General features: G+C 32.4%; 5 protein-coding genes, 1 long non-coding RNA gene and 1 pseudogene across 8 annotated transcripts in view; 5 read left to right on the top strand and 2 right to left on the bottom strand.

Moving 5' to 3' along the window:
• The window catches only part of LOC130500163 (uncharacterized), a 3,796-nt gene extending 533 nt beyond the window's left edge, over window positions 1-3,263 (bottom strand). The window contains exons 1-6 of the mRNA XM_056994910.1: window positions 3,161-3,263; window positions 2,964-3,071; window positions 1,803-2,668; window positions 1,052-1,717; window positions 330-767; window positions 1-230 (exon numbers count right to left, since the gene is read on the bottom strand). The exon at window positions 1-230 is cut by the window's left edge and continues 29 nt beyond it. Coding sequence (XP_056850890.1) covers window positions 1-230; window positions 330-767; window positions 1,052-1,717; window positions 1,803-2,666 — 2,198 coding nt within the window. The 5' untranslated portion in view covers window positions 2,667-2,668; window positions 2,964-3,071; window positions 3,161-3,263. The remainder of the gene's footprint in view (window positions 231-329; window positions 768-1,051; window positions 1,718-1,802; window positions 2,669-2,963; window positions 3,072-3,160) is intronic.
• A 3,275-nt stretch (window positions 3,264-6,538) lies between these two features.
• On the top strand, window positions 6,539-7,113 carry LOC108825053 (uncharacterized). The gene is made up of 2 exons (XM_056994909.1): window positions 6,539-6,624; window positions 6,699-7,113. The coding sequence occupies exons 1-2, from the start codon at window positions 6,539-6,541 to the stop codon at window positions 7,111-7,113; spliced, it is 501 nt and encodes a 166-aa protein (XP_056850889.1).
• Window positions 7,114-22,784: 15,671 nt separating this feature from the next.
• LOC108826648 (B3 domain-containing transcription factor NGA4) lies at window positions 22,785-24,473 on the top strand. Its single transcript, XM_018600031.2, has 2 exons — window positions 22,785-23,013; window positions 23,428-24,473. The coding sequence occupies exon 2, from the start codon at window positions 23,428-23,430 to the stop codon at window positions 24,334-24,336; it is 909 nt and encodes a 302-aa protein (XP_018455533.1). The 5' UTR covers window positions 22,785-23,013; the 3' UTR covers window positions 24,337-24,473.
• Window positions 24,474-39,433: 14,960 nt separating this feature from the next.
• LOC108825844 (protein ARV 2) lies at window positions 39,434-40,993 on the top strand. Of its 2 annotated transcripts, none has more exons than XM_018599199.2 (9): window positions 39,434-39,571; window positions 39,666-39,713; window positions 39,795-39,884; window positions 39,971-40,016; window positions 40,094-40,167; window positions 40,256-40,341; window positions 40,433-40,496; window positions 40,581-40,656; window positions 40,741-40,993. In XM_018599199.2, the coding sequence occupies exons 1-9, from the start codon at window positions 39,479-39,481 to the stop codon at window positions 40,842-40,844; spliced, it is 681 nt and encodes a 226-aa protein (XP_018454701.1). In that variant the 5' UTR covers window positions 39,434-39,478; the 3' UTR covers window positions 40,845-40,993. The 2 variants fall into 2 exon arrangements, with proteins under 2 accessions (XP_018454701.1, XP_018454700.1); XM_018599198.2 differs by having other exon boundaries at window positions 40,430-40,496.
• A 10,347-nt stretch (window positions 40,994-51,340) lies between these two features.
• Window positions 51,341-55,236, top strand: LOC108825054 (putative pentatricopeptide repeat-containing protein At5g65820; annotated as a pseudogene).
• Window positions 55,237-60,972: 5,736 nt separating this feature from the next.
• Window positions 60,973-62,271, top strand: LOC108835265 (uncharacterized). Of its 2 annotated transcripts, none has more exons than XR_001946941.2 (2): window positions 60,973-61,243; window positions 61,385-62,271. It is a non-coding gene; the product is annotated as an uncharacterized LOC108835265 (long non-coding RNA). The 2 variants fall into 2 exon arrangements; XR_008938573.1 differs by having other exon boundaries at window positions 61,372-62,271.
• Window positions 62,272-62,393: 122 nt separating this feature from the next.
• On the bottom strand, window positions 62,394-64,637 carry LOC108835264 (NAC domain-containing protein 69-like). The gene is made up of 4 exons (XM_056994014.1): window positions 64,392-64,637; window positions 64,032-64,309; window positions 63,731-63,865; window positions 62,394-63,639 (listed from the first exon to the last, which is right to left on the bottom strand). Exons 1-4 carry the CDS (start codon window positions 64,543-64,545, stop codon window positions 63,343-63,345), a joined length of 864 nt encoding a protein of 287 aa, XP_056849994.1. The 5' UTR covers window positions 64,546-64,637; the 3' UTR covers window positions 62,394-63,342.
• Window positions 64,638-72,089: the final 7,452 nt, after the last annotated feature.

The raw sequence follows: 72,089 nt of genomic DNA, 5'->3' as shown, positions 1-72,089 counted from the left end.
TCGACATCGACACCCCAGACTTTATTAGTCCGCCCATGAGATGGAAGCTCTCCTCTCCCATAAGCAAGAAGAAGATTGGGTACTACGTAGCCTCTTTTGTCGTCTCTACACTTCTGGTATTCATTCTCGACCTGGAGGCAGAACATGGCGTTCATGAAAGCAACTCGGTCTATATTCCAGCGCCTCAAAGATGTCTTCTCTCGCCATATATACATCATCGCATCCATTTCCTAGACAATTAACCAATGCATAAGGACAATTAACCAATGCACAATCAAATATATGTTACAAATATACAACCATTCCAACATGTATAACAAAATTAATACCTCGTTTCCAAGCCATTTGCCAGCACAAACTATTCTCTGAGCGACGGTCAAATTAAAGACAGAGGGACCAATCCTCAAAGCTGTTGGGTTCATAGACCATTGGGTGAATCGATCCCACGATTCTTCGGTGAAATAATACAATGACGCCTGTGGAGAACCATCATCTGCCATTGGTGAGTCACTAAGCTGAAGCTTCCTGCTTGGTTCTCTACACCATCTATCCCACTTTGCCGATGTTGGAGCTGCATTTTCTTGCTTTGATCCCCCTTTTGGTAGTTTTCGGACAGTAGTCATTGGAGTCCACCAATCACTTGCATCCTTGTCGTTATTGGTCTGTGATGGATCAATATCGGGTACGAACGAGGCTTGAGAAAGCCCATCAAGGCCTTGCGTACCTATTGGTTCGTCCATATCATCCGCTTGACTGAAATTCTCATCCTGTGAATTCAAGCAATGAACAACCAATTAATAAGGAAAACAGATTCTATATACACAAGCTATTCATAAAAAAATGATTCAAATACACATCATAATTATCTCACACACAGTTCACATAACAAAATACACATCATAATGCCGATACATAATTAACACTTACAAACCAAACACACTTTCAAAACGAGACAATGCAAAACACATCACAAGGCCGAAAAACAGAAAAAATAACAATACAACAAGTTAAGAGACATTTCAGAGAGTTATGGAGACTAGTGGTTCTTTACCAAGCGGTTGGACCTCCTCGGTGGGTTGCTAGACGCTGGCTTGCTAGGCTGTGGGTTGCTAGACGCTGGCTTGTTAGGCGATGGGTTGCTAGGCGATGGCTTGCTCGCAGATGGCTCAACTTCCACGCTTGAATCCCTACGTAGAACTTTAAGCTCAGACTTTATTTCCTCAAACCTTTCACCCATCTGTTTCTCTAGCCTCTGCTCCATCGCAGCAAAATTCTGCTGAAACAAGTTTGCCACAAACTCCTTCATATCTTCATCAAACGGAGCCTGTTGTGCTCTAGTATGTAGAACCTTCTGCTTCCTTTTTTCCATTCCACGATCCGGAAGCCTCTTCTTTCCCTTTGTAGCTCTGGAGCCTATGTTTGCTGATCCTTTTGGAGTTCGAAAATCATCATCGCTCCCACCTGATTCATAGCTCCCAGCTTCACCATCATCGCTCCCACCTGCTTGATCGCTCCCAACTTCTTTGTCATCAAGCCCAAATGAAAAGACTATTGTCTCTTCATACTCCCAAGTATGATCACTGAAGTCATGGTTAGCCATTATCATCCTCTTGAGAACCTTGATTCTATCATCCTCCACCTCATCTTCTCTCAGAAAAGTTATACTATCAACTTCATCACAATTGCCTGTCCACGAGATGTATGGATAGAGCTCATCCTACACAAGAAAGGTAAATAAGATTGAATAAGAGTTGATGGTGCGAGTCAAACCGGATGAAGTTAAAAAAAAAAAACATAATTACCGTGGGTGTGAAGATGTTCTCCAAATGAATGAGCTCCTGGTATGAAATCTTTGCAGCTCCCATCCAGTTTACGCATCTAGGACCGTTCTTAAAACTTTTGTTCAGTTTTCTTCCACAGAGCTTTCCAATTTTTGGAATTGCTTCCATTGCCCAAATCTGAAGAGCGTAGGAGAAGCCATCTAACACGTAACTCGTAGTCTTCTCCTTCAAGTTGTCTCGTGTTTTACCTATTGACTCGCATAGAAGGTCGAAAGAAGCAACTCCCCAAGGGTACTTTCGGACCTTCTCAAGATCCATGACCAACTTGATGTACTTGATGGGGATATTTGCCTTCTGATCTCTCGCGCAAACCATACACACAATGATGCAAAGATACACCAGCCTAATTCGATCAGCATTACTCCACTTCTTAACAGCTAACCTGTGTTTATTCCATAACTCCAACATAGAAATTCCTTTATTACTCTTAATGACTAAGCTCCAGAAACCACCATCATCTTCCCAGTCAACCGGCTCCTTAAGGGAGAGACTAGCATCACACTCAAGCCCGGTAACAGCATGGTACTCCATCAACGAAAACCGGAGTGCTCTCCTCGCAAAGACAAACCAAAGCTCATGTGTTTTGTAAGTCACGAGCTCCCTACACAAGAAACTGTGTATCACCCTCGCCGAGTAACCCAAACCATTCTCGTGCAACTTGAAAATCGGAGCAAAAACCCGATCTTTCTTCACTTCGTTCAACTCCTTTGGCAGCCATTCCTCCAACCTTTTGAGATACAGTACCATCCTGCAGTTGTTATTGATCTGACTGACTTGAGTCTCCTCACCCGGCTTAAAAAGGCGTTTTGGTAACTCTTGAGACATACCTACAATCAAAGAAAAAAATTGTAACCAGAGCACAAACAAACAAAGAACAATTTCATCACCATATACGACAAGTTAGAATCTCTATCAAAGAGTAAAATCGATGTTATTGATATTACAAAAACAAATCACATTTCAAAAGAAATTAAGTAAAATCAAAAAGACCCAAAGAATAATGATGTCGAAATTATTGTGGTCTCTTCATCAAACATCGACAACCACAACAACAACTACGAAATAGACAAACCCACAACCAAAAATCAAAGTTTAAGAGAATCAGAACAAGTAATCACAAACCTAATGTTTAGAAACGTGAGATGGTGATGAAATTGATGGTAGAAGAGGAAGGAGAGCCACCGAGGTTTTCGTTGAGTAAGAACAAATCCCCAATTCTTCAATCTGTAACTGATAACAAAGACAAAGAACACAATTACGAGATTAGAGACAAAAAATAAAAGTGAAAGAGTGAAGAAACGATTTGGCTTTGTTCTTACCAGAAATCGCCATTGAAATCGCCATGGGAGAGCTTATCCTTTCGGCGGAGAAGACGAGGAGAGTAATAGTCGATACCCTAATCGACTTTTGTTTCTTTTTTTTTTTTACTTTCTGTTTTAAATGTTTTGATTTTTTTATGTTTTATTGTTTTTATTTTCTTAACTCAGTAAAAAAGTAGAAAATCGAAAATTAAAGGGCAATATGGTATTAAAGAAAAGATAAATCCTACTTACCTAAAAAAATTTCAACAAATCCTATTGTGACAAACCTCCAAAAAATGTGTCTTTATTTTCCAATTTTCTCTTTATTATTTACTTTTGTCTTTATTGGATCGCAAAGAGTAAACAAGTTTAATATGTCTTATTTTCTACTATGTCACAGGTTCTGCTACGTTTAGAGTTTCAAAGAAATTGAAACTGTTAAAAAAGAATATCAAAGAATTTAGCAGACACAACTATTCGGGGATTGAGAAAAGGACCAAAGAAGTACATGATGATCTGTGCAAGGCACAATTGAATATGCTCTCTCATCCGACTCACACAAATGCGGCCGCGGAAATAGAAGCAACCAGAAAATGGGTCATTTTGTCCACTACTGAAGAAGGTTTTCTTTTACAGAGATCTCGGGTTCAATGGTCGGGTCTTGGGAACAGTAATACTACTTTCTATCACCGCATGGTTGCGTCTTGCAGAGCCCAAAACCACATACATTTCCTTGTTGATGAGTCTGGTAGCAGGATTGATACTCAAGTTGGCATCCAAAATCACTGCATTTATTATTTCTCCAACCTTCTCGGTAATGAAGTTGCTCCTCCGTCCTTTGAGAAGGCAGACCTCAACCTCATGTTCAATTTTGAATGCACTGCCGAGGAGAAAACTAGTTTTGGAAGGAAATTTATAGCAGCATAGATTAGAGAAGCGTTCTTCTCCCTGCCCAAAAGCAAAACTAGCGGTTTTGATGGCTATTCAGCATAATTCTTCACTAAGTGCTGGTAACAGAAGCAGTTCTGGAGTTTTTTGAATCTGGTCGTTTGCTTAAGCAATGGAACACCTCTTCACTGGTCTAGATTCCTAAAATCACCAATGCGGCATCTCTGGCTGATTTCAGACCAATATCATGCCTCAGTACGGTCTACAAAGTCATCTCTAAGCTGCTTGCTAATAGGGTTAAAGCTCTCCTCCCCAAGGTAATATCCCATTCTCAATCTGCTTTCCTGCCTGGTCGTCTGCTTGCAGAGATTGTCCTCCTGGCTACAGAGCTAGTAAAAGGGTATAATAATAGAAACTTGGAGGCTCGCGCTATGCTTAAAGTGGACCTGAGGAAAGCATTTGACTCCATACGCTGGGATTTCATTTCGGCGACGCTCAGAGCTTTGTCAATTCCAGATATCTTCCTCAAATGGATAAAGGAATGCATCTCCACCCCATCGTTCTCCATTTCTGTTAATGGGGTTTCTGGCGGGTTCTTTAAAAGTACTAAGGGAGTGAGGCAAGGGGACCCTCTGTCTCCGTACCTCTTTGTGCTCGGTATGGAAGCTTTTTCACGGCTTCTAAAGTCTAGATTTGATGCTGGTTGGATTTCCCACAACCCTAAAGCGCAGGAGCTTCATATTACTCACCTAATCTTCGTCGACGATGTGATGATCTTCTTTGACGGAAGCAACAACTCTCTTCATGGCATATCTGAGTGTCTCGAAGACTTTACAACCTGGTCCGGTCTGACTATAAACAAAAATAAGACAAAGCTCTTCACTTTAGGAGTGGACCAACGTGAATCTGCGGCTTTGGCAAGTTATGGTTTCACCGCTGGTACTCTCCCGATTCGTTATCTTGGCTTGCCTCTTTGATATACCATGGATTTTACTTTTCAGCCATGATATATAGGAGTTATAAGATAGATTAAGTATGTTTTGGAGTCTAGATAGTATATTTACAGGTTCATGACTGATTTGAGAGAAGATGATGATTTTGGAGCATTTTGGAAAACTTTAGAGATTTTACCCGAGATGACCTTATCAACCAGCATTTGAAGTTGACACAGAGAGATACATATCGATCGATGCACACTCTGCGACATCGATCGATGACAAGCACGCAGAGACCTAGTTTGATCACATCCAACTTGGAGGCCAATATTTCATCTAATTACCAAATTGCCTCTGACGAATTTTAACCTAAGTATTTATGTGTTATGCCACTGTATTAGGCAACACACATCCATTACACCACCACAGAGGCTTTCATATTTTCATACCAAACAACTTAAGGTTTTTAAAGTTTTTGGAGAGAAGAGCAAATTCTTTCAGAGATTGTCTTGGAACTCCTTATTTTCTACCATATTCTATTCTATTCTATGTAGTTTTAATGCTTATGATGTTTTGTTTAGTTATGTCTGAGTAAACCACTTGTTAGGTTTAGGGTTCAGATAGGTTATGAGAGATTAGCCCCAAATATAGATTCTTGAGTTGTGATATTCATCTTAGAAGATTGTTCTTAGTGCTTGTTTATGATTAGCTAACCTGAACTTGAATAAGTAGATTCACCCATGATATATCTTCTCTGAGCTAGGATTGATAGAAACAAGCGAGAGCTGATTTAGAAACTCTAGTGAACACATTATCAACACGCGCTAAAAGCTTACTAGAAGCGTGTCGATCGATTCTCCTATAGAGATATCGATCGAAGCGACAAAAGGCATATCGATCGATTCTCCTATAGAGACATCGATCGATGCTTTCATAGATTTCGCAACGACAGTTGGAGATGTTGGATCTAGTAATATATAACCTAGAATATGAAAGTTGATCGGTTATTCTTACTGTTGAGTTCTTTAATATTATGCAAGCAACTTATGTAGCATCTATATCACTATAATCTTGATTATCTGAATAGAAACCCTAAGTCTAGCGCCTTCATCAAAACTGTTAAACACCCCCAATCAATCAAACGAAACAATTGTCCTGTTCACTGCTTTAGTTTACTTGCGATTTACAATTTTAATTCTGTAACCTAGCTTAGTATAATAAGATCTAGTGTGTGCTGTAGCTCCTTGTGGATTTGATCCTAAGTAATACAACTTGACGTCTTTTGATGAGAGTAATTGTTTCTCTAGGGTAATTTGAGCACGCTATCACTCTTATGAGTAGGAAGCTACGGATTTCAGAGTATGATCCTCTTCTGCACAAGGTCACGAACTGCTTTAAAGTGTGGGCAGTGAAATCTCTCTCTTTTGAAGGGCGTCTTGTTCTCATCTCCACGGTTATCTTAGGCTTAGTCACTTTATGGATCTCAGCGTTTGTTCTCCGAAAAGGGTGTATCAGGAAGTTGGAATCCCTTTGTGCGCGCTTCCTATGGTCTGAAATTATTGACAATTCTAAAATGGCAAAGGAAGAAGGAGGCATGGGCCTTAGAAACCTCATGGCTTATCAGGACCTCGAAACCTTCGTGTCCCACTTCATGCGTCAGTAATTACAGCAATCTCAGGTGATAATTGGCTAATTGGAGGTCCTAGATCAGAACATGAACTTGACTTACACAGCCATCTTACAATCATTGACCTCTCCTTGCCCTCAAATACGCTTGACACTTATGAGTGGGAGTTGAATGGTGTTAAGCATGCTTCATTTGCTTTGTCCCTCACTTGGGACACAATGAGACCGCTAGAAGATAAGAAGCAATGGACGGAGTTGATTTGGTTGAAGGGTTCAGTGCCCAAACATTCCTTTAACATGTGGATTGCCAACGCAGACAGATTCCCTACAAGAGCTCGCCTTGCATCTTGGGGATTCCAAATTACAGCCACATGTTGTCTCTGCTCTAGACATGACGAGACTCGTGACCATCTTCTTATCCAATGTGAGTTCAGTCTTGATGTTTGGTTACAGGTCTCTTTAAGATTCAATCACCCGAATGTGCGTTTCCACAACTGGAGCGAGCTCCTTTCATGGCTTTGAGGTCCTGCTGCTTCACGGGTCATCATCCTGCGTCGGTTGGCCGTTCAAGCAACAGTCTACCACATATGGAAGCAACAAAACAATGCTCTCCATAATCAAGTCTCGCTCACAGCAACTGAAGTGTTCAGGTTCATAGACCAAGACTATCATCTCAGCTCGTAGGATGAGGAAGCACTTCTCTTCTCTTATGTCACTATGGTTGTGCTGAGCAAGCATAGACTAAATTTTTTCTTAGGCCCACTTTGCTTTTTATACTTTTTTGCCAAAGTGCTTCTGTTTCTTAGATTTTCAACTTTGTAAATCTGACTATTTCATTTTATGAATATTTACATTCTTAGCAAGGAAAAAATATGTCTTATTTTCAGAAAGTTACATGGACGAACGAGATGTCACATACATTATTTTAATGTATAATTATGGAGACACAAAGCAAAGATGAAGTAAACAGATTTAATCCGTCGCAGAAAAAAATATTGCCGAGAAGCTTAATGACCAATTTTATTATATAAAGTTTGGTTCTTCAAAGTTAGTAATTAATATTTTCCTTTTTAAATCCAAAATGAAAATTGTAAAAGCTATATGAAAATCATTTTTCTTTTCAAGAAATTATAATTTTCCTTTTTGTATTAAATAAACATTTTCATATAAATAATATTTAATAGTAAGTTTCCTTTTTGAGAAAACAATTATTGTAAATAAAAAAATTTCTATAATAACAGTAAATTAATAGTAATTTCTTTTTTAAATCCAAAATTAAAATTGTAAAATCTATATGAAAATAAATTTTCTTTCCAAGAAATTCTATTTTTAAAAAAAAAAAAATCATGAACAAAGAGAATTAGAAAATAAAAATAGTAGTTTAATAATATTTAAAACGAATGGTAAAATCCTAATAATACAACAAACTGTTTAATAATAAATCTAAATATTTTTTTTCTTAGAATTCTAAACAAAAGAGAATTGTAAAAATAATCTTCTTATTATCCTATAATTAATTAATTAATTAACCAATTAATTAACTAATTTTCTATGGAAACCTCATTGGTCCGTTTATGTGTGACTAGGATTAGTGTTTTTACGCAATGTGGTCTGAGTTTCGAGTTTTATAGAAAGTGGTGAAGAAAAAAATTATAGAAGATTTTCAGTATTGTGCAAATAATACCGTCTGATGTAGTTCTTATAAAAAACTCATGGTAATATAATCAGACGTATATCTTCATAAATTATGTAAATTGTTAGTTGTAGCTACATTCATGATTAACCAACATTAACAAAAATAGAATTTTATATTATTGATATATGTTTATCTATATTTATATTAATCTATAAGTTAAAAACTGATATACAGTTACAAGGAAATAAATATATCAATATATATTAAGATATTATTAAATTTTAAAACTAAATCAGTTTCTTTTGTTTCAAAATTGAAGTAATAATATATGACTGAAATGATTTTCCAATTTTTGTTATATTTGATTAAGATAATACTGAACTAATTGGAGCAACTACTGAAGTAAGTTAGCATTATATACTAAAAATATAATAATATGTACATATTTTTGTGTTATCATAAAATTTATCTAATAAATAATGTTGACAGTTTAAAATGAAAAACATGAACAAGGATTGGAAGATATTTCTAAAGATGTGCATTTAATTATGGATGAAACTTATTTATTTGAGATAAAAGTAAAAAAAGGAGAAATTCAATATTCTTCTTAATGTTTAAAGATTCATAAAGAAAATATAAAATAAATATACTTTATATTATGTTTGGCAGATTTATTATATGTGTAACTTAATACTTGGATTTTTTCTGTTTAATAAACTTCCGACAACAAACACAAAGACAAGAAGAATAAAAATAAAAAGAAACAAATAATAATTTTTAGAAAATTTTAAAATATATTTATTTATTTTTATTATTTTAATATTAATAGGTGTCTATTTTCATTCGATTAATATAAATTCAATTTTTGTTACTACTATTCTTTGTATTATAAACTGTTATTTACATGTTTTTTTTTGACATCAACAAAAAACATACTCAACTAAGATTCTGAAAACCACACAGTAGCTCGGCATCCATATGAACGACAAACGACTATTACTGCATGACACTCCGTGCAAGACTGTCCGCTCTTTTATTCAACGTCTGGGGTATATGAATGAGCTCTGAGTGATTGAAACTTCCTTTTAATTTCTTGATGTCTTCCAAATTACTTGCAAAAGCATATGTTCTTTATATTTTTCGGATAAAAAATCAAGTTTTATGCATCATCTTATTACATTTTACTATGTTTTTTATAATTTGTTTTTAGTTAAGTTGTTATAATGGAAATATAAAAAAACTGTTTATTGTTACTGAGAAGTGAGTAGCAAGTAATTTGAAAAAAACAAATAGGAATGAATTTTCTCTTATTTGATGTAAAGATAAATGTTTAGTTTTGATTTCTTTTATTAGAAATCTTATAAAAGTATAATTATGTAATTGATTTGTTGTATGCAGAAAATTATAATTTAGGGCTATATGCATATTTATTTTTCTGGAAACTTTTGTTACTATAACTGTAGATTAAAGTGAGATTCATTTATTCAAAAAAAAATTGATTATATCTGATATTGAATATCTTATAACATAAATGAAATTACAAAAACTTATTAATGATTGTGTATTTTTCATGTCTATTAAACATGTAATAAACGTTATTTTCATAAACAGTTATTCGCACAATTGAGAAACATAGTCTTTATCATACACATATATTTTTATGGCTACAAAAAACAAATTAGTATCAAACTGCATAAAGTATTAATAGTTTAGCTACCTCTAAACTACCTCTAATTGGATGATAAAAATGTTAATCCATAATGTTTTCTATTGGTTAAAAAATTAAGAATATTTTCAATTCACCTATATATTCATTTCTATATTTTCTTCTAAAATACATAAATTATATTATAGAAATGAATTTGCTCCAACATATTATTATGTAATACAATTATTTTATTATTAGAGTTAAATATAGAGATATGCTATTTTGTTTAAATATAGATAAAAATATCATTGATTACATTTTTTTTCTTAAATTATAAAAACTGTATAATAGAGTTGGAGAAACTCACCTCTATAATAGAATTTATCTATTTTATGATAAAGTGTAGAGAAATATATAGAATTAAATTATAGATATTTTAAAGATGAATAAACCATGCAAACCAAATTATATAAATGATAATAAGTGCACACAAAAAATCCTAAGACCCTACAATGACAACATAAACATTACAAAATTACCATAGAATATGTTTAAACAACAAAAATAACATATCAAATTAATACAAACATTAAACTAAGAGCTTATAATGTGTATGACGTTGTCATCGACTCAACTGGCTTGATTCAACTTTCAGATTCTTTAGATTTCACTCTTATTAGTATTTCTTTAGGTTGGATTCTATTTGAATTTTTGTATATGATTTTTTTCTCTAGCCCTATATATGAAATTGCAAATAACTCGTTTATGTGCCATCATTATTAAAATAGAAGTATGAACCTATGTGAAAAAACAAATTCTTTTTTTTATAAAATATTTTCAAACAATATATTGCAAAAAATCATACAATTTTACTAAAGAAAATTCTCATTATTATGTTTTTCATAAATTTCAAATGTTAATCAAAATTCGTGCAACGCACGGATCCATATCTAGATTGGAATACAGATGAGTTGGAAGAACGCTAAAAATCGTTGGAAAACTTGAAGAAATCTTACAATATGTATAAGAAGAATCCAGAAAATCAACGTTTGGGAACAAATTTTATCGAGTATGCTACACAACTTGATGAAATATTTGGTGATCATTAGAATACATGAAACAATAATCATGCCACAAATTTAATTTCTTTTAATTATTAATTATTATTTTGTAATTGTTTTTGTTTATTAGATAATTAACATTAAAATTATCATTTTAATTATAACCTTTTATAATTGTTTTTGTTTATTAGATAATTTTTATTAATTAATTTGTGTATCTGTGGGTGGATAAACTAGTCAAAATGACCTGGAAACGCAACAATTTTTAAATGTGGTGTCACTCATTCAAAATGCTTAATAATGCTAAGAATCACAACCATCCGCATCCGCAAACTCTTGAAGTCGCAACCACAATCGCAGCGTTTGAACTAATAAAACCTTTAAGCAATGTCTAATTGTCTAAACACTGAAAACTCCAAAATGATTATTTTGAAACAATCTAAAAATTAAAATACATAATAATAATAATAAATAATATATAATTTTATTCGTAAATTATAGCAATTAATATATTATAATATAGTTTGAAAAAAATTAATATGAATTTTATCATTTGTGAATAATGATATCAATACTAAACAACATATATATCCAAAATATTTTTATAAATGTTTAAATTATTTAAATAATAATCTAGACATCTGATTAATCGTTATAGGCTAAATATAAAATTACCACTCGTGTAGCACATATCAAGAACACTGATATATATTAACCGTGGGGGGGTTTTTATATTATTATTATTTATATTTTAATATATATGTATATATATTACTTTAAGTGTGAATATTAAAATATTTTTCATAACTGATATTCTTTTTTGGTATAAATTATGTTTTAGAATATATTCTTTTTTTTTGAATGAATGTTAAACTTATTCATCAAAAAACCCCTTATTACATCAAAGTGTAGCCTTCATATGGACAAAACCGAGACATATAATCAAAGAAACTAAGCTTTTATCAACTACTTCATATGCGGGTGCTAAACCAATATTGTAACCCTTCTTCCCAACCCTTCACTCCTCTTGCTTTCAAAATACTCAGCTTGTTTCTTATACCTTTATCCACCATTCTCATTACTGCAGTAATAGGAAGTGGCTTCTCTTCATGCTTGATTCTATTCCTTTCCCTCCAGATAGCATAAATTGTTGCCTGCATCGCATAGCGTAGGCAGAACCTTCTCTTCTTTTCCATTCTCACATCCGAGACCATAGTTAGAATTTCCGACCAGGCATTAGTGAATTCCTCCAAAAGAATGCCTTTAGTAAGATGCTCCCAAATCTTTAGAGAATAGTCACACTCAAAGAATAAATGGCTTCTAGTCTCCGGCATTCTTTTACATAGAACACAAGTAACATCAGCTCCTGGATCCCATATAGAAATTCTATCCATGGTTGACAACCTGTCTCTCATAGCTAACCAAACCACAAATGCATATTTTGGTGTCGCCTGAGAGAACCAAACGCTACTCGACCAACTGAAAATCTCTCCTGATGACCTCAATAACATCCAAGTTTCTTGAGTAGAAAAACTCTGCTTGTAGCCAGAGCTACGCTTCCATAAGTCTATGTCCTCAACATCATTACTCAGCTTCTCCTTCACCAACTTCAACTCATCCTCAATATCATTTAACAGCATAGATCGATACTTCTCCTTCTTCTTAACCTCCTAAGCGCTTCCTCAACCGTAGCTTCTCTCTTTATACCCATATCAATGATTCCTCTTTCCCCTAGAACAGAAATGAGCACACCTCTTTCAGACCAATTGTCATACCAAAAAGAAGTCTGCCTCCCATTTCCTAGTTCTTTTTTATGAAACCTTCTTGCTATATCTCTCATCTTTAACATCTTCCTCCACATCCAAGAACCCACCTGAGTTTTCTCACTAATCTCCCAAAAGTTCTTCTGTTTTAAAAGATTTCCTTTGATCCACTTACCCCAAAGAGAAGTTCCCGACATCAGACGCCATATGAGCTTTAGAACATTAACTCGATTAACAACTTTGAGATCTCTTACACCCAATCCTCCCTCCTTCTTTTCCTGACAGACAATTTTCCATGCTACTTTAGCACCCGTGGTTCTCAACTCCGGACCTGTCCATAGGAAAGCTCCACAAATACTATCAATCTCTTGAATACATTTACTAGGAAGAAGGTAGACTGAACTCCAAAAATTCACAAGACTCATTATCACAGCTTTGATCAGTTGTAATCTTCCCGCATACGAGAGAAATCTACTCGTCCATGTGCTTATCCTTCCTCTAATCTTCTCCACTAATGGAAAGTAGTCTTGCTGCCTCATAGTTTTAGTCATCAGGGGTAATCCCAAATAGCGAACTGGTAAATCCCCTTTTGCAAACAGAAAATTTGATAAGATTCTTTTCTCTTCACCAGCTTCCACGCCCGCCAAGTATAGAGTAGATTTCTCAATACTTATTCTCAAACCCGACCATTCAGCAAATTTATCAAACACCAATAATGCACCTTGAACAGACTCCTTTGAACCCTCCACGAAGATCATCAAATCATCCGCAAAACACAAATGGGTGAGTGCAAGCGACTTACATCGAGGATGATACTTAAACTCCTTCAGTTCTGCTGCTCTATCTATCTTTTGTGATAATACATTCATGCACAATACAAAAAGATAGGGAGATAGTGAACATCCTTGTCTCAATCCTCTTGAGCTTTGAAAATAACCAGCCAAGTCACCATTTACTTGCACTGAGAAGGAGGGAGATGAGATGCATAAACTGATCAGACTGATAAACTTCTTCGGGATACCCAACGCCTCTAAGCTCTGCAAGACAAAAGGCCATTGAACTGAATCAAAAGCCTTTGAAATATCAATCTTCATCACTCCTCTAGGCGTTACTGCATCTTTGTGATAGTCTTTTACCAGTTCTGACGCTAGCAATACATTCTCCATCAACAAACGCCTCTTTATAAATGCCGTTTGATTTTCAGATATAATCCCCGGTAAAATCCTCTTCAGTCGGTTTGCTAGTATTTTTGAAACCACTTTATACAGCACATTGCAGCAAGCTATTGGCCTGAAGTCTTTCATCTCCATGGAATCAACCTTCTTGGGAACTAAAGCAAGTTTTAGAATATATTCATTCAATACATCTATTATTATCTGGATTTTTGAACCGAAATGAATAATTATTAGGCTGGTTGACATGTGGGACGAACTGGGTCTCGATTAAGTTTACCATTCAACAAAAATATTTTGATATATGTGAACTAAGACTTTAAATGGTAAAAACAAATTGAACCGTGCAAAATAATCAGAGCGGTACTGCGGTTTAACTACAAATGTATATTATTTAATGAATAAATTATTATTTTAATAAATTTTGTTTTTGAATTATAAGAAATATTTAATTGGTTTATTTTTTTCTAAATGACAACTAAAACAATTATAATTTTATAAATAAAATAAGATATTGACTATAAAATCTCAATAATATCATATTAAATTTTATATTTCATATATATATAATATTTTTAGAATAAATAAATAAATATATACATTTAAAATTAAATGATTATAATTGATTTTTAGTTTGTAACCATTTATATTTTGTTTTGAACCATTTAGTTTAGATAAACCGCAACTCTTCCATATTATACATTTTTTATAAAAACCACAGTTAAACCGTATCGTTGTATTCAATTAATTTGATTGTACCGCTTAATGTGATGTTACCATTTGGAAAAAAATAGATCGCATGTGAAAAATAAACGATATTACATAAGAAAATAAGTGGAACGCCATATTAATTTACATTACATCAAATGTTATGTGTTTCAAAGTGCTGTTTTTATTAATTGTTTTTTAAATTGATGATAAAATATTTTTAAAATTTTAGAAACTAACACATTATTTATAGCAGATCTATTTGAATATTCAGAAAATTAGTTATACTCTGGATTTTTAAGATTAATAGTAAAGTATGATTTTTAATTCAGTATATAATATATTATTTTGTTACTATTTACATATTATTTTTAACCGGCTTTTATACTAACCGCAGTTTTCTTACTATATGCGTTCTTTTAAATTGCAAACCGCCTTAAAAAGAACTATTAAAACTATACCACAAATTTTCCGATTAGTGTCTGCATCTTAATATATCATGACTACATACACAAAAAACATCGACAAAAATGTCTATAAATGTGTGTACACAATAAAAATTAATTGGGAAAATCGCATAAAAAACCCTCAAAGTGTTACTTACTAGCACTTTAAACTTTGAAGTTTTTTCACTGACACTTTAACCTTTAAAGTGACTTTTGTATCATAAAAAACCTCCAAATCAAAAAGTTGACCTGTTCAGCAGATAATTTTTCAAAAATAATTATTTAATTAATAAAATAAACAAAATAAATAAATAAATAAATCCAAATTATAAATAAAAATCGAAACCTTAATAAAATTCACAAAAATAAAATATAATAAAAATTGAATAATATTTTATAAATTAAATAATTTTATAAAATTTTAACAAAATAAAAATAAATAAATTTTAATAATAAATAAGATTAAATTTAAATAGAGAAGAACTAAATAAAAAGTTCAATTTAAAAAAAAAAATAGAAAATTCAAAATTGATTTTTTTTTAATTATAATATTTTTTCAAAAAAAAATATCATATCATCGTGGACAACAACAAATTCAAATATATCAATAATGACAATGATGGTTTCTGACTTTTATTTAATTTATGAGTTTTTATTAAATTTTACGATTTTTGTTTATTTTTTGATTATTTTACTTATTAAATAATATTTTTTAAAAATATTATTTAATAAGTAAAATAAACAAAAAATAAAAAACCAGAAAATTAAACAAAAATCGTAAAATTTAATAAAAACTCATAAATTAAATAAAAATAGAAAATTAGAAAAAATCAGAAAATTAATTAATATTTAGAAAATTAAAGTTCAAAAATAAATGAGATAAAATAAAAAAACATAAAATAAAAATTTCATACATTTCAAAAAAAAATGAAAATTCAAAAGTTTTGAATTTTTTTTTTGTCATTTTTAACGATGATGTTGGAAATTATCATTGGAGATATGGCAATTATCGTCATTGTTAATGGTTATGTGAGAAACCATCATCGTCACTAGTGAATTTTGAATTTTGAATTTTCTATTTTCCTTTTTAAAAAAATTTGTGAACTTTTTATCTAGTTCTTCTCTATTTAAAATTTAATTTTATTAATTATTAATTTTAGTTATTTTATTTTATTAATACTTTAGAAAATAATTTTAAAAATATTTATTTAATTTTCTAAAATTTTAATTTTTAAATTTTTGTAAATTTTATTAAAAGTTTCGATTTTTATTTATTTTTTGGATTTTTTATTTATTTATTTTGTTTATTTTATTAATTAAATAATTATTTTTGAAAAATTACCTGCCGAACCGGTCAACTTTTTGATTTGGAGGTTAAAAGTGTTAGTAAAAAAACTTCAGGGTTTAAAGTGATAATAAGTGACACTTTGAAGGTTTTTTATGCGATTTTCCCAAAATTAATTATAGCATTTGTCTTGTTACACGTACTACAAAGTTTCATAAAGCATTGCTTCCTAGAGGGGACCAAGTTAATTTCTTTCTATGCCTTTTTTTGGCAACATCTTTTCATGGCTACAAAAATAAAATGAATAATAATCAATAAGAAAATCTCCCATGAACTAAAATGTATACTTCCAAATAGAAAAAAATGTAAATAAATTACATATTTCTATATATTAATTGAGAAGTCATTTAGTTGATTTTTTTTACGTGTTTTTCATAGATGAAGTTTCAAACAAATATTATAATTTGATTGATTGATGACTTCTATTCAAATTTGAAGCCAATTTATTTTCAAATTAATTTTTATTTTATAATTGATAGAATAAATAAAATCTAAAATACCAACAAAATTTTAACAATCTTTTAATATTTATAAGCATAGTAACCAAAAATCATTTAAATGATTTCTATTTTAATATATAATAAGAAATATAAATTATTCTATATTACCTATAAAACATTATAAATATAGAATTATAAATAGATCTAGAAGCATTCACAAAAATATAAAATTTAATAAGTCTTGTAAAGAATTTATAAACATTTATAAATGATTTAGTAAAAGTCTTATACATGATTTAGAAACTCTAATAAAATTATTTTGTAAGCCAGAAACAAAATTATTCCTTTAAAGTGTTAAAAAAAATTTCAAAAACTTTATAAATGATGTAAAAATCATGTGAGGGCTTTAAAAAAGATAAAAGTTCTAATAATTCCTTATATAAAAATCTAGTTCTTTATATAAAAATACAACCATTATTTTTATTTCTATAAAACATATTAAATTATTTTATATAAATATACATAAATAATTTCTTAAAATATTTTTTATGAAACATTATATATTCTTTCTATAATTTTGCAATTATTTACCATAGATTATTATTTGTATATTACTTGTGTTGTTTGGTAACTTGTATTAATTTATTCTAGAGTTACCTTTTATTTTCAGATTTAATTAAAATAAATATTTAATAAAAATCATCAACCAATCAAATTATAACATTTTTAAAAAGAAGATTCTAAGAGCAACATGTAAGCAAAAATAAATTAAGTGACTTCTAAATCATACAATATAGAAATAAATATAATGCTTGTATATTCGTATACAAAGAATTAGATTTGTATATAATACATGATGAGAAATTTTATGCTTTCTGTAAAGGCCACACATGATTTATAAATCACTTGTAAAGTTTTTGAAATAATTTTAAACATTTTAAAAGCATTTTTTTATTTTGGCTTACAAAATCATTTTATTAGAGTTTCTAAATCATTTATAAGAATTTTATTAAATCATTTATAAAGGTTTATAAATTATTTATAAGATATTAAGTTTTATATTTTTTGTGAATGCTTCTAGATCTATTTATAATTTTATTAGTTTATATTTATAATCATTTATAAATAATATATAATTATTTCATACTTCTTATTATATATAAAATATAAATTATTTAAGTGGTTTTTGGTTACTACGCTTAGTAATCTTAAAGATTGTTAATTTTTTTTTCAATTATAGTATAAAATGAAATTTTAAAATCAACTAGCTTCAAGATTTAGATTGGAGTACCCTAATAAGATCTAAAAAAAGTTAATGGTTAGATTTTATTACTAAGTCCTGTAATCAAAGAGTTGTAAACAAGGTGAACCACAAAAAATAAGAAAATTTATATATAATTATTTTTAAATGATTATAATATATTTATTATTTTATAAATGTACGCTTGGGTTTTATGGCTTTTTCAAAAATCGCTTGACCTGCATCCGTCCCACGGTGGATCAAACAGAGCGGGGCCAAAAAGTTATTAAGTTATAATTCAAATTTCTATTCATATATATGTATATTTAAGGTCTATAAATCATATAAAATCATATCACACTTTTTATTTATATGATAAAAGAGAAATTATTTATGTGATTTTTTGTTACATCTACACATTCATAGGTGAAATCTTAAAAAAGATGTTACAATTTCAATAGTTGATAACTTTATATTTTATTTATTTTATTATTGCTAAATAAAAATTAATTTTAAGATCAATTATCTGAAAATTTTAGTCTTGAATATTTTTGTAATACCTTATTCATATACCAGTGTTATCACTCCGTGCTACGCACGGGAAACATGCATTTGAATTATTTTGTTTTATAAATTCTAGTTTTTTTAATCAAAACTATCACTTTTTGGAGCTAGATGAAATGAAAATTGTTGTATTTAAACAAAAAAAGTAGGTGCTTTTTTATGGGTTTTTCTGAATAAACAATTTTAATAGAAAGCAAATTAATAAGCATATTACTGTCAACATATAAGAATACAAATCTATTTAGTTTTAATATAATAAAAATAAAGTTAAAATAAATTATGAAAAAATTTAAACTGTATATTGAAAAATTTATTCTTAATTTGATATTTCTAACACAATAAAGAGATAAATGCTCAACTAATAATAAAAGAAAACAAATTTAAAAAGAAAATTTGAACTTTTTTTATAAACTTGCACTTGGAGATTCTTCTCCATCTCTTTCATATTCCTTTACTGTCCAAACCAACTTAGAACTTTAAAGAAAAGACATAAAAGATGAAGAAATATATTTGTAAAATAATCAAATAACAATAAACAGATTTGTAAATATTACTTTATACACAGACTGCATAATGGATTCAGAATACTTACAGTTTTCTAAATTGTCGACAAAGCTCTGAAGAATGAAGTTTTGAAACATGGATATCTTAAATATCATCTAACCTAAATCATGCAAACAAAAAAGGAATTGGAGTGTTAAATTGAGGAGAAAACAAATAATAAATATCAACGAAGGCTAGACGTGAACTTGTGTTTTTTCCGGCACTCAAACACACAAAAGAAAAGATGAAGAAGAACGATGATAAGAAAAAAGAGAGATGAAAAATAAAATTAGTTCATTTGCAAGTTATATGAGTTAAATTTTTTTTTGTGTTAAAAAAAAGAGTTACAACTGTTTAAGATCGTGGTAGAAAATATAGGAATATAAAAATGTTGAATTGAAAGGATAATAATTGTTTGCTTGTTGCTCAGAAAAAATAACTGTTTTAATTTAATATTTAAACGTGGTAGAGATAACAGAAAATCAAAGGATTTCGTTTTTTTCTTTTACGGTTTCAGTAACTTTTTTAATTGATATTGTTTTTTCTTAAAAAAAATTTCCATATGGCATCTTTTGATTGGTAAGCTGACTTGCGCTTTATTATTTAAGGAATATAAATAATATTTAACTATTTTTAGTCATATCCTTTTTTTTTGTTTTTGCTAAGTATTTTAACAATATAATTATTTTTTTGTTAAATTTTAAAATAACTTGAAAAAAAAACCAAACAAATCAAATAAATACATGTAAAAGAAATCATCTCCAAATAGCCATGCTCCTCATCGTGGTCGTCATCAATTCACGAAGGTCTCCGTGCGATCTCAAACTCCTCTTACTCCAATAGCCAAGCTGTTCTTATTTGTGATTTATTTTTTTATTTTTTTATGTTTTTAGTTTTTTCTTCTTGGTTTTGCTACAACTCTTAAACCATTTATAAGTGTGTATTTACCATAAAATTTCAAGTGTGCACTTCAGAATTTTTTTATAATTGCAAAGATGATCCCTCATCTTTTGATTGTTTTTATTTTTGCTCCCAGAACTTCCAAAATAAAAGATATTTTTCTTTAGTTTCACCTCAAACTTATCAATTGTGCATTGTAACCCTGTTAATTCAATTAAACACATATATGCACAAAAAAACATTTAAATGCATCATAAAATGACTTAAACAAATGCTAAAACCCATTAAAATCATGATATAGTTGGTCTTTCGTATTACTATTACAACTAGTATAGCTTTATTATTCAATATTGACAAAATCAATTGTGTATTTCATATGAAAAACCAATCAAATATTAAATGGTCAGAAAAGATTCTCCAAATTTATTTGCAGTTTTCCATAAACAAATTTTCAATTACTACCCGGCTTCTGAAGGATTTACATGCGGCCCTCCAGCGCCCGAGACCGAAGACCGTTCATCGTAAGCCACATGGTAACGCCCTAGCAGTGTCCTTGCTTGCTTCGATCTCTAGTCTGAACTACTACAGTGGGGCCATGATACTCGGTTATCAAAAAAAATATACATATAACAAGGCTGTATTGTTCTCTTTTAGATTTGGCTTTGAATAAGTGTATTTGAACTTATGTTGGTTGTGGACCAAATTGGTGGTATAGTGTGATTGTTGATGCATGCGCCCTTTCTATGTGGTACAGTCCTTGGTTAGGGCATCTCAAATCATATTCCATTTTTTCTCTAAAAATAAGTAAAATATTTCAATCCAATTTCATATCTCATTCAATAATGGAGTTTACTCTATAAATGAAATAATCTATTTTTTGTTTGTTTATTACTCCATTAAAGAGTGAAATATGAATTTGTGTTGGATCAATTTTACTCAATTTTCATTTTTATTCTATTTTGGAGGAAAAAATGGAGTTTTACAATTGGAGATGCTCTTAGTACTTGTATTACACTGCAATATGTTTTTTTCGAGCTGTGCAATGCTTTACTGCCCTTCTTTAATGTTCATTTTTATATCTTCTTCATGCTGTAACACACAGCTGCAATTTAAATTGAAATCTTCAGTTCAAAGAAATTTGGTAGTATAGGGTTAATTCGTACCTGTTTGGTAGATTATGTGATTTATTTTTATACTTTAAAGTAATGGCATTTCAGTGTTGAATTTTTTTTCAAACGTTGGATTTATATGCTAGGAAGTGAAAAGAAAAGCTTTAATAAAGGTACACCTGTTCACTTCTGGACAAATTTAGACAAGTACCACAGATTGTTTTAATTGAGATATCAGATTAAATCCCAGGTGTTAACAGGCGAGATACCAAGCCAATTACAACTTACCAGAAACCAAATAATTAATAGATAAATAATATTATTCAAAATATATAGAAGACTCTGTCACCTGTAGGCAAAAAACTGGCTATCACATGAGAAAATATTCACTAACTTGAAGTTGAAACCATCCTTAATACATTTAGTGTTTATGATTCAATCCACAACTTAAAACAATACTAGGACATTTGTTTTCATAAAGCATTGTGACATATTTTCAACCTATTTACAATTGTTTTAAGAACATTCATGAAAAGTTAATATAACGTTAGGTTCAAAAAAAAAAAGTTAATATAACGTTAGTTTTGGTTTTGATTTCAACAAAATATTACAGTGTTTTATAAAGAATAGCAAAAATAATGATAAATACAAATTATTACATCTTTTATTTTAGAATACGAGATATTTATTTTTGTTGAAAACAGTACAATACAAGATATTTACCGATTACATTTTAAAAACATAAATAAAATGTTTGACCTTAAAATACTGGAATCACTTTCCAGAAAATGTTTTACTAGAGCTAATAATAAATATATTAGGTATGTTTATTTTTATAATCTTATAAAATTTATTTACTTGGTCTTATTTATATATGTAATCTATTATTAAATTGTTCATGACATATACAAAGTATTACATCTTTTATTTTAGAATACGAGATATTTTTTTGGTTGAAAAAGTACAATACAAAATATTTACCGATTACAACATACATAAAATGTTTGACATTAAAAATACTAGAATCACTTTCCAGAAAATGTTTTACCAGAGCTAATAATAAGTATATTAAGTATGTTTATTTTTATAATCTTATAAAATTTATTTACTTGGTCTTATTTATATCTGTAATCTATTATTAATTTTTATGACATATAATGTATGAATAAATATATATGTATATATATCTGGTCTTATTTATCTTGTAATTTGTCATTAATTATTTTCATTTTCTTATTTCTATAGATATGTAGATATTAATATCAACTATTCCATGCGTCATATATGTGGAGTTTTATATAGTAGATATATATCTTAGAAGTGTACTATTTTAGTAAATTTTATTTTTATGCACACAAACAAGGTATAATATATGAGGAACTAATCTAATTGGCTAAAATTAACTATTAATAGGATATCAACAAAAACATTAAATACAGAGGATCTGATATGAATAAAGAGGAAAATATACAGATATCAAAAGAAGAGCGAATATCCTATAAACATTGACACACTCACCTCACCTTATATACACAATACATGTAAGTATAGATTTGTATATCTATATAAATAGCTAGAGTTACCCCAAGTCTATAGCTAAACTTGAAAAGGACAAGAAGTTCTCACATGACCCGAACCACACCATCCATGGGTCCCTTTTACTCTCTCTAAGATGTCTTCTTCTCTATCATCGAGAAAATCTCTAAACCCACTATTTTCTTCACCCTTTAAAGTCATCTAGAGAGATAACCCAGTTTAAAATTGAAAAACCATTGATTTTCATTTTCCTTTTTAATATATTTGGAGTCAACGAAAATATCAGAAAAAGAAGAGAAGCAACACAAAGAGTACGTCTGTCTTCTTCTTCTTGTGGATTCTAGGGTTTTGTTCTTCATTTGATCTTCGATTCTTCATTTTAATATTAGATTTATTACCTATTCTTTATTACTATTGCGATTGTGGGGTTTATTTGGTTTCTGATATATATTATCTCATAATTGAAGGATTTTGTATTGTGTCATCATCTTTCTAGGATTCACTCATCGAATCCTTAAGAAAAAGAGTTGAATACCATTTGAATGATCTTGAATTGGTTCATCCTCTTGTCTAACATGTTTTGTGGTCACTTTTTAAAGATCTTGAATTGGGTCATCTAGTTTTCAATAACCCACTAAGATTTAAAATTTGGATAATTTTTACAAAATCTAAACTTGGTCACCATCATCACAAGAACCAATATAACAAAGTTTGATATGCTTTAGATGGCTAGTGGCTCCGGCAACAACAACAACTTTAACTTGGGGATGGGAGAGCACATGTTCGACAAAGTGCTAACACCAAGCGACGTCGGGAAACTAAACCGGCTGGTGATTCCAAAACACCATGCAGAGAGCTACTTCCCCTTAGAAGACAATCAAAACGGCACAGTGTTGGAATTCCAAGACAGAAACGGCAAGATGTGGAGGTTTCGTTACTTGTTCTGGAGCAGTAGCCAGAGCTACGTGATGACTAAAGGATGGATCCGTTTCGTCAAAGATAAGAACCTTGAGAACGGAGACACCATCTCGTTCCACCGTGGCTACGTCGAGGACGAGAACGAACCTGAGAAACGAACCAAAAAACTGTTCGTTGATTGGAGGCATAGAGCCGACAGAAACCTCGTGCACAACATAAACCATCATCATCATTACCCGCTTTTCATGTCTCCGACTTATCCATCTGCCGATTACTATCCCTTGTCGGAATATTCCATGCCGCATTACCGAAGGTTTCCACCTTTTTATCATAACCAATTACAAGAGAGGGACTTTTTAGGGTATGGTTATGGAGGGCCGTACTACGCGGGAGCACCGTTGGATCATAATCATCATTATCAGTATGGAAGATCTGAGCCGTTGGTTTATAACTCTTATCCTGTTTACCCGACCACGAGGGTACCTTCGTCTGCCGCCATGGTGCCGCCGCCGCAGGAGGGAACGGCGAAGAAGGTGAGGCTGTTTGGAGTCGATGTGGAGGAGTCTGCTTCTTCAGGGGAGGCACGTGGTGAAATGGGTGTTGCGGGGTACTCTTCGTCTTCTCCAGTTGTGATCAGAGACGAAGAATCATCTTCAGTTATGCAGTTAAGCGATGATGAAGAATATAAGAGGAAAGGGAAGTCCATAGACTTTTAGAACAAAGAGTTTTCTATTCACCATTTCCTTAATGTCCCTTTGTTTCATCCTTTTAAAATTATTATAATGTAATTTGACAATCGGGGAATTGAAAATGTAGTGAGGAACTTCACCGGGCTTATATATATTGGTTTTAAGCTTCCTTTTGTTTTGTTTTGAGTTCTCGTTTCAACATGTGAGTTCTTGAGCCCTAGTTACCATGTTGAAAACCCCCATCTTTCAATATTATAAGAAGCATATATATATATATATTAATAAATTTGACATCCTTAAATAGTCTCGAGTTATTAACTATACATACTCATAATGATCAGATATATACACCAATCCATGAATCAAAGGTGTTACATCTTTAATTTCTGTTATAAGCTGGATAAGTGAGAAGGATAAAAAGCTTATAATTCTTTTTAAAACAAAATGGTACTATCTGTGTCTATCTCTAGCTAAGCTGACAAAGTTTCATGGTACATTCTAAGCTAATGGGAAGTTCGAAAAGCTCTTTATGCCTCTCTAACCCATCTCTCTCTAAACCTATCTCTCTATAACACATATGGTCCATTCTAAGTTTGTCCGGTTACTAATGTCTTCGCTTGATTTAACCAAAGGGGATTTGTCTGTTAGCTTATGGGAAGAGAACAAAAAAGAGAAATTATGGAAGGACAATCTCAGTTTATAATAATAGTACTTTAGAATATGAACAACAAAAGGTATGATATCTTCTTTCATTTTTTTTTACTTTATCCCTGAAAAGAATATTTCTACTTCACATTTAGGCTCTAAATCTAAATATTTTACCAATCGAAGGAATAAAAATTAATGGAATTAAAATGAATGAGATACATTAAAAGGAATAGATTCATTCCATTTATTCCTCGTCAGATTTGTTATGTAATTTTTTTTTATATTTTGTCCATTTATTTGTGGAATTGATGAAATGAATTACTTCCATTCCATTCAAGTTAAATTATTTTTTTTGGGAATTGATGGGATAAGTCATTTCACGTCCATTACATGAAAATATTGATAATTAATTTGCAGCCTTACTTTGTTATCCTGTTATTTAAGTGTACGGTGTTTCGATATAAAAGGTAAAGATTATTTGCGAGCTAGTTGATATCAGTTTTTATGCAACCCAATACTTAACTAAAATCAGATCCAAGAGTTAAAACCAAAATGCTGCCCATTATAATAGTAGACAAACTCACTGTTTTTTGGGCCAAATAATCAACTTCTAAAATTTTCCCCTAGATATGTGAGAGAAAGTGATAAAGACAAACAAGTAGGAGATCTTTTGAATATCAGTGATGATGCCAAGCATTTCCTTGACATGTATCTTGTGGTTGATAGCTATAATGCGTGTTGAGCAGTCGGACAAACATTGAGATTGCGTATCTCAAGAGATGTTGCCATGATAATTTCCGATCTGATTGATGAAGTCATGCGTCTTGGATCCTTGTATATCATCCTGGCGACCTGTGAATATCCAAGCCGGTTAAGCTTTCTTCGATCTCTTGTCCTAGGACGCATCTGTTTTGCATGTGATCAAAGAGCATTTGATCGGAAAGTTGCTTCGTAGTGCGGCTAAGTGAACCCCTTGATTGATGCTTTTGTTCGCCTATATCTGTACGCTTTTAGGATTCTTTATTATTTTCCTTTGGGTTTGGTTCCATTCTTTTGTTAACATGATTCCATTTATCCCCACTTCTTCAAAAGATGTGTTATGATCTTCAAAAATCAACTTATTTCGAGCCATCTAGATTACCCAGCAGATCTATGGGAGTATCTTGTTTGTTACTCATGTTAGTCTTCCAAGCACTTGTTCGAAACCATTTTCTGCAGCTATGTGAACTGTTGGACATGGGTTTTACCCTTCAACAAGGCTTATAAGATAATGGGCTCAGCCCATTTATAAGAAGGTCATTAGGAAGCCCTAGACCTCATCCTTCTATAAATAACGAGCCATCTCCTCCTTGAGAATGATCCTTTTTTCCATCACTTACTTCTCTTCTCACATTCTAGAGAGATAAACACTCTCTAGAGAGAAACACCATATCACATGCCTTCATCTAGGCACTTGAGACCTTTCGTTGTAGAACTACGATTGGCTTGATCCCCTCTCGGGGTACGTAGGCAACCCTTCACCGGGTCCAGCTATAACATATCACACCTCTTTTACTCTCCATCTATCCAGTTCAAGCTCATTATAAAGACCTCTCCTAACCCCACCATCGAAATCAGTCTACCCCCAACGAAGCACCGATTTCGGTTCAAACAGTTGGCGCCCACCGTGGGGCAAGGAGAAGTATCTTCGAAGAAAATTGAATTCGGAGTCTGTTTGTCCGTCATCGTTTGCTCGTCGCCGCCTGCTCGTCACGTGACCATTCGCTCATCGTTGTCTGGTCATCACTTGACCGTTTGGTCGTCGTCGTTTGCTCGTCGCCGTCTGCTCGTCATGTGACCATTCGCTCATTGTTGTCTGGTCATCACTTGACCGTTTGGTCGTCATCATTTGGTCGTCCCCATTTGGTCGTCACCGTTTGTTGCCTGACCGTTTGGTCGTCACCGTTCGTCACCTGGTCATCTACTCGTCACCTGGCCGTCTACTCATCACCTGGTCGTTTACTTGTCACCTAGTCGCCTACTTGTCATTCGACCGTCTACTCGTCATCTGGTCGTCTACTCATCACCTGGTCGTCTACTCGTCACCTAGTCGCCTACTTGTCATTCGACCGTCTACTCGTCATCTGGTCGTCTACTCGTCACTCGACCGTTTACTCTTAAAAAAAAGAGAGAGCGAGTAAATGCACTTTCTTGTCACTTTTATTCGTCAAAAACGAGTAAATGACAAATTGCATTCTTTACTCGTAAAAAAAAAAAAAAAAAAAAAAAAGAGAAAAGCCGAGTAAAAGATCAACAAATGAAAAACGAGTAAATGATGAGCACATCCTTTCTTGTCACCTTTTACTCGTCAAAGTAAAAAAAAAGAAGGGGAGTTGGACCTACGATACTTTATCTCCTCCGCAGTAAAAATTGGTTCCAGTCCGTATAATCATCACTTGCCGAGTAAAAGAAAAGGGGGGCAAGAGACCGAGTATTGGTTAAAGACTTTGATCTCATTGGGCCCAAAGAAAATACAGAGCAGAAACCCAATGAAGAATATTCTTCTTTTACTTGACACAGTTATAAAAGTGGATCTACCATATATTTTATTTCCACTCGGCAACAAACAAAATAAATTATTTGTCCGTCCATGCCGTGTAATCATTATACCGAGGATTTGAAACCCAATGAAGAATATTCTTCTTTTACTTGACACAGTTATAAAAGTGGATCTACCATATATTTTATTTCCACTCGGCAACAAACAAAATAAATTATTTGTCCGTCCATGCCGTGTAATCATTATACCGAGGATTTTGATTTGTGGAAACGGAGAGTCAACGCTTCCAACAGCTCGTTTCTTACCGACCACAAGTTTGATTTTGTCGCCTTGTGCAAAACGTCATCATCAACGAAAAGCTCTTTCCTTTTAGGAACTTCTTCGCCAAGCTACAAATGACGCCTTCAGAATCTCCATTAATCGAAGTAAACAGCTTCGAACTCTTCCACTCGTTAAGTCTTGCTCGGAAATATGGAGGCCAAGCTCGTGCATAATCTTAAGATACACCTTCTCGGCGGTCAAGAGGCTCAACCTCATGCACGAGCGTCAGTATTACGCTCTATTGCTCGTCACGGTTGAAACAAAGCTCGACCTCATGCAGTTCAATGCCGAGCAACAACCTACCCATGTCGCCTCCGTCATGTGCTTTACTCGGAGCCGACCTAAAGCTCTCCAACAAGGTCTCGCTTCTTGGAAACGAACGATCATGCCGTAACCGGCTCATGCTCACGCGGTTACTCCAATGCAACGTCTCACGATAAGCTCTTGTGTTGTCTTCACGGCGCCGGTCTCGAACTCACGCACGCTCCTAATCAGATTGTTTCCGAACAAAAGCCGTGCCGACCGAAAGATCTTATGCCGACTAAACGCCAAACACCAAACGGAGACGAAGTCTCCAAGCTCACGCCGCCTAAAAACCTCTCCCTACTTCAAGGTCCATCAACAGAGAGGAGTCCATTAATGGCACTCACTCCAAGCTTGGCATCGGACTTAGAAGTCAATCAAGCTCCACCAAGCGAGTACGAGCTCTGGTCCAAATCGTGTCAAACGACAGTTTAAACTCGAGCTTACGCGATCACTCGGCTTTGACTCGTGCGGTTACTCGGCTTCTCATGCGGTTACTCCGGCTTAGTGATGCGCTTACTCGGTTCGAACTCATATTGGTCATTTCCTTTTAGTCGGCAACACCGTGAAGATAACAAGTTCTCACGGAGAAGAAGCGGGCAAAAGAAAAAAAAAATATGTAATGCATCTTGGGCCTCACAAGAAGAAGCGAAGAGTTGAAGCCCAATAAGTCCAATATCATGAACAAATGAGATTGGTTAGGCGAGGAGTTCAAGGCCCTTTTGGTCGGCGAAGATCCCATTTGCTCGGCTATGATCACTCCATCACCTTTGCTCGGCAACTCGCCTATTACTAGGTATGACTTTGTCTCTCAGACTTCATTGGATTTGGACCTTTGTTTAGGCACGAGTTTAGTAAACTTGCTTTCTCAAAGGCACGAGTTTACACTCAACTCGCCTAACAAGAGTACATCTACTCATCTTCACTCAGGCACGAGTTACTGGCCGAGTTACCTCTTCTAGGGACGATTTCTTAGTAAACTCCCCTAACAAGAGTTCAACTCGCGTCCTAGGCACGAGTTCACCGATCAACTCGCCTAGAAAAGTACTACTCGCCTTTGTCTAGGCACGAGTTTAGTAAGCTTACCTTTTTCAAGGTACAAGTTTACACTCAACTCGCCTAACAAGAGTACATCTACTCATCTTCACTCAGGCACGAGTTACTGGCCGAGTTACCTCTTCTAGGGACGATTTCTTAGTAAACTCCCCTAACAAGAGTTCAACTCGCGTCCTAGGCACGAGTTCACCGATCAACTCGCCTAGAAAAGTACTACTCGCCTTTGTCTAGGCACGAGTTTAGTAAGCTTACCTTTTTCAAGGTACAAGTTTACACTCAACTCGCCTAACAAGAGTACATCTACTCATCTTCACTCAGGCACGAGTTACTGGCCGAGTTACCTCTTCTAGGGACGATTTCTTAGTAAACTCCCCTAACAAGAGTTCAACTCGCGTCCTAGGCACGAGTTCACCGATCAACTCGCCTAGAAAAGTACTACTCGCCTTTGTCTAGGCACGAGTTTAGTAAACTTGCTTTTCTCAAAGCACGAGTTTACACTCAACTCGCCTAACAAGAGTACATCTACTCATTTTCGCTCGGGCACGAGTTACTGGCCGAGTTACCTCTTCTAGGGACGATTTCTTAGTAAACTCCCCTAGCAAGAGTTCAACTCGCGTCCTAGGCACGAGTTCACCGATCAACTCGCCTAGAAAAGTACTACTCGCATTTGTCTAGGCACGAGTTTAGTAAACTTGCTTTTCTCAAAGCACGAGTTTACACTCAACTCGCCTAACAAGAGTACATCTACTCATTTTCGCTCGGGCACGAGTTACTGGCCGAGTTACTTCTTCTAGGGACGTTTTCATAGTAAACTCCCTTAGCAAGAGTACAACTCGCGTCCTAGGCACGAGTTCACCGGCCAACTCGCCTAGAAAAGTACTACTCGCCTAGGCCATTCAAGTATAAAAGCGCTGAGTCCATTGTCTTATAAACCTCTTCATGAAATTCGTAGAGATCATTTCATCTCTCTCAACGAACTGGGGGGACTTACTGTTGGACATGGGTTTTACCCTTCAACAAGGCTTATAAGATAATGAGCTCAGCCCATTTATAAGAAGGTCATTAGGAAGCCCTAGACCTCATCCTTCTATAAATAAGGAGCCATCTCCTCCTTGAGAAGGATCCTTTTTTCCATCACTTACTTCTCTTCTCACATTCTAGAGAGATAAACACTCTCTAGAGAGAAACACCATATCACATGCCTTCATCTAGGCACTTGTGACCTTTCGTTGTAGAACTACGATTGGCTTGATCCCCTCTCGGGGTACGTAGGCAACCCTTCACCGGGTCCAGCTATAACATATCACACCTCTTTTACTCTCCATCTATCCAGTTCAAGCTCATTATAAAGACCTCTCCTAACCCCACCATCGAAATCAGTCTACCCCCAACGAAGCACCGATTTCGGTTCAAACATGAACTGCACGAAAGATCAATATAAATTGCCACACCTTTTGGGCGAAATGGCAGGAGAAAAATGTATCTACTGGGATTTTCAGTTTCTTGCATATGGGACAACTAATGTATGATACAGTACTGTCCCTATGTTCTAGGTTCTCATTAGCCCTGGGCATATTATCCGGATCCGAGGATCCGACCCGGTATCGATCCGAAAAACAGGTATTTGATCGGTTTCAGATATGTAAAAATACCCGATTGGATATGTTTTTCAACTGATTTCGGATACCAGGTCGGGTCGGATAAAATCCGAGATCCGATTAAGTACCTGAATATACCCGATTAGCACATATGTGATATATGGTGTTTTTCACATCATTGTATATATGTTTTCATTTGTTTCAAGTCACTAATTCGTGTCAGTCTAGTTTTTTTTAACCTTTTACAGGTCTGGAGTTAGTAGAAGGAAGAAGAAAAGGTGCATGATGAAAAGATGTCCTTTTGGAGCAATCCTGCGGAGAACACTCAAGTAGAACAGTCCCGAGATTGTTCTATCTCAAGCGGAACAAGCAGACAGAGTGATCCGGAGATTGTTCCCGACGAATATGGAAACTCCTATTTCGGGAATTAAAGCTTTGTTGCCCTAATCTTTTTTCTTCTGATTGGCGCCTCCATATAAAACGCCATCTATCTTTTTACTATTTTTTCTTACGCTAGTTTTTACAAGAGAACACTGAATTTGCGATCTGCAACTTGTAAGGGAGAAGAAGCCATCCTCTCATAGAGAAGATCATCTGAACCCTATTGTTTTCTACTCTGTTCTTATGCAATTTTATTCAGGATTTATGTCTTTGATTCTCTGCATCATGATCGAGTAGTAGCCTTGCTCGCCTAGGGTTTTTAGGGTGTTGAGACATGAGCTAAACATAGATAAGCGATTCATTAACTGTTCTTCATTCAAACTGTTCTTAATGCTTTCATTAAACTGATCACTTGATGTTAGGTCACTAGTTCATCACCTAGTTAACCGCTTAGGAGATAACTTGACATGTATTGAATGAGCTTAGTATCCCTAATCAGCGAAAATAGATATTAGGGTGGTAAGTGAACTGATCGGACCTGTTCTCTAAAGCTTGCAATCGATCCTCATCCCAACGACAGTTAGGTGGTGAGATCGATCTGCAAAGCGATCACTGCCACGACAGTAGAGTGTTCCAGCTGAGTGATCCGAGTTCTAGAAAGCACTTCATCGCGCTTGAATAATTGTTTGGTTCCAATTCAACACCCAATGAAATACCCTAGGCTAGCTCTTGTTTAATTGAATCAATCTCGTGTTTTATTTGCTTGTTAACTATTGTCACTTTATAACCAAGTTCATATCTTCTTCGTAGCTTGATTTCAGAACTTATAGAACTAGAGTGTAGACTGGTCCTCTAGATTTGAATCTCAAGTACTGCAATTGCAACTGTTAACTTGGCAGTAGCAAGGATTCATTTTTAGTGTATCAATATGTCTCTTCAGTTCTTCACTAATCGTAAATGTTTAATTCTGATTCTCCGAACCACTAACCCTAAATGCTTTTGTTGCTTCCCGATAACCCCTTTTCACCTAGATTATCGTATAGCCTCTTCTAATACTGTCTGTTGAGATTTTCAATTGCAATCCTACCGTTCGAGTACGACTATAAAGTCGCAAGAAGGCGTGATGGAAGTGGCATCAGAGACTTCGAGAATTTTTTCTGAAGTAAGAAATCAATTTCTTTTTCTTTTGTTGCATAATCACAACAAAATATCATTTAGATTTTGGTTCCGTATAGTCTTGTTCTTCTTAGATTTGTTATATTTAGATATTTGTTCCGTTTTTTGAAGTAAGAAATCATTTAGATTTTGGTTCTGTTTTGTCTTGTTCTTCTTCTTATATATGTTATAGGAAAAATGATTGTTGGCTACACGAAATATCGGCCGTCACATGGCTAACCATGCAAACTAAATTAATGTATACTTAACTACACAAAGTATATGTAATGCATGACAACATCCCTCAACTTAATGATGTTATGTAGTTAACATCACAAGTTTAATTTTATGCATCCAAAAACTGATGTAGACATTTGAGACCGTTTAAATATTTCGTTTCATCAATTAAATTATAATCACTCTGACCGTAATTTAACTAAAATTGGATTTTCGTCCGCGTTTTAAAAGCGTAAGAATACTTTTAACAAAATTTAATTTAAAATTAAATATTTTTTTGATAAGTAGTGTTTTAACCTTTTTATTTAATGTATTTAAAAACTATAAAATCATATTATTTTATTTATATAAAAATAAGAAAGTTATATATAAGATTTTTTTTCAATTATCTTAATTTGTTTTGTTATTATATATTAATAATAGTTCTGTAATTCATTTGATTAGTATGTGATATATACTTATTTGTAATTTTTTATAAAACTTATTTGATGTTTATTTATATATTGACTCTAAAATTTTATTTGTGTTATGTAAAATTAATTAAATTAATGAGTTATTTTATTTCTATTTTCATAAAAAAAGTTTTCATTCATAAACTTAGCAAAATTTTAATATTAGATTTTTATTATTAGATTACTTTTATTCTTAAAAGTATATACTTAATAACTATATACATGAGATAATATTTGGTTTAAGTTGACATCAAATGAGTTTAAAAAAAATAAAATATTAGATTGACGTCAAATAAGTTTTATAATTAAAAAATAATAATATCTTATACGACTTTCAAATTTAATATAAATATAAATAATATAATTATATAGTTATCGAATACACTAAAATAAAAATGCTAAAATTCTACTTATCAAATAATATTAAAACATATTGATTTTGTAAATTAAATTTTGTTAAAAGTATTCTTACTCTTTCAAAATACAGATTAAAATCCAATTTAGTTAGATTAATGTCAAATTGGTTATATTTTAATTGATGAAAAAGATATTTAAACGGTCTCTGACATCTACATCAGTTTTTGAATGAATGAAATTAAACTTGTGATGTTAACTGCATAACATCATTAAGTTGAGGGATGTTGTCATGTATAACATATACTTCGTGTAGTTAGGTATACATTAATTTAGTTTGCATGGTTAGCCATGTGATGGCTGATACTTCGTGTAGCTAGCAATCATTTTTCCTATGTTATATTAAGATTTTAATTCTGTTTTGATGTGTTGTCTTAGATTTTACTGACTTATGTCTTCACTCTTTTGTTTATGTGCAGATGGATTCTTCGTAATCCCCAAACAACGCTGATATGGAGGCAGATGATGCAAGTCACGAAACACAAGAAGGGTGTGTGCGTACTGATAACAGAGGCAAAAGGAAAGAAGGTTCAGAGGCAAGCATGTCTCAGATTAAGCCACCTAAAGCAAAGAAGAACACGACAAAGGCAAGCAGTACACGATCTCTGGTATGGGAAGATTACACAAGGTTAGAAGATGATCGCGACAACTGCACATGCAACCATTGTCACCGTCAGTTTGGTTGTGCATCTGCAAAAGGAACTTCGAACTTAAGAAAACATCTACTGTCGTGCAAGCCTTACTTGGCGTGGAATCAGAGCCAAGCTCCTGGTGCAAAGTCCATTAACAATGAAGGACGTTTGATGAATGCAAGAGTGTCTGAAGCTGTGTTTAGAGATGCGACTAATGAGCTGTTAGTGTTGGCGGAGCTGCCACTTTCTTTCTGTGAAAGTCTTGGCTGGAGACAGTTTTGCAACCGTGTCAACCTCTACAAGCCTCATTCAATCGTGGAGATGTATGTGAGAAAGAAGGCGGCTTTGAAGGAGTGATTCAAGTCTACTAAGCAGAGGGTTTCAGTTACAACAGACATCTGGGTGGCACAACCTACAAGAGCGAGCTACATGGTGGTCACAGTTCATTTTGTTGATGCGAACTGGCAGATAAGGAAGCTAATAATTGGGTTTAAGCATGTATGTGACCACAAAGGGCAGACAATTGCTACTGTGTTGCTTGGCTGCTTGGCCGAGTGGGGAATAGAGAAGGTCTTCACTGTCACGGTTGACAATGCTACTGCAAACACATCTGCAATGTGGCGGTTTCAAAGTCAGTTCAGTTTGCTTGGCGATGAGGCATTGGTCTTTGATGGGATCTATATGCACATGAGATGTTCAGCTCACATCATCAATCTGATCGTGAAAGATGGTATGCTAGAGATAAGTGAGCATGTGGAAGCAATCAGAAATGCGGTGCAGTATGTAAGGTCTTCAACGCCAAGACAGAGATCTTTTGAGCTCCGAGTTGAATCCGGGAAAATGACAAGAGGCAGTCTTCCTTTGGACATCAAAACGAGGTGGAATTCAACTTATGTCATGCTGCAAAGGGCTATTAAGTTCAAGTTGGCATTTGATAAAATGGAGCAGGAAGACAGACTCTACAATGATTACTTCAACGAGGTTGACAATGGGACCAAGAAGATATGACCTCCTTCTAACGCTGATTGGAATGCTGTGGAGAGGTTGGTGAAGTTTTTGATCATTTTCTACAATTATACTCTGGTTGTCTCGGGTTCCACTTCGGTTTGCTCTTATAAGTGTTATGGTGAGATAATCACTATAGAGAAGAACCTGATTAGATTGAGCCAGAGTGTAGATAGAGAGTTGAAGAAGAAAGCTGAGGACATGAGAGCTAAGTTTGAAAAGTATTGGGAGGGAATGAAGAAGATCAACAAGCTTCTGATTATTGCTTCTGTCTTTGATCCGTGTAAAAAGATGCAATTTGCTAAGATGTGCTTTGAGAAGATCTATGGAAAAGAAACAGCAGAAGCGAAGGCTATGTATCAGTCAGTCCATGTTGTTATGACTGATATTTTTAAGGAGTACTCTGCTCGTTACTGGAGAGAGTCAACAGAGCCGTCATCTCAGTCCACTCAAGCATCATCATCATCTAGAGGACAAGATCAAGGTTTAGGAGACTCGGTTGAAGGACTTGATTTGGCTTATGATGATTGCGGTTATGAAAGGATGGACTTTGCTTACACTGAGATGGTTGCTGAAATTGGTGTTGAAGAAGTAAGGGATGAGTTGGAGCTGTATTTGAAGGAGAAGGTAGAGAATCCGACCACCCCTCTTGGAACAGAGTATGATGTGTTGTCTTGGTGGAGGCTTAATAGTTCCAAGTACCCGATACTAGCAGAAATGGCCAAAGATTTACTTGCAATGCAAGTGTCTTCTGTTGCATCTGAAAGTGCCTTCAGCACAAGTGGTCGGATTTTATCCCCATCTAGGAGCTGCTTAACCCACTATATGATCGAGGTCTTGATGTGCATGGAGCAGTTGATGAAGGCTGATATTAAGCTTACTGAAAGACCTTTTGCGACCAACACTCAAATGCTTGCTGATTTCGAGTTACATGAAAGCCTTCAAAGAGGTATACAAGTCTTACTAGCTTATAAATTTTAGTTTAAAGATTATATTTCATACTCTTAATACAATTGTCTATTTTTTTCAGAGTTTGAAACTCGGCTCAATATGGACTAGAAGTATCTGAAGCTGCTAGGATGAAGATCATGGAGAAGAAGGGAATGACGATCATGGAGAAGAAGGGAATGAAGAAGTTGGTCCGAACCTTTGTTATGTTGTTTCTGTTTTTCAGTTTGAGCTTTCTGTTTCTGTTTTTCAGTTTGAACTTTCTATTTCTGTTTTGAATTCTGGATTTTATGTTTGTTATGTTGTTTCTGTTCGACTGTTTGTTATGGATTTCTAAACTATGGCGTTTAGCCGTTTATTATGTTAAGTTCATTTTGGTTTTATTTGATTTGGTTTTATTTGATCTGGTCTTATGAAATATAATCAAATATGTTAATATTTCGGTTCTTTCGGATTTAATCGATCTGAACCGGAACCGTGAAAAACCGAACCGGTTCCGAACCGATTTTTTATAATACCCGATCGGATCTATTTTTTCCATACCCGAAATATTCGAAATCCGAATTATCCGACCTGGATCCGAACCGGTATCCGAATGTCCATGGCTAGTTCTCATCTAGAAGAATAGATTTTTGGATGATGGACCGTAAGAATATCTTTATATTTGGTAAGAAAGAACATAACCACGCGTCTCTTGTTCAATTGAATTCTTGCTTTGAGATTCGAGGTGTGGCAGTTGTTGACATTGTAGTCGTGTAGTAACATGATTTCATGTAGTGATTTCGTGGAGTAATGCCCAATTGGAATGGTTGCCATTAATAGATGTCTTCTGATGTGGGGTTCAGTCTCAGGTACTGTATTTGTGATTACATGTTAGACAGTAATTCCTTTAACCTTTTCAGATTCCGGGGATCATAAGAAATATCATATGAAATTTATTAACAACGATGCACACCCATCATCACATTTTTAGATATTATATTTAAAAATGATTAATATATTTAAGTATATAAATCCGGTTCGGATAACCAAACCAGATTTTGAATTCATTCGAAAATCTAACCAATTTTATTTAAAGTTTATTATTATTTTTTGGATTGACTTTGATTCGGTTTTTTGAATTCAGATATTTTACCCAATCCTATATTTTTAATTGTATAAAAATTTAAATGAAAATAACGATGGTTCATATTGATTTTGGGTAAGTAACAATTTTTAAACCAGAACACATTTTACTATATATGTGATCTATTTAATTAATTATTAAAATTAAACTGGCCTGTCCGGTTTGGTTTAGTCTTTAACTGCTCTTCCAACTCTCTGAATATAATGACTTGGGCCACTGCTTTTGCTCCTGATTGGCACAAAGCAGTCTGGTTCTTCGGAGTTATCCCAAAGATGTGTTCTGACTTGGATCATCTCCCGTAACAGGTTACCTACATGAAACAGGCTGCGAGTTGTTTGTGACCTGAGTTGTTCAAGTGCTGCAAGCATGTTGGAATCTGTAATATTTATAAGAATGAATCTTTCAGGGGGAAAAATGTATATCAAAATTTATAAAATATATTTAAATTTTAAATAGAATATATTTGAATTTAAGGAAGTAAATTTTTCTGAATTTAAACAAATAAAATATAAATTTGATTTAATTTAATTTCATTAAAAGTTAAAAATTGAAACATTTGATTTCCGAAGTATAAGTTAATTTGAAATTATATGTTGGTTATTTTAAATTCTTCTAAATCCAAATTATCCGTCTAACCAAACTATTTCAACCAATAAGTCTGAATTAGCTAAACCTATATGTCCATCAAAAGGCATTTGTTCACATATGTATCTGATTACCACTTAGAAAAAGTAATTTATTATTCATAGATCCTTATCCGAATAGACCTTTTCAGACATTTAAGGGTCTTAGAACATCTCCAACCATTCCTATATTCACCTCTTTAATTGTATTTAGTAGTGAAATTGTTCCAATCCGTCCCTATTTTTTTTCTATAATAGAGATCTCTACTTTTTCTTCTATTTATAGAGAAAAAATAGCAAATCTCTATTTTTACTTTATATTTAGAGATTACTATTTTAGAGAAATACATTGGATCATATATCACCTCTATTATAAAGTTCCACTATTTTAGAGGTGAAAATAACAAAATATGGTCGTAAGGCGATTTAGGCCATATATGTTTCTTTTAAAAAAGAAAAGAAATTTATCATTCCATCCGTTTCATTTTTGTTTTGTTTTAGGTTTAAGCATACAAATTACAAAATATTTAATTTTGCATATTTCCAAAATAAAACATCATTTCTTATACATCTAACTATATTTCAACCAATAGAAAATAAAATGAACAATGTTTTTGATAAATTTTGTATTAAAATTGTAAAATAACACTGATTTTAAAACGAAAATTTTACTCTACAACGACAACTAAATTGAAACAGAGAAAATGAGAACAAATGACCATTTTAGCCCAACGTAAACTAAAAGTAGACCTAGACCCATAACAAAACTAAACAAAGACCAATTTTAGCTCAACTCAATACTCATGAATATCAAATGAAACCTTTTTAAACAAAGTTTTTTTTGAAAAAGTAAGAACATTTTTAACAAATAAATATATGAATATAAGGAACTAAATTTATCTGAATTTTTTTTTAAAAAAATATAATTTTTATTTAGTCAAATTAAAAATTAAAAGTTGAAACATCTGATATCCAAATTATAAGTTAATTTGAAATTATATGTTGGTTATTTTAAATTCTTCTAAATCCAAATTATCCGACTAATTAACCAAACTATTTCAACCAATAAACCTGAATTAGCCAAACCTGTATGCTGCCTATCAAAAGGCATTTGTACACCTATATATCTGGTTACCATTTCGAAAAAGTAATTTAATTTTTTACCTACATAGACCTTTTCAGACAGTTTAGTGATCTGGGCTATTTAGGCCGCATATAGTTGTTCTTTTTACAGAAAAAAATATTAAGAATTATTGTTATTTTATATTGTATAATAAAAAAATAGTTTAAAGATACAAAATTAAAAGTAGACATAGGCCCAAAACGAGACTAAACAAAAGCCCACTTTAGCCCAACATAATGCTCATGAATATTAAATGAAACCGTTTTTTTTTTTTCGTCAACAAATGAAACCGTTAAAAAGAATGGTTTTAGTTTTTTTGACAGAATTCTTTATTAACTGATAACATATATATAATCTGAATACAAGACTTTCCTCATTTCTTTTTGAACACCTGGATACAAAGGCTTTCCATATTAAATAAAAAGGAAAGGAAAAAGTTTCATGCCTGCTAGGCTATAGTTACAAGGCTTGCCCATTACAGAGAAAACTCATAAAAATAACAAAGAACTTAGTTGAACGCACGGCCCATATAAGGCCCAGTAGCGATGAAGAGACCAAACTGGGGAAGAAGGGATCTCCAAATGAAACCTTGAGAGAGAAGAATAGAGATGGCGAGAGAGAAGAGGTGTGTACAGTGTGGGCACAGAGTTAAATCATTGTTAATCCAATACTCTCCTGGCAACTTTCGCCTCATGAAATGCGTAAGCTTTTTGCTTATTTCACCAAAAAAACTAAAATTAGGGTTCTCAATTTCTACTGAATGTTCTCAAAAAGTTTACATCTTTTTTTTTGTAGGAGAATTGCAACGAAGTAGCAGACGAATACATCGAGTGTGAGCTAATGGTTTGTCTTTAAAATATTCAATTGATGTTCTTCTGCTTCGTGGGTTTCCATCAAAATTTGATTTTTTCTTTTTAAAATCAGATTATATTCATCGACTTGATTCTTCACAAACCAAAGGCTTATAGACACTTACTCTACAATGTGTTCACTCAAGAAACTGTCTATCTTCAGGTAAAAAAAAAAGGCAAAGACTTTATTACTGGATCAGACCACGTACTCTGTTATCTGATCTTCAGAGGGTTTTCACAATTTGGCAGCATCTGTTGTGGAAGATGGTCTTGGCTTATCTTCTTCTAGATACCTGTATCCTTTCCTTTTGTTTTATTATACTATACAGAGTATCTTGTTTTGGAGAGCCTTTAACGAATAGAAAAAAAAAGATAGAAGCTTGCTGTTGCGAAGAACCAATGGTGAGTCAAGCGTGCCCATGAACTCTATTCTTGCATCTCTAGAGGTTTGTTGGTTCTTTTTTCCCTCCCTTGAAATTGTAAAGGTTTTGGTCTCTGAGGATGTTAATAAGTCAATTATAATGCATTGAACAGGTTCTGGTTAATGTGTTATCTGCAAATTTTGCATTTGTTTTATCATTTGCACTTGCTTCCAAGATTATACCAATCGGTGCGTCTAGGTATATACCATGTTTTCCTTATAATGAAATTTCACACCAAAGTCTATTTGTATGTTGGAGATGATAACTTAGTTTATTATTTTTGCAGAAGAAAAGAGATTCTTTTGGGGATCTTTATCTCCAGTTACATCAAGATCTTTCTAATTGCTATGCCGGTATGTTAAATGTAGATCGTCTCAGTATCTTGTCTATGCACTCGTAAGTCTATTTATGCTAAAGTGTGATAATGTATGTTACAGGTTTGGGGATTCCCGGTTTCAGTGATCTTCATTGTAGATTTGCTTGTCTTAACATCAAACGCAGTTGCTCTTAAAGGTTTTTAGATCTTCTGTTCGGTCTCAATGCTTTTTGTCCCTAAAGTCTATCTTTCTGACCCTGAATCTCTCATTTTGTCGCCAGTGATGACTAAATCAACAACGAGCAGATGCTTAGCCGCGTGTTTCATGGCACACTCGGTTAAATTCTTGGTGGAACATATGAACATTTTGATCATATGTTCGTAAAGATAAATGTAAGGATCTTGACACACATTTATTTTAATCCACTCCTTTTTGGATGATTCAGACGCTGTCTTACAGTGAAATTTAAGATTGCGACCGCTAAAAGACAGTAACTTCAGACCCAAGTAAAGCTATTTTCCCAATTTGATACATACACATCACAGTACTATAACCAACGTTTGACTTGGTTCTGCATATGGTTTGTGCATCTTTACACCATTTGTATGTGCATAACGATGTGGTTTCATCGGTAACTCGTCTTATTGTAATAAAACACCGAGCAGTAGCCAGTAGATATAGTTCCATGAAAGTAAATTAAAAAAAGAAGAGTTGAGGTGCTTTAATGACAACAGAGTACTATCTCTCTCTCTCTCTGCTATAATCATCAAAACCATTTTAGCATATACTCCTCACAGTTCTCTTGCGTTGTAAGTTCTTGATCATAGATGAACAAAAATTCAACTTGCTTGCGGTTAACATGCGTCAATCCACCCAGAAACTCATCATCGTTTTGTGCTAAGCAAGGAGCTTGTAGCTGCACGTTAGTGTTGTCGTTGTTATCAATGAACAACGTATATGGAACTGTGCACAGTGCATCCCAAGGACATAGATTATCTTGCTTTTCCATTATGATTGTCACATCATTCACAGAGAAGCCATATAAACTTTCTTCACCTGCCTGGTCACCCTGAAAATGTAAAAGACGTGGGAGTAAGTAAAAAGTCGAGAGCAAAAAGTCGAGAAAATAATTCTCCCTCCGTTTCATAATACTTGATGTTTTACCATAGTGCACAAAGATTAAAAAAATTGTATTTTTTAATAAAAAATATTTTAAAGATATAATTTTAAAATAAATTAACCAATAGTAAAAAAGACTGTGAAATCTAATTGGTTGAACAATTTCCAATAAAGTTAAAGTAACTTTAAAATCTCAAAACTTCAACTAATTTGAAACAAAATTATTCTTCTAAAACATCAAGTATTATGAAACGGAGGGAGTATCTAATTTGTATTTAACAATGGAATATCTCAGAAACTAGACACACTGGAGGTGGTGTGTTAGCCGCTCCGACTATGTTCGAAACATCAGTGACCAAAGCAGAGTGACTCGGTTCATGGGAGTTGCTACCGCATGGGATGTCTCCAACGTTGCTCTTATAAAATATGACAAATCTTGAATAATATCAAAAGTAAGATGATCTTTATTGAATAATAAGCTTGGTTTATATACCAAGTAAAGTAAAGCTACAAAAGAAAATCTAGAAAGTTCAAACTGGAATAGGAAAACACATGAAAGCCTTATCTAAAACTATATCGTATGATTCCTAAGTCATATAATAATCATACTCCAATATCCCCCCTCAAGTTGGAGCATGAATATTGTTAATGTCCAACTTGAGAAGAAATGCATCAAATTCCCTTCATCCAAGAGCCTTGGTTAAAATGTCTGCATGTTGTTCTTGACTTGAAACATACGTCGTGGCGATTACTCCCTTCGTGATCTCCTTACGAACAAATTGACAAATAATACCCATGTGTTTGGTTTGCTCATGTAAGACTGGATTGGCGCTTATATGTAGAGAAGATTTGTTATCACAGCAAATGGTCATCGGTGAATCATGAGTAATACCAAACTCGGAAAGAAGCCCTTTGATCCAGATAAGTTCCTTAGTAATAGCTTTCATGGCACAGAATTCTGCTTCAGTTGAAGAAAGTGAAACAGCATTTTGTTTCTTTGTCTTCCAGCATATATGAGAAGTACCAAACTGGACGATCCAACCTGTGAGTGATCGCCTAGTAACTTTACATGCTCCCCAATCGGCATCACACCAGCCAGTTAGATGAAACTTAGTGTTAGCCCGGAAAAGCACTCCTTGTCCAACGGTGCCTTTTAAATACCTAACGACTTTAATGGCTGCATTCCAATGTTCTTCCCTTGGACTCTGCATAAATTGAGATAGAATGTGAACAGAGTACGCAAGATCAGGTCGTGTAGCCAGTAGATAGATAAGACGACCGGTAAGACGTCTATAGCGCTCAGGATCAGGAAGAAGATCTCCTTGAGGACGACCCAACGTATGATTCTGGTCCATTGGTGAACCTGCTGGTTTGCATCCAAGGAGTCCACATTCCGTGATAATTTCCAATGTATATTTTCGTTGACAAAGATAAATCCCTTGAGAGCTCCGTGACACTTCCAAGCCGAGGAAGTACTTGAGAGAACCAAGGTCCTTCATATGAAAGCATGTAGAAAGATAGGCCTTGAATGAATTGATTGCGGAGGTCGAGTTGCCTGAGATGATTAGATCATCTACATAGACGAGAATCCGAAGAGTGATATCTTGTTTGAAGTATACAAACAGGGAATGGTCAGAATATGTTTGTACGAACCCATATTTCAAGAGAGCCTCCACCAGTTTTGCAAACCAACATCTACGAGCTTGTTTGAGACCATACAATGATTTTCGAAGCCGACAAACGCGAGTCTCGTTTTTATCAGAAAAACCTGGAGGTAATTTCATATAAACTTCTTCCTCGAGATCTCCATGAAGAAACGCATTATGTACATCCATCTGATGGATCTCATGATTAAGTTTAGCCGCAACATCCAAGAACAAACGAACCGTCGTCATCTTCGCCACTGGTGAGAAAGTTTCTGTGTAATCTAAACCTTCGGTCTGATTGTTTCCCAAAACCACCAAGCGAGCTTTGTAACGCTTAATAGTTCCATCAGAACGAAGTTTAATTGTATATACCCACTTGCATCTGAGAGCTTTCTTGTCTGGTGGTAAGTCTTGAAGATCCCATGTATGGTTCCGTTCAAGAGCTTCGATTTCAGCTCTCATGGCATCACGACATACTTTATCTTTCATTGCTTGTTTGAAGTGTCTTGGCTCCACATTGGTTGATAAAGCGATGATATAACTGCGATGCTTAGTAGATATGCGATCATATATTAAATAATCAGATAAGGGATAACACGAACCTGAGGATGGTAATGGAGTTGAAGACAGGAGAGAAAGAGTAGAGGGGATTGCAGTGACTGAGTTTATGACGAAGTCTCGATAGCGTGTATTTGCTGTTCGTGTCCTAAGCCCTCGACCTAACTGTTCTGGTTCGGTTTCATGATGCTCTGTTATTGGGACTGCAGGTTCGTGATGCTCTGTTTCAGGAGCGTTGTTATTGTGCTCTGTTTCAGGCGAACTGTCGTTGTTCTCTGTTTCAGGTTCTTCATTTTCTGAAACTGATGGAATTGGTGATGTATCAGAAATAGGAGATCGATGTATATTATCTTCTTTTGAAGGCACAGTAGGCAACGTCGTCGGTTTGTCGAGTGATGATATCTTTTTAGCAGGATACGGAAAGATGTCTTCCTGGAACTCAACATCTCGGGAGATAAAGACTCTTTCTGTTTCTAAATCCATAAGTTTCCATCTTTTTGTTCCAGAAGGATAGCCAAGAAGCATGCATCGTTGACTCCGTGATGCGAACTTATCTCCTTTAGTGTTCTTATTGTGTGCATAGGCAAGACATCCTATTGTTCGAAGATGAGATAAGCTTGGAGGCTGCCCATGTAATACTTCGTACGGAGTTTTGTGCTTGAGTAGAGCCGATGGCGTGCGGTTGATGAGATGTCCTGCAGCTAAGATGCATTCACCCCAAAACTCAATAGGAAGATTAGCCTGAAATCTTAAAGCTCTTGCAATATTCAGGATATGACGGTGTTTGCGTTCAGCTCGTCCGTTTTGCTGTGGTGTGTACACACACGAGGTCTCATGAAGCACGCCATTCTCTTTAAAAAATTGTGTGAGACACATGAACTCTGTCCCGTTAATGCTAAGAAATCTTTGAGCTGTTGTGCCACTAATGTTTTATCGGGTAGGAGATAGAGCCACACAGCTCTGGAATGATCGTCGATGATTGTTAGAAAATAACGAGAACCACAGAGAGCGGATGTCCGATATGGCCCCCAAAGATCACAGTGAATTAAATCGAAAATATCTTTTGCATTATGAAAACTGTCTGGAAAACTTTTCCGAGTTTGTTTGGCTCCAAAACAAATATCACAAGACTTGCTAATATTATTAGAAGATGTTTCTGAAACTATGCCGGTAATACGAGATGACGGATGCCCAAGACGTCGATGCCATAAAACTGAATCTTCCAACACAGTTGTCTGTAACGTCGTCATAGACTCAATCCCACGAAACCGGTACAATCCCTCTCCCTCTCTTTCACTCGCTCCAATCATCATCCTCGAGGTACGGTCCTGTAAAATCATAAGCTTCTCAGTGACTTGTCCAACAAGGAAATTGTCGGTAACGAGTTGACCAAAAGAGATGAGGTTAATATGAAAGCCCTCCACGTAAAACACATTCTGTATGTGTAATGTGGAAGTAAGTCGGACGGTTCCTTGTTTAGAAGCAACAGCTTCAGAACCCGCAGGTAATAAGACCGGAATTGGATCAATGTTGCGTATATTCTCCATTGTGTGAAGTTGCCCTGTCATATGATGTGTTGCTCCTGTATCTAATATCCACATATTCTCAGTTGTCTTACCCTTTAGACGATCATTGGTGGCACCTTTATTGATTAGTTTCTGAACTATACTCCATTGCTCGTCGGTTATACCGCTGAGACCTTGTCGATCTGCATCAGTAATGGTGAAGTTTGCTTGTAGCATAGTTGTATTAGGTTTAGCAACCGTGGCTGTATTGGCTTTTGGTTGAACACCTTTCGCTTGATCAGTAGTCTTGGAAGGAGCGGAGCGGTTATTGTTTCTGTATCTTGGTCGTTCTTCCCACCATTCGGGATACCCGATAATGGTAAAACATCCAAACGCCTCGTGACCCGTTCGTCCACAAGCCGTACACTGTCTAGTAGGATCCTTATTGCCAGGTCGGAATGTCGAGCTCGGTTTCGTAGAATTAGGAGACGGTTTGGTTTGAGAAGCAAAACTCATGACAGGTGGTTCAGATGTTATGTTTGAACGAATGACCTCATTCTGTGAGACCGTCTGATAAGCACTATCTAAGTCAGGAAGGGGAGAGATTGCACAGATTTGGGATCGTATAACCCCATGTGTAGCGTCGTCTAAACCGGACAAGAAATCATGGACTCGTAGAGTCTCAGTCTCTTGTTCTCTTGCTGTGTTAAGATCGCATTCACACTTACCACAACTACATTGTTTGGAGGTCATACAGTAGGCTATACCGTCCCAAATTTTGGTTAAACGGCCAAAGTATTCGTCGACTGAGGAACCATTCTGTTTGCAGTTGGAGAGAGCGTTGCGTAGTTGCTGGAGACGAGCGCCACTTTTCAAAGAGTAACGTTTTCTGATCATATCCCATAGATCTTTTGCGTTTTCTCTGGTTGAAATAGATGATTTGATCTTTGGTTCAATCGTTTGTTTCATCCATCCCACAATAAGATGATTGTTTGCAATCCAATTCTCAAGGTGAGATGAATCGGCTGCCGGTTTAGGAAGACTGCCGTTGAGGAATCCGAATTTCTTTCGTGAGCTTAAAGCCATACGAAAGTTAATCGTCCATTCATCGTAGTTTAATCCAGTAAGAAGTGGTTGTGAAATCACTGCTCCTGGATTATCATTCGATGAAAGATCATAAGGTGAAATAGTTTTGTATTTGAGATCAGTTGCCGGAGTAATCGACATCGTTCTTCAAACTGTTGGAATATCTTGATCGGTTGAAATAGCTGGAATAGATGTGATAGTCTGCTTTTTGCAAGATCAATCACGGAACTAAAAAGATGTTTTTGATATATTTAGTTTTGTTCTTGCTCTGATACCATGACAAATCTTGAATAATATCAAAAGTAAGATGATCTTTATTGAATAATAAGCTTGGTTTATATACCAAGTAAAGTAAAGCTACAAAAAGAAATCTAAAAAGTTCAAACTAGAATAGGAAAACACATGAAAGCCTTATCTAAAACTATATCGTATGATTCCTAAGTCATATTGTAATCATACTCCAATAAAATACCTTGCAAATAACGTAGGTCTTCTGAACAAATAAGAAGGTTTTGTTTAAAGTGTATATGTTAGAAAAAATATGTGAATAGCAAATTAGTAAGGGTATGACAGATGATTTTTTTTTCCCATATAGCATGTTATTTTATACGAAGAAAAAAAGTTGAAGAGTAAAATAAAATATTTAAACAAAATTAAAACTAAAATCAGCATAGTTGATTTCTTCTTACAAAATCGTAAAAGAAAATTAAGTTATTTTCATTTAATTTAGTAGTTACCAATATTAAATAAAAATGATTAAAACTTTTTGGCTTGACTGGTAATCTACCAGTCAAAACCTTCATTTAAGTGATTTGAAATGCATAATTCTTTATGTATCATGGAAATAATGTAAGCATGTCAAAATTAATTTTTATTGACATAATTATATATAAAAGGAATTGAAATTTGGAAAGAAAATAGGAACAAACACAAAAATAATTACAATTCATGTGAATACTTGAGATTTATGCTTAATATCTTTAAAAAATAATAATAAAGAAAGAAACTGTAGGAGAGACAAAAACATATTTGAAACCTTAGTCTTGCAAAACATAATTAAAAATGCAAAGTATACGTGATATTTGAAGAAAACAAAGAGGTTATTAATATAGAAATACTGTATATACAAAATTGAATTTCCGTACATACACACATATATATAGATCACCTAACGCACATATATGAAAAGTCATGGCTGCTTTTCTATCCAGTGTATCGAGTCACAACACTAATATAGCGGCAACTATAGTATAGTATAGTTCTTTTTTACTCAGTTACAAAAAACTATAGTTTTTATATGCAAGCTACGAACATAAACTATGACTTCGTAAAAGTAAACAAATACTTGTTATCTAATACAATAAAGTAGAAGAATCTGCCTCCTCAAGCTATCCACGACATCTTTGTGAGAGGGGCAAACGGTGACACCTGTCGAAACCACACTGGACTGTGTGTCTCACGCATTAAGTCTACTCTCGGCGTCTGTGACCTTGCGTTAACTACACGCGCATAAATGTGTGAGATTTCAGGCCCACACGTAATTACTCATTTGTGGCCCATTACATTCTTTCTTCTTCGCTGTCGACGCCGACGCCGTCTCCGTACCCTCTTCACAAACGCAAGAGAAACGGCTCACATCTTCTTCAATCCGGCATTAATTCTGACCTTTTCCCTTGTGTAATCAACCCCTCTCTTTAAGATTACTCTCAGCCTCTTCGTTTCCATTGAAACCGCCGCACTCTTCTACTATAAATATGAGCCCAATTCATGAACTTGAGGTCCGGTTTGTATCTCTTCTCTTGTGGGTTTTGCTGTAATGTAAAATTATCTTATTTCTGTAGATGTTACACCATTTTGTATATTAGTAAAGTCCCTTTAACTTTTTGGCTGAGTTTAATCTCTCCCACAGAAAGATTAATCTTTTCAGGTTAAACTTAAGTTAGTCTTTTTTTTTTCAGGTTTCTGCTGATGAAAAGAGAGTGATTAGCAATATCCGTGGAGAGGCTTGATCAGTCTAGCGACAGAATCAGAGAGAGTAGAAAAACAAAACGGTGGAGACAAAATATCTTGGTGTATCAGTTATTCAAGATACGAGCCAGCACCGACAAACTCTCCTTCACTCGCATAGCAAAGGTATGGTACCAGAGATTACATTAATCACACGCATTTGCTGTCTCAAAATCAAAACTATAAAGATTAAGACTATATACTCATATACCTTTCTCATTAGGGTGCATGACCATATACCTTGCGTATGTGATTGTAGCTTCATTGTGTGGATGAGGATGAGGTTTTCAAGCACTTGCCCCCTTTGTTGTTCTTGGTGTGATTTCCCACTTGCTGCATAAATGTCTATATGGTCCTCCTCCTTTGTACTACAACAGTTTCACCTTTTTTTTAATCTTCTTCAATGTGTTAATGTCTCAAACTTTTTTCCTAGAATGAAACTCTCTGTCTCCTTAACTACTCTCTGATTCAGTTGCATCTCTTGTGTTTCAATAAAAAACAGTTGGGGAGAGAAAGTATCAGCAACAATAGACGCAGACATAACTTTCAGAACATAAAGCCAACAATAAGAACAACAAAGGGAATGGGTCCACAGCAACAGAATCGGAAGCAGCATTGGTTGCTAAAAGACCTGACTCTGGTGGTTAACAAGGCTCTGTTATACATCTTCTCGCCAACCATTTTTTGCCAAGTTTGATCCTTCACAGAAGATATAACATTACAACGTTGAGATCTCTCCAAACCAGATCTCTCCAAACCCTTCAAAGGAAATTGCTCGGATGATCAAACAAAAACTCGTGGAGACTATGCAGGGTAGCTTCTCTGGTGCTGTCCCTTTTTTTAATGGTAGAAAAACATTTACAGCCCTGTGGAGTTTCAAGAAGATAGGCTTGAGTTCTTTGCTAACCTCCCTATCCCATCCTGCAATACTTTGATCAAGTGTGGTGACTAGCATGAGAAGCTACCGCAGAAGAAGATTGTTAAATGTTTAGGGTTAACATGAAGCTTACATGAACATTGCATTGAAGGCTTTATTTAAGAAAACCACTTTCTATGAACTAAGACATTTTCCTTAAAACCATGTCACTGCTTTTATAAGTTAATTTTGTCCAGCTACTCTATTACTACTCGGTTATCAATGTCAAGAAATATTTTTATTATAATGAATCGGCTACATCATATAAATCAACAGTTTAAATAAAAATGTATAAAATAAAAGGTAAAACAAACATATAGTGTATAGAATAAAAGGTAAAACAAACATATAAAAATAATAATATAAGCTAACAATTGTTTTGAAAAGAATATTATTCTTATTATCATAGTCAAATTTGAAAACCATTTAAAAATTAAAACAAATTCATTTTCATGAAAAACATTAATGGTCAAGTATATAATCTGGAAAAATAAAATAGATAGTAAAGTTTTGAAAAAATAGCAAATAGTAAAATTTACGATATTTTAAATTAAAATAAATATAAAATTTCAAATTTTGTTAAACTTTGAATAATATTTATATTATTTGTTCACCCGCCCTTAGGCACTATTTGGTACTTAAATAAAAAAATCACATATGTTCCTTATATATACTATTGACATGGTACTTAATAGTATAAGTATGTTCTCAAAATAAAAGATCAACTTTACTTTATGTTTTAACTTCAATTAAGTTAATTTGTTACGATTATGAAATTTTTATTCTACCTTTATTGAATCGATTGCTCACAATAACTTATGCTATTTCATCTTAAACTAAACAACTTCAAAACAAATTAATACCCTATAGTCGTTAACCACAATCAAATGGATTGGAAAAAAAAATCATTCTCTTTCAACATATTTTCATTTTCATATTTTGAACAAATCCTATTTATTAAGATCAGAAAATGAATTTGAATTCAAGTAAAAATAAAACATACAAACTCCGGCGCGTAGCGCCGGAATACCACTAGTTTTCACTATTAAATCAAAACGTTTTGATGTAATATCTTTTTGACACATGATCATCTGAACTAAAGTCGTCTCGTGTTGAGATTTGATAATACAAGTCCAACCCCATGTCATTCATGAGCTTTTTTATTCAGATTTAGTATTGATAAATAAATGAATTCTAACGAACCTAAGAAGGTTCGACTTTATAGATCTATAAGATTAAACGAAAAATCCAGAAATCAAGAGATTATTAGTACTGTGTCCCTATAAGCGCTTCTATTACATCCACGCGCACACCACACACATATAAAAAGCTAAGTTTTGTTCATAAAAAACCCGTCAAATAAACGAGTTGAATGATACATACAAAATGATCAAGCTACTAACACCAAAAAAAAGAAGCTGCCAAATTCGAAAAACAGATATAACAGGAAGAAAAAACAAAGTGAAAAAAATTGTTTACCTGATCAACAGGAGGCAAGCAAGTGATGTTAAACTCGTGCATAGTCCAAGGAGTCCTGACTGCACTAGAAGACTTACCTTCATGGTACACAAGCGTCTTTTTAGTACCGATCACAACACCGTTTTTTCTTTTGTCCTTCCTTACATTTCGATCGTTGCCGGTAGATTTCCAGAACCCAGAAGGTGTAGCCTCTTCGTTACGTTCTTCTTCGTGGACGTGTACTCCTTGGGAGATAAGAAGTACCATACATGATACTTCGATTTGATCGTCGATAAAGCTGCAATCATATTTTCATTTAAAACCAAAGCAAAAAAACCACCAACAGATCGCGATATTTAAAAAGGTGAAGATAAACTCACCAGGCAAAGAAGCTGGTTCGTAACTACAGATGTTAACCTCTCTGATCGTATCGTCTATCGATCATGGTATACCTTGAATCTTATTCTTGAGAAAATAGTTTATCAGCTCCTCATCCGTTGGACAAAACCTAAACCCAACTATATTTGTTTCCATTTGAAAAAATAAATTGAAAACAAACAATCTTGAATTTTTTAGGAGTCCATCATGAGTCAAGAGGTCTTTTTCTAAGTGATTTTGATTTTGTATCTTCTTTGCGAAGAGAGGCCAAGGAAATGCGGTATTGATATTTATATGACTTCGACTAAGGTCTTTGTAGTATTCCGAATTGTGATATATGGAAAAGTTTAAGAGAAATGATTTGGCTACATATGTCATCAAAATACATTTATTTTTTCCGGTACACATCCATTTAGAACTCTATAGTTAAATGTATTTGAGTTGGAGTAGTGAAAGAATGAGTGATTTATCGAGAATTAATTCGCGATAATGTGTGAATAAGACTAAAACACAGTAAAAGTGATGTGATAATTGCATGGTCAGTAGTAAATAGGATGTTCCATTAGCCGTGACAGGTCGGGCCTTACAGTCTTCGTCACACTCGCTCGAGGAAAAAAATATAACGACTATAGAAAATAAATGCAGTAGTACGTGTGAGTGAACCTTCTATTTTATTTAGAACGAAAATGCTCTTCCACTCCTCACCAATCAGCATCCATGGCGTGTCACTTTTTGTGCCAGCTCATTCATGTTTCAATTTTATAATATTGTAATAAAATTTTGACGTTTTTGGTTTTTTTAAAAGTCAAAATTCACGTCCAGGCAGGTGTGGATCCAAGCTCTGAATATGGATTCCAGGATTCGTCAGCTTTACTTTGAAAACAACAAGTTGCCATTTACAATTAAAATGTTTTATGTTACATTTTAAATGCATATACTACAATTAAAATGTTTTATATGTTACTCCTCTATTATCTTCTACTAGGAAATAGTATTAACATTTTAGTTTCTAGTTTATGTATACGTACTACTGATAATGAAATATGAATTAATATTTTCAAGCTCAAATAAGAGTAAAAATAATAATAATATATACACAGACTTTTTGAAGTATGAAAACCTCAAAAAAGTATGAAAAACTCATGTTAGAAGCTTTACAATAAGATTGTACTAAATTAGAAAAAAAATGATTAAGGCCAACTAGTTCGCTAAAAAAAGAATGATGTATGATTGTTTATTATGTTTTAATTAGTTTTTGGAGTTTATATCAAAATGATTGTTGATATTTGCTTTTAGTAATAGTAATTTTGTAATAAATCACCCAAAATTAAATTTGAACTCTTTTTGCAAAGAGAATATGTATTTCAACTGCACATGTATATATATTAATAATTCTTCTTCAACACCAAGTGTATCTTTAACAATAAATCCTAGGCATTCACACCTTACACGGAATAAATATTTATATAAAATTATATTTATGTATTATTACTTATTTTATGGTTTTTCCATATTATGGAATAATAAAATAATAGTTCTATATTAATAATTAAAAATAATTTACTATTATGTATATAATTAAATTGGTATACACATATAAATCAAATGATCACTTTTGTTTTTTTATGATTATTCTATGGTAAATAAATATAAAAACAATCTCTATAATATTATTTGAGAAGTCAGTTTCCTATGTGTCGCGTTCACGTTAATTCTCACGATGGTTGATTACATTGATACCCTTAATAAATTAAAAATATAACATTTAATACCTATTATTTTTGTAAGTTTCCTTTCTGAAACTTTCCATATAACATATATATTAAAAAGGAAAATTTATAAATTTTAAAAATCAAATTTAAAAACGAAATATAAATATATATAATATGATTTCATTAAAAAGGAAATTTCACAAGATAGTAGTATTATATTTCAAAAATATTTTTAAATAACATAAATTATAATTTTGAATTAATAAATACTTACTTTATATCTATCGTTTCTTTGATGAAAAATATATATCTGCATATAATGTGATTTTATAAAAACAAATTTCAGAAAGATAATTTTGATATTAGAAAAGAAATATTTTTTTTTTTTAAAAAAAATAAACAATACAGAATATATATATATATATATATATATATATATATATATCTATAGTATAATTTGAGAAGTCAGTTTCCTATGTGTCGCACTCTTAATTTCTCAAGATAATTGATTACACTAATACCTTTAATGAATTAAAAATATTACAATTAAATACTATTATTTTTTAGTTTCATTTTTTAAATTTTCCATATAACATATATATTAAAAATAAAAATTAATAAATTTTAAAATCGAATTTAAAAACGAAAATATATGTATATATAATATGATTTCATTAAAAAGGGAAATTTCACAAGATAGTAATTTTCTATTTTAAAAATATTTTTATATAACATAAAATATAATTTTGAAGTAATAAAATACTTACTTTATATCTATTGTTTCTTATATGAAAAATATACATTTTTATATAATGTGATTTCATAAAAACAAAATTTCAAAAAGATAATTTTGATATTAGAAAAGGAAATATTATTTATTTAAAACATAATTTTAAACAATACAAAATATATATTTTCAAAGTAATATAAATATTTTGATATATCTATCTAATTTGAGAAATTGCCAAATATACCACTTTTATGATACCACTTTTCATTTCTACACTAACCAACTTTACCATTAAAATTTTAATAACCAAAATACTATTATACCCCTGATTAAATAAATCTACAATTGTCATCTTCCCAAATATCTCCGGCAGTGATGAGTCCCGAAGCTGGAGCTCGCGCTCCACGAATCCGGTGTCGAACTCGGGCTAATCGAACGCGTTCTGAACCGTTGCGAAGATGCCGGGAACCTAGGTTACAGATTCTTCGTCTGGGCAGCGAAGCGACCCGGGTATTATTGCCACAACCACCAAATCTACATATCGATGACGAAAATCATAAGCAAGATGCAGCAATTCGGATCCGTTTGGAGTCTAATCGAGGAGATGAGGAAGGAGAATCCTCACCTGATCGAGCCGGAGCTGTTCGTTGTTCTCGAGAGGTGATTAGAGGGTTCGGATATTGTGAAAAAGTCGTCGAGGTGCTCGACGAAATGCCTGAACCGGACGTGTATGTGTTCGCGTGTTTGCTCGATGCTTTGTGTAAGAACGGTTGCGTTAAGGATGCTGCAAATCTTTTCGAGGATATGAGGTTACAGTTTTTTTCAACGGATCGTAGGTATTTTGCTTTGTCGTTGTATGGTTGGTGTAGAGAAGGGAAGATAATGGAAGCTAAGCATGTTTTGGTTCAGATGAATGAAGCTGGGTTTGAGCCTGACGTTGTTGATTACACTAACTTGCTGAGTGGTTATGCTCACGCTGGTAAAATGGATGATGCCTATGATGTGTTGAAAGATATGAGGAGGTGAGGGTTTGAGACGAGTGAGAATTGTTACACTGTTTTGATCCAGGCGTTGTGTAAGGTAGATAGAATGGGTGAGGCGATGAGTGTGTTTGCTGAGATCGATGGAGAGTATGGATGTGAGGCTGATACTGTGACTTACACTGAATTGGTAAGTGGGTTTTGTAAATCAGGGAAGATTGTCAAGTGTTAAAGTTTGTTAGATGATATGTTAAAGAAAAGGGCTTGTGCCGTCCTAAGTTATGTATATGCATATAATGGCGGCTCATGAGAAGAGAGACAATCTTGACGAGTGTTTGGAGTTGCTGGAGAAGATGAAGCAGACAGGGTATCATCTCGATCATGATGTTTACAGTGTCGTTATCAGTTTGGTGTGTGAGTTGAGGGAAGTAAAGGAAGCTGTTCTGTTATGGAACAAGATGGAAGCGAACGGTTTGCGTTCTGAATTGGACACGTTTATTAATCATACTATTGTCACGTTTAATAAAATATTTTTTTTAACATTTATAGTTTATAAGGGTTTATAAAAAAACTGGAACAAATTTGACTTTTAGTAAATAATTCTTTGATTAATAAGGCTTTTGCATGTGTTGTCATCTCTATAGATAACTTGCAAATGAATGCTTTTGAATGTGTTGTCATTTTAAGTTGGTACTATATTTCGAGAATTCTAAATAAAATTTGATTGTCAACAAAAAAAACATTCTTCTTGTCTATTTATTTTATACATTTTATAAACTCTTATAAATGATTTTATAAACCTTATAAATAATTCATAAACATTGTAACCTCTTATAAATTGGTGTATAAAATTTATAAATTATTTTTATAAACTTTATGAATGTTTTATAAAGGTTTATAAGTTATTTTTTAATAACTTAGAAATGTTTTAATCAGCTCCCTTAAATAATTATCTATAGGATTTAATATAAAATATTTCCGTGAGACATATAAGAGAAACATGACACATGTATTTCTGTAAGCTATATATATATATCTAACACGTGTTTTTATAAGTGACTAAAAGCTGTAAACCATTTGTAATTACATTTACTCTAATTATTTTTAAAAAAATTTAGTAACGAGCATCTTCATGTATTTATATTACCGATTTTACTTTTTTTTGTTTAATAAACATTTTATCACGACTTTCAAAATGATTTCTATAATCTTATTATAAGATTTATAAGGGATTATAAGTTATATAATACTTTATAAACTAGTATATCTGAGTTTTGTAAAGGTTTATAAGCGATTTTATGAATCCTTGCTTAGAAATGTTTTAATCAGCTCTAGCAAATAATTATTTTACAATACTTTATAATAGGTTATAAGTTATATAATACTTTATAAACTAGTATATATGCGATACATGGGCCATAAACATTTATAAGTTATTATTTATCAGTCTTTTTATCTCTGAGTTTATATAATATTTTATAAACTAGTATTTTCTGAGTTTTATAATACTTTATAAAGGGTTATAAGTTATATAATTTCTTCATGAAACTAGTATATGAGATACATGAGCCAGCTATAAACATTTATAAGTTATTATTTATCAGCCTTTTCATTTCTGAGTTTATATAATACTTTATAAACTAGTATTTTCTGAGTTTTATAAAGGTTTATAAGTGATTTTAAATAAGTTATAAGATATTTTATAAGAGGTTATAAGTTATATAATCTCTTCATGAAACTATTATATCTGAGTTTTATAAAGGCTTATAAGTGAGTTTTTAATAAGTTATAAGATACTTTATAAGAGGTTATAAGTTATATAATCTCTTCATGAAACTAGTATATATGAGATACATGAAACTAGTATATCTGAGATACATGAGCCAGCTATAAACATTTATAAGTTATTATTTATCAGCCTTTTCATCTCTGAAATTATATAATATTTTGTAAACTAGTATGTCTGAGTTTTATATAGGTTTATAAGGGGTTATAAGTTATATAATATTTTCATGAAACTACTATATCTGAATTTTATAAAGGTTTATAAGTGAATTTTTAATAAGTTATAATATACTTTATAGGGGTTATAAGTTATATAATCTCTTCATGAAACTAGTATATCTGAAATACATGAGATACTAGTTTATAATGCTTACTTTGATCTACAGTCAGAACATTATCTATTGTCTGGTTGACTTTATATGTGTTTATGTATATATATATATATATATATATATATATATATATTTATGACTCGTTCTTTTTTATACATAAAACTCAAGCTCCATCAATGGAGAAATTGTTTGGCAAACATAATAACATTGTCAAAATGACGAAAGAAACTGATGTATCAAAGGCTAGCAGATAACATAACACAGATAAAAGCAAACAAAGCACTTAAACAATTTAAAGTTAAACATCAAAGTGCTAATTGGTGAGATGAAGCCATGGGAATCAGAGAAGGCACTTGGTGAACTGCTACCCAAACATGCTGCCGCAATAAAGGCATAAAGAGCAGCAAGAAACTTGGCTACAAAGGTGAGATCATACACCATTTTGATGACCTTGAAATTGTGAGGAAATCCTCAGCCACAAAGGGATGTGGAGTTGCAAGAACATTATAAGCAACAGAAGAGAGCACACTGACAACAATTATCTAGGCAAGTGCTATCCATTGGAATATGATTAGCAACTATGTAAAGATACCACTCAAACAAAACCAATGATGTTCTTTGATGTACTTTTATCCCGCCTGAACAACCCTCAAGTCCATCCCTATCGTAACCTAAATCAAATCAGGGCCATACATAGAAGATGAAACATCATACTCAAAGGAGACTGTCACAAGATTTGATTCCACCATGACAGATCCCAAATCTGGCGGAGATCTGGTGGCTCGGGAGGGTCAAGAGACATCAACCCAAGAGCAATACCACGTGCAACTGAGGGATTCTTCAAACTTATGTGAACGCCATGGTTGAGCTGGGTTGTCTGAGTCGTCGGTGCAGAGGAAGAAAGCAGGAAGGACACCATCGGGATTTGCTGAAGACGCGTCATCGGAGGGAGCTAGAAAGAGGATCCACTGGAACTGAGAGATAAGAGGAGAGAGAACACTGTTCATGAGGAAGGAGCAGCAACGTCGCCGATAGAACACCGGAAGGATGCGCTCAATTCTTAACTATGGCGACGGCGAGGTAAGCTTGACGAAGAAGACGATAACAGACTTAAGATGGAGAACAAAATTAGGTTAGAGGGTAATTTAGTCTTTTATACTTTAATGAAAAATGTATTTTTGAAAATATCCTCATGTTGATGGTAAACATGAAAAGTGGTATCACCAAAGTGGTATAAGTGAAATTTCCCCATCTAATTTCTTAGATGATTACATAAAATAATTAAGTAACATAAACTAATCAATCTTTATATCTAAAATAATAGATTATATTAAAATTAAGGAAGACAACAACCAACCTAAATGCAAATAAGAAAATTAATCAATTTTTAATATATTTAGAACAAAAAATATTATAGTTGAATTTAGAGAAATAGATGCAATCTAATATATCTAAATGATAACTAAATCGACTAAATATAATATATATAAAATCATATGTTTAATTAAAGTAATGTAATATTATTAATATAAATCATGCATAGAAATTATAAATTAAATTTAAAATTAAAGCATATAACAATCAACTATTATAGTATATTTATTTTATAAATATTTATACCCATGCATGAGCACGGAAAAATCACCTAGTTTTATCTATTAGATATGATATATAATTAAATTTAAATGATAATAACATATATATATATATATATAATATATCTTTAATATGGATATTCATTAGATGAAGCTTTTATTTGTGTAATTGTATGATTATTTGTATCTTTGTATAACAAAAATTTAAACCATGAATACATTTTTTTAATGTGAGATGTTTAATGGTTTAAATAATTTATAAATTTAAATAGTGTAATTCTTTCTTTTTGATATATAAGGGATGTAATCTATATAGAAGTTACAAATTTTGCAACTGAAATATGATATATAAACTTTATTAAAAAAGAGCAAATAGTAGGAATATTTTTGTAAGTTTACTTTTAAATAGATGTATATTTTACGTTGATGATGATTGATTACATCATGCCCAAAATAATCAGATTAACACTACAAATCAAATCTTTCATAAATCGCCTTTAACAACCAATCAAAGATTCCTCAGAAATGCTCTATTAGGGTATAATGTCATATGACTTATCTGGGCCCATTGCATTCTAGTAGATGTGACATGTTCATATATAGGTGTTCATTTTTTGTATAAACAAATGAAATGCCATTTAAAAAATGTTTTTTCGCAGATGTTAAAGGATAAAAAGTTGCAAATTCTTTCTCATGGTGATAGTCACGTACTCACGTGACAAGCTATCAATAAAGTTGGTCCTTATAGAGACACCAGCATTGAATTTTAGGACAATATTCACTCTTTATCATGATTCACTTTGAAAGACCAAATAAAACATAGCAATTCTCTGGAAGTCCTCTGTGCATTTGTTAGAAAGTTTTTAATTATTTGAAACAGAGAGATAAGAAGATGGTTCATGATTAGGAGAAAAGAGTTATCAATTAGGAACCATAGACCCACACTGCCACTTGAACGTAGTATAAATTATTGAGACTTCTATTCGAATTTCTCAAACCCTGTAATTAGGAAACTGTATAAATATTTTGCCTTAATTTCTTTTTATAACTAATAGTTAATACTAATAGCCTTTCTATTAAAAAACAAATACTAATTGTAGTAGTAAAATCTTCCTGTAATAAAGTTAAGATAGATTGAAGCCCTTTATCAAAAAAATAAAGTTAAGATAGATTAATGTAACGACTGGTTGGGAAGATGATAAAATGAACCGCTCCATAAAAGAAAAGGAAATAATTGTTTGCCATGTTTTACCTAATTTTTCTTATCCCTACTCAAATTAACTGTAGATATCTTATTTAAGTAATACTATTGCCGTAGTGTTTGACCCAGATAAAAAATGTACCTTTTACTTTTTAGATATTATTCGGACCAATTTTATATGAACTAATCTGGACAAAACATTAAATATGGATTCCATCTAAAAAATATTTAATGTATATGAAGAAGACCAGATGATTGATATAAGACTGACTATACAGCAAGATGAGTAATTTTTGGGTTCACTCCCTAAGTTGAATCTTTATGTTCACCTACCAATAAGAGTTCACCATTTATATTTAATATCTTTAAAAAAAATATTGTCAAGTTATATTATGTTTTTTTTTAAAAAATTAAAAGATAAAAGTTCAAGAATTAAAATAAAAAATAATAGTAGTTGAATTTTTTTTTTTAAATAACTTTTAATACCATTAGCAAAATACTAAACCCTAAACCTTAAATCCTAAACCCTAAACCATTGGATAAACCCTAAACCCTTGGACAAATTCTAAATTCTTGATTTTTTTTAAAAGTAATTTTAGTACCGTCAACAAACACTAAACCCTAAACCCTAAATACTATACCCTAAACCCCTGGATAAATCTTAAACCCTTGGATAAATCATAAACTCTAGAATTTAAGATTTATCCAAGGGTTTAAGATTTACCCAAGGGTTAAGGATATAGCATTTAGGGTTTATGGTTTAGTATTTAGAGTTTAGTGTTTTGTCGATGGCATTAAAATTATTTTTTTTTAAGTTTTTTTTATTTCCAACTAATATTATTTTTTATTTATTCTTATCTTTTAGTTTTAAAAATATGACAATATTTTGTTTTCTTTTTTAAAAGATATTGAATATAAAATGGTGAACTCCTATTGATGGGTGAACCTAGAATTACTCCCGCAAGATCATCGGAAACGTCACAAGTTTGAAAACATAAAGGTTCCACCACAGACGCAAATTCCATGTAATGGAAAAATAGTTAAGCTGTTAAAAATAATGATTAAACCGTGAAAAAAATTAAAATTTTCAAAATATAACATTATATGCTTAATTGATCAAAATATTTTATATGCTATTCATCTTGTTATAAATATTAAATATCAATAATCAAGCTAATTATTACAAAAAGTGATAATAACTATAATTTGTTAAAAATTATTTATTTCTTATTATAAATATTTTGGATTATCTTTCAATACATTTTAATAATAAATTTATATTTTAAAATATTATAAAACAAATTATAGTATAAATTTATTTACAACATAACTATTTATCATTAAAACATTATTGCTATTTATTTAAAACTTTAAAATGGTATTAGCATATAATATAATAATATGAAAGTGTTGATGTTGTAAATAATATACTAAAACTTACTTTTCATTTAATGAAAATTATCTTTATATTTATGTCAATAAAAACGCAAACATGCGTTTTTGCATTTTTTTTCATTCCGCAGTTTTTGTTAATTGGTAAAATACTTGCAGAATCTTGATGTCTTTGCGGTGTTGGAGATAACTCTTTCCTTTTTTTGCTCTCGTTTGATTAGGCCTTCTTGATGTCTCCCTTTATTTCTGGCGAGATGCACATGGTGTCTCGCTTCAGCGGAGGTTCCCATTGCTTCTTCTGTCTGCGATTGTGCAAGACTTGTGTAGACCAAAGGCGGATCTAGAGCGGCGGCGATCCGGGTGAAAGGGGGGTCTCGGATCAGGTCGGTTGATAGGATTTAAATCCATTTTTTTCAGGAGTATATTTATGTATTTGTTTATGATCACGGTTTAAATAGATTATATAGAAATCGCTTATTTTCTTGAAAAATGCGGATTATGACGAATATAGTTTACTATTGAAGTACGACGAACCATTTCCCCCGGGCCTTGTCAACTCTAAGCTTCGTAGCTGTGGCGCGTGGTTTCTGTTGGTCACCTTGTTTGCAGATCTGGAAACTGGCCAAGTAAGGCAGTTTTGGCTCTCAAATCTGTAATGAGAGGTGGGTATGTGGTAACGTTCGTAGCTTTCCCCGGTTCTCATGATGTATCTTTTGGACCTTTTTTATTGAGCCTTGTTTCAGTTTTTAGAGGTTTAGGGATTGAATGTCTCAGTGTGGTTCAAGTTTTGTTTGGTAAGTGACTGTTTCAGTTGCAAATCTTTCATGTTATGGTAGTAGCAGTGTTTTCTCGTCGATCTTGGACTAGTGCTGATTGAATTTTTGGAGATTTGATCAACGAGGCTTGTGTGTTTGGAAGTTGTGGTGGGCTTCTATCTAGATATACAAGGAGCACCAGAAAGTTCGTTCCAGCCGTATCTGAGAGATGTGTAAATCGTGAAGCGGTCCTGCTTGTCGGAATGTAAAGTCTTGGTTATAGGTTACTAGTTGGGGATGGTGTCGTTCGGCAGGCTATAGGCGGCAACGATAGATCCAGAGAAAGGAGACTTGGTGTCTTCAGTTGTTGAAGCGGAAGGCATCGTATGGCGGGCCAAGGGCAGCTGCGATGTATCCAGATCATAGCTCTCTATTCAGTGGGAAGGTCTGTTCCACTGAGTCTTCCTTTGCCTTTGTGTAGCTGGTTTACGTTGGTTATGAGTTAGTTGCGGTTCCTAGTTTATTTTTCATGTCTGGATATATTTGAAAATCACCCCGTAATGGATTTTAGCTGCCTTTTCTTGGGCCCTTGTATGAAAACTTATGTTCCAACGTTGAATGAATACTATCAGTTCAGGGAAAAAAAATTTAGCGGAGTGTTTTTAAGTGCAGACATTGACATGGAGTCCACGTTCAACATATTTGCTATCCTTAGCATATTAAAGACAGGTAATTAATGCGTTTTTGTAACACTATGTCTATATCTCGAACCAGGTGATGCGTGGAATGAAAGATCTTTTTGGTTCTTCGGACCATTTTGTCATCACCTCCAACAGTGATATACCGTGGCTTGGAACACCATTGATAGTAGAGTTATTTCCAAGAGCAATAGATGTAGCGAACTTACTTGTTGAAGTCATTACCTGATGTGGATTATGAGTGCTGCTAAGTACTTGTCGAGCAAGCTTCCACCAACACACCATACATATTTTTAATTGAAGTAATATTTGTTTTAGAACTGAAGTAATATTTTCTTTTAGAATTTAAACATTAAAGAAAAGAAGAAAATGTTTTCTTTTTCCTCGTTCTTATCTTCTCCCAAATAACCATCCACCAACTCATTTACATCACCTCGGTTTCTCTATAAATACATCTCTGTCTCTTCTACTGGCATTTCACATAGACATCTAAGGAGATTATCATCTCATCCGCAAGTTCGTGTGCTGTGCTTTCTCTCCGTTTATAACTCAATCTATGGCAGTGTTTGTAACTAGGGAGTTTTTTTGTGGTTCTCAATTTCGTCTTTAATCGCAACATAAAACAATAGTATGGTGTTTGATTAAATTTCTTCATGTAACTGAATCTATGGCAGCTAGAAACCGTATTTTAGAACAATGGATGGTTAGAGCATGAGTAATGGGGAGTTTTCATGGAGTTTTCAAAACATTTAAAAGTAAACATTTTAACTATTTCTTTGGAGATCTCATTATCTCAAAATCACAAGAATTCCTTTTCAAAATATGTATATATACATACAGTATAGTTTAGATACTTGTGAACTCTTCCATTGGGGTTGCTTATAATTCCATTTTTACTTATGGTAAGGTTCTGCATAAGTTTTGTGCGTTTCTGTCTTATTGTAATAAACTTTATTTATATGTCCATGAAAGTAATACTAAAAAAAAGGAATTGATGTGCTTTACAGACCGCAGAGTACTATCTCTCTGCTATAATAAGCAAAGACCATTTATCATGTACTCCTCAGAGTTCTCTTGCGTTATGAATTCTTGATGATCGGTACACAAATATTCTATCTGCGTGAATGCACCGAGATTCTCATCGTCGTCCTGTGCTAAGCAAGGCGCTTGTAGCTGCACGTTAGTGTTGTCGTTGTTGTCAATGAACAACGTATTTGGAATTGGACACAGTGCATCCCAAGGACAGAGATCCTCTTGCTCGTTCATTAGCATTATCACGTCATTCGCAGAGAAGCCAGATAAACTTGCTTGACCTGCCTGCTCAACCTGTAAATGTAAAAGAGATATGATAAAGTAACAAGTCGAGGAACTATTTAATTTGCGTTTAAGAATGAAATATCTCAGAAACTGGACTCACTTGAGGCGGTGTGTTAGTCGCTCCGACTGTGTTTGAATCATTAATGAGCAAATATTGACTTGGTTCACTCGAGTTGCTACAGGATGGGATGTCTCCAACGTTGCCCTTATAAAATATCTTGCAAATAACGTAGCTCTGAACAAAACCCAAATGTACACACACAGGCAAAACGGTTTTGTGTAAGTGTATATGTTAGAAAATGGCAAATTTATGAGTAGGAAGTAAGCAATGACTCTTTCACAAAAAAAAGAACAATAGTTAAGTTACCAACAAAGAAAACCCTTGAAAATAAAATGGTTACCTGAGTAACATAAGGCAAGCAAGTGATGTGATACTCGTGCATAGTCCAAGGAGTCCTAGCTGCATTAGAAGAGTTACCTTCATGGTACACAAGCGTCTTTTTAATACCGATCACAACACCGTTTCTTCTTTTCTCCTCCTTGACTTTCCGATCGTTGCCGGTAACTTTCCAAAACCCAGAAGGTGTAGTCCTCTTCGTGACATTCTTTTTCGGGGACGTGTACTCCTTTGGAGAGATGAAGTACCATACAGGATCCTTTGATTTGATCATTGACAACGCTGCAATCATATTTTTCATTATTTAAAACCAAAAAAAAACCCACCAAAACACCACGATATTAACAAGCTAAAGAAAGCTCACCAGGCAAAGACGCAGGTTCGTGGCCACAGATGCTAACTTCTCTAATCTTATCGTCGACTAACCATGATTTACCTTGAATCTTGTTCTTGAGAAAATAGTTTATCAGCTCCTCGTCCGTTGGACAAAACCTAAACCCCACTAAACTTGTCGCCATTTTAAAAAAGAGCCAAAAGCAAAACAATCCAGAATCGTGAATAAATTTTCTAAGAGTCCATCATGTGTCAAGGTCTTTTTCTTCGTGGTTTAGATTTTGTCTCTGTTTTGTGAAGATAGCTCAAGGAAATGCCGTATGGGATATTTATATGCCTTCGGTTAGGGTATCTGTCACAGCTGAGGAATTTTCTAGTAAAATATAATCGGTTGTAGAAAATGGATGCAGTGATGTGCTGCGCGTGAGCCATTCTATTTTATATAGAACTTCAAATGCTTTTCTTTTCCTAGCCTGCATCCATGACCATCCATCGCATGTCTTTTTCTTTAACAGCTCATTCATGTTTTAGTTTTATTATTATCTTTGTGAAAAAAGCTTTCACTATTTTGTTTTTAAAACAAGGAATTCGTCAGTGTTACCTTGGAATATAAGTTTGTTGTCATTTAAAATTCAAATGTATAGGGCAGAGAAGCCAAACATAAATTGATATACTCGAGTTGTCCTCTCCCATACCAAGATTTTTTCAGCCATGAATCGCTTAATTTTATTTCTCACTGGATATTTTGCATATATTATATATTAAAATAGAAGTCATAACTTATTTAATGTGTAATATTTTATTTTGTACCATCTCTTAGGAAATCATTACTTTTAATTATTCTATCATCTAATTTTATAATAAATATAATCAAAATATATCTTATTAATATTTTAACAAAATCAACAATATACTATTTTAAGGAGAATCTCAAATTTGTTTACTGTTAATATAAAATATGTATTCAAGACCAATAAATTAAATATACCAACTGATCCATAAAAAAAATTAACTTATTAATCTAATAACTATTAACAACATATATCATTATTTTGTCGGCATTCACTATTTTGTAAGTCATTTCATTAACCAAAAAAATTCATATGTTATGCAATCATAATATATGATTATATTATACATATATATATATATACTATCATGTATTTTTTAATATTATGTCATGCAACCATAACATATGATTAATTTTATTATTTTTATGATGACGACAAAAGTATCACAACATGTGATTATTCTTTAATATATATTAACAATTTTATTAAATTAATACCATTCTAAAACATATAACTATAATTCATTTATAATCATATATCTAAATTTAAATATATTTAATAATATATATTTAATACCATTCTCTAAAATGATGTTCAAACTTTAAATCTAAATTGAAATTTAATTTTACATATATAATAAATTGTAATCTATATAATAGAGAAAAATATAGCATATTTTTGTCTATGAAACAAATTTATTTAAAAATATAGATGTACTAATATATATAATCAACTAAATGACACTATTTCCATTTTTCTTACTTTGAAATTTAGATTTGTTCACACAAGTTAAGGAAAAAAATAATTTCTATTTTATCTAACCAAAAACATCATTAGCTATTCACCTAATTATTATCCAATAAAAAGTTAACTAAAGAATATAATATGTTATATAAAAAAAAGAATAAATTTGCATTGAAAATTGAAAATGTCATCTACTTGAAATGAAAAGAATTCTCTAAAACGTCACACATTAAAAACAAAATAAATATGTTCTAAACAAGTGAATATATTTTACAAACAAAAACAATTGAAATTTTCTGCTTTGTATAGAATAATCAATTTACAAGTTACTTATCAATCATATAAATTTGATTGTTTCACCATGAAAAATCGAAATACGCAACCAACATAGCTTATAATTTTCTCAATTCAATTTGAAAAACACCAATTTTAGAGAATTAACGTTTTCTATTTTATCACAAATTAAGGGGGAAAAGGAAAAAAAAAGAAAAATATTTTATCCAACCAAAAATATCATTAAGTATTCACCTAATTATAATCCAATCAAAAAAACGTTAAGTGGAGAATATAAAATGCTATATAAGAAGAAAAAAGAATAAATTTGCATTGAAAATTGAAAATGTCATCTAATTTGAAGTGAAAAAACTATTTAAAACGTCATATATTAAAAACAAAGTAAATATGTTCTAAAAAGTGAATATGTTGTACAAACAAAACACTAGAATATGTTATGCTTTGCATAGAATTATCAAATTATAAGTTACTTATCAATCATATCAACTTGATTGTTTCACCATGGAAAACTGAAATACGCAACCGACATAGCTTATAATATCCTCAATTCAATTTGGAAAAAGCACTCGCGCGGATCAAAATCTAGTCTTAATATATTAAAACAGAAGTCACAACCTTGATTTATGTGTGATTCTTTAAATTGAATATATTCTTAGAAAGTCATGTTACATTTATTCTCTAATCTTATCATTATTATTATGATTTACTATAACATTCCATATATTCATAGAAAATCTGTTGAGAAAATCTAACAAGATCTTACCAAAAAATTTAAATATTTTTTATAAACATAATACATTAACAATTTTGCGATTAGAAATATAATATTATTATAAATTAATGTTAATTAAAATAAAATTATAATACTATATTTTATAAAATTTATTATAGTATATATTGTATTAATTTAGATATGATATATAAATAAATATAAAAATTATATATATTATTAAAATAACCTAATTTCTTTCATTTAAATAAATAAATAAATATTTTTTTACTAAAAAAATCAGAAAACTTACCATAACATAAAAAAAAAAACCTTATATCGATAAAAATAATTTATAGATGCTGCTATACATAAAATTTTAATAAAATATTATGACTGGAAAACTTAAACAAAATAATGTATTTGCTTATATAATTATGCAATATACGAAAATGATAGATGCTAACCTATATTTTTAATAAAACATGAATAAATTATTCTAAATAAATATTATTTCAATAGTATAGTCAAAAATAATTTAAGATGTATTTATGAAAACTTTCCAAATTTAAAAAAAAATCATATTTTGTATGTGAGACTCTGTTTATTATTTCAAATTGTGAATTTTCGTATATTGCACTCAAAAATATATTAGTATTTAATAATAATTAATAAAAATGTTTAATGTATATAAAAATCATTATATATTTATAATGTCGAATAAGAAAATTAAAACAATAAGACTATAGAGTTATACAATATAAAGCACTAACACTTTCAAAAAAATATAAAGCACTTAAAATGTTAATATTTTATTTAAAATGTTTAGTTATAACCATTTATAAAATAAAAACAAATACCCGCGCGGTTGTGCGGGTTGAGATCTAGTCTATCTTATTAAAGTAGAAGTATCTTTTAATTTTGTTTGGCAACATGAATTGTAGAGTTAAAAAATGTAGTTTGGACACAAAGATAACATCTATCTTGGACTTATGTTTTAAAAAACTGTTACTATAGAATTGGGTCACATTATTTAATTTGATATTAAGATCCATTTTGATAACTTTATTATTTATTGGACCATTGTAATTATTAGTTGTTTATTATAGTTATTGATATTTATAATTTATATATAATGCGTAGGTAAAAATATATTTTTCTCAAATAAGATTTTTGTCTATTAATACGATAAATATGTCATTATTAATTTAAAAATTACATTTTTCTATATTATGGTTACAATATCAAATAAACAATGCAAAATATATATACACTAAGCTATTAGTATTTTTCTGTGTTACAAGCACATTAAATACAATAACAATCATATGATTGCGACGAACGTGGACCATATTTTATAAATTCAATAATTTTCAATTTGGTATAAGTTGATAAAATTTTTACAAGTTAAAGCAAATACCCGTCTAATCGGACGGGTCAAGATCTAATCTATCTTATTAAAACAGAAACATTCTGTTGGACCTAACATTTATTTTGTAAGTTTTTAAATTAAATATACATCTATACTTTATAGTTAAACCTACATTAAATCACTAATGTTTCTTTCTTTATACTACTATCCATGTTTCCAAACAATATACTTATTTCTTTATACTACTATCAATGTTTCCAAACAGTATATTTTTATACTATTATCAATGTTTCCAAACAATACAATAATTAATCTTAATATTTTATATCTATCATTTTCTCTTTAAAATTTTGTAGAAACATCATAATTTCATAAATTGCAAAATAATGAACTTTAAAATTTGGATTATAAGATTACAAATTATGAAACTATTACAATTTAAATCAAATTAGATTACATATTGGTCATCTATCAGTTCAATCGGTTAGTTTCGGATTTTAGTGCTTTTTGTTAATATGTATTTTTTAAAAACCTAAATTGAATTGTCAGATCTCCGGATTAACCGGCATAATCACAATCGGGTTGAATTTAGAAACACTAATTTAAATGCAAAAATATTTTAAATACACTCTTTTGTTTGTTGACACGGACAAAGTCAGGGAAAACCTCTGAGTTACCAAAATATTTGTTAAGTTATTAGTGAAAATTTTCATCGTAAAATATTCTGCGCTTCCAAAGCGCGGGTCATAATCTAGTAATAAGTTAAATTTATGTGTGTTTTCAGCGCGTATCTCGCTCAAATTATTTTTTTTTCGGCACCAGCTCAAAATTTATTCCTTAAATATCTATTAGTATAAAACTTCTACTAGGAAAATTAAGTATGTGTTTTCTTAGATTGGACAACTGAATTGGACGGCGGGATGACCATTACTGCCATGTAACGTTTCTTAGATTGGAAAACTGAATTGGAGTATTGTTGTGCTAATAGAAGAGCTTCTCTTATACTTCAAAGTGTGCAAGGGTTCAAGTCCATTAATGCCCATGATCAATTTTTCGGCCATTTTTTTGTGTTCGGCTTGCAGCTTCAGACAAAACAAGGACCGGCTCTGATTCTATCTGTTCACAGTCATATGTGGCATCGGGCCATCTTGTTGGCTAGAAGTTACTTTGTAAACGATTTATTTTATTCTTTGTTTAAGCCGTCATTGTTAAGTTTTAGGTTATGGATCTTTTTATTTAGTCATGTTCTGTTTGGTGGGTATACATTTATGACTATATCAGATCAGAAGGGTTGTTGTGATGAAAGCTAATCATTGACTATATAATATACATCAGATGACAAAAACAATGATTTAGGTGATGCCAAAAAGAACTCCAGTAGATTAGATAAAAGTACAGAGGCCCACGCACTCGCGTAAATTTATTAAAATTTGAGGTCAGCAAAATGAATTAATTTTTCAAATAAGTTATTTACTATTTAGTCCGTTTCATAAAAAATGTTACTTTGACATTTTTTATACAGATTAAAACAATTATTAAAATATATTTGTTTTCATTAATTACAAATACAGTATTCAATTAATGTATTTGAAATCAACGAGATTATTTATAAAATCAATGCATTTGTAATTAATATTAAACTGAAAATTGCACAGTAATATTATTTTTGTAGCAGAAAAACATTAAAAAGACAATTAATATAAAACATAGAGAGTAAATGAGTAATCTCTTCGCAGCCACAAGTTTGTTATTTTTTCCAAACCTACGCGTTGGCTAGCCGTAAAAGTCTACATTGCATATTTGCGCAATTGTTTCCTTTCTTATTGTGGATGTCCACGTGGCTGGTAATATTAAAAAGAATTGGGACTTCAAAATTAAGGATTGATGCATGGCTGCTCATAACAGTTTTTTTTTTTTGGTTAACTTTGGTCACTTTAGACCTTTAATCCTCAAACTGAGGTAAGGAGGGGTCGAACCCCTCACGCCAGGGTCCGAAGACAGAGCTCAGTAACCACTTGGCTACGAACGACCCGGCGCTCATAACAGTTTAAACCTTCAGAATTTAGGAAGAAATCACAGACGCACAAAAATTCTTTAAAAAACAGGCGTGGCATTTAGTTTTTTTTTTTCCTAATGATTCTTACCTTAACCAACAGTTAAACACATATATCAATGGAAAAGATTTCCTCATCAGAGAATTTCATTTTATTTGGCGAAATATCAGATAAACTTGTAGTAGTTTCGAATGGCCGGAGAGACGGAGAGATAGTTAAGGATTTGAAAAAACTAGTCATGACATATTAGAATTGAAAATAGTTATAACATAATTAGGAAACCGCATATATATAGTGAGTGACACATGGAGAAATAACATATTAGAATTGGAAATAGTTATAACATAATTAGGAAACCACATATATGACACACGGAGAAAAACACACGAAAAGCCCTTTTTTGTGGAGTGCGTTAGAACATCTTCAAAAGCTTTTCTTTTGTCACGACTTCAAAAGTCCATTTATAACTTCAAATATAAGATTTTGTGCACTCCAAATAATATTAATAAATTTCTTGTTTAATCATTTTAGTTCTTTTTGATACAAAATATTATATTTTGTATTAAAAAGGACAATAACGTTTAAATAATGTTATAAAAAGAACAATAATGTTTAAAAAGAACAATAATGTATTAACAATACAAAAAATATTATACAAATATTAAATAATGTTTTACATGATATAATAACAATGTGCATTATTATGAATAACATAATTATTGAAGATTAAAGTGATATCACACACCAATTAGAGATGTAAAATCAACATCATTTTTACAAGTTGAAATGACAGTAAACAATAATGTTTGTTTTCAAAACTTTTTTTAGTTTGCAATCTACAAATAAAAAATAAAAACTCATTTATTACTTCAAAATGTTTTAATATATCATATATGAAAACATTATGGAAGTAATTATAATGAATAATTATGTGATTTATTTCTAATTTAATGAATTATTTTGTATGTTTTTATTTGCATGCAATATTTTACTATAGTATACTATTTTATTTATCAATTTTTATAATACTTTTATTATATATTTAATATTTATTGTAAAAGATTTATGCTTTTAGTTAAGTTTCATTAGAAATAAAGACTACAATGTAAAATACACAAGTTTTAAGGTTTAATATAAAGTTTTAATTTTGGAGATAAACATTTTCAATTCTTATATTTGAGGTTTTTCTAAACCTTAAAATAAGAGGTTTTTAGAGATATTCTTAGATGGTAGCGTAATGAATTCCACTAATACTTTTTCATGCATGAAAAAATATAAATAAATACTACGACCGAGTGCGGACTTCGCAGGTGCTAGGAAGATAGATTCCCTAACAAGGTTGATATCTAGGGGTGCGGAGCCTGCGGTCCCTACGGTACGGTATGCCTTTCTGGTTTAGAAAAATTATCTTTTCCATATAAGTATTTATTCTTATAGAGAAAATAAAATCGGATTTTACTCTAAATACGGGTGTAAGAATTTCTAAAATTATTCATTCATATAATAATAAAAAACTATAAACGGGTATTACCTCAATTTATTTTGCTCTTTTATATTTTTCTAAGTTAATTCGCGTTTGTTTGCAACAAATACAATAGGTCATCAGTTTGATCCGGTTTCACCCAAGCCATACGGATTTTTTGGATTAAACAGAAACTTTAGTTCTCAAAAAGAAAAAAAAAAACTTAACCAAGTAGGATATGCGTCTATAACCAAACCGAAAGGGGAACCGTTCGAACTGAAGAGAAGCTTAAGTAACCAATAG

This window comes from Raphanus sativus, chromosome 9 (genome assembly GCF_000801105.2).
Source record: "Raphanus sativus cultivar WK10039 chromosome 9, ASM80110v3, whole genome shotgun sequence".
In the NCBI taxonomy this organism is placed as follows: domain Eukaryota; kingdom Viridiplantae; phylum Streptophyta; class Magnoliopsida; order Brassicales; family Brassicaceae; genus Raphanus; species Raphanus sativus.
Note: the sequence above shows the minus strand (reverse complement) of the source record. Positions and strands in the feature narration are given on the sequence as shown.

What these genes read in the sequence shown, in the direction of transcription:
- LOC108825053 (XM_056994909.1), top strand. Translation starts at nt 6,539, where the DNA reads ATGGCAAAGGAAGAAGGAGGCATGGGCCTTAGAAACCTCATGGCTTAT. An exon ending in GTGTCCCACTTCATGCGTCA is followed by an intron (nt 6,625 to 6,698) that starts GTAATTACAGCA and finishes TGACTTACACAG; the next exon opens with CCATCTTACAATCATTGACC.
- LOC108825844 (XM_018599198.2), top strand. Translation starts at nt 39,479, where the DNA reads ATGGCGAGAGAGAAGAGGTGTGTACAGTGTGGGCACAGAGTTAAATCA. An exon ending in ACATCGAGTGTGAGCTAATG is followed by an intron (nt 39,714 to 39,794) that starts GTTTGTCTTTAA and finishes TTTTAAAATCAG; the next exon opens with ATTATATTCATCGACTTGAT. An exon ending in AAACGCAGTTGCTCTTAAAG is followed by an intron (nt 40,657 to 40,740) that starts GTTTTTAGATCT and finishes TTTTGTCGCCAG; the next exon opens with TGATGACTAAATCAACAACG.
- LOC108826648 (XM_018600031.2), top strand. Translation starts at nt 23,428, where the DNA reads ATGGCTAGTGGCTCCGGCAACAACAACAACTTTAACTTGGGGATGGGA.
- LOC108835264 (XM_056994014.1), bottom strand. Translation starts at nt 64,545, where the DNA reads ATGGCGACAAGTTTAGTGGGGTTTAGGTTTTGTCCAACGGACGAGGAG. An exon ending in GCTTGCCTTATGTTACTCAG is followed by an intron (nt 63,866 to 64,031) that starts GTAACCATTTTA and finishes GGTTTTGTTCAG; the next exon opens with AGCTACGTTATTTGCAAGAT. An exon ending in CGACTAACACACCGCCTCAA is followed by an intron (nt 63,640 to 63,730) that starts GTGAGTCCAGTT and finishes TTACATTTACAG; the next exon opens with GTTGAGCAGGCAGGTCAAGC.